The 71,736-nt window shown below is 46.4% G+C and overlaps 1 protein-coding gene across 1 annotated transcript; it reads left to right on the plus strand.

Annotated features, from left to right (window-relative positions):
* Positions 1 to 1,163: 1,163 nt before the first annotated feature.
* On the plus strand, positions 1,164 to 40,455 carry C2H1orf94 (chromosome 2 C1orf94 homolog). The gene is made up of 7 exons (XM_058660829.1): positions 1,164 to 2,021; positions 20,380 to 21,065; positions 24,751 to 25,011; positions 26,195 to 26,367; positions 30,534 to 30,611; positions 34,797 to 34,993; positions 40,024 to 40,455. The coding sequence occupies exons 1-7, from the start codon at positions 1,711 to 1,713 to the stop codon at positions 40,097 to 40,099; spliced, it is 1,782 nt and encodes a 593-aa protein (XP_058516812.1). The 5' UTR covers positions 1,164 to 1,710; the 3' UTR covers positions 40,100 to 40,455.
* Positions 40,456 to 71,736: the final 31,281 nt, after the last annotated feature.

The following is a 71,736-nucleotide window of genomic DNA, read 5'->3' on the forward strand; positions in this document are numbered from 1 at the left end:
TATTGGGCACCTACTGTATGCCAGGCACTTTACATATCGTTAATTCAAACAACACACATTTACTGAGCACCTCCTGTGTGCCAAAATGTTTTGCAGAGAGGGAATCTCTCATTCCTTCACGGCTTCTCAAATGTCACTTCCTCCAGGAGGCCTGCCTGGACCCCCTCCTCCTGTTGCCACCCTCCTCTGCCCATGGACTCGTTCTTTTATTCTCCACTGAGCCTTCATTCTTTCTGTAATCATTGCTTCTTCATTTGCTCTGCTGGCTTATCGTCCAGCTGAGCCACAGGCACAGGGACAGGCTGCTGCTTCCTCTTTTCACCTCCTTTCCTTCTTCCTGCATTTTTCTCTTCCATTCCAGGGGACACTGCTGTCACTGCCACCCACTACCCTGCTCTTGCAGCCAGAGGCACACTGTCAGCCCGTATTTAATAAAGTCGCTACCGCGAGGGCAGGGTCCCAGGAATCAGCCTGTCTGGGCTGGTCCCCTGCACTGCCACATCCTACCCGGAGCCCAGCACTGGAGGGAACTGTATGCCTTGGTGGCCAAGGGTGCAAGGCCAGACCTGGAGCGCGGGACTTTGGGCCCAGCTGCCCGCTTCTCGGCAAATCGTTCGTAACGCCAAGGCTCATGTGCAGAACGAGAATAAAAGGCGATTTCATGAGCATGAAGAGGAGTGAGCCCAGCGCCTGGCTCAGGGTCCTTGTCGTTGGGACGAGAGCCAGGCCGAGACTCAGCAGGCCTGCCAGGGATGCGGTCCCCGCGGAGCCCAGCGGCCGCGCGTTCCACACAGACTCCGGAGCGAGGACAGAGCCCGTGTCCTGCAGTCCTCGTTCACCCCCACCCGCACCCTCACCCGCATCGCAGCGGTCCTTTGGTGCCGAACCCGCATCGCAGCGCCCCGCGCCCTGCGCCCCGCGCATGGAGCCGTTGCGTTTGAACCTCCGGAAAGAACTCTGGCGCTGGACTACAAGGGTGTGCCAGACACCGACTGGCAAATTGGCCCCGCCCTGCCCAGACCGCGCCCCCTTTCGCAGCTGGACTCTCCCGGCGCGTCAGGTGTCTTGCTGAGACGCTGGGACGGCTGCGGATATCTGATAAGAGATTTCAGGGTCGGGGAGGCAGGGCCGCTGCTGGCGAGGGGGCCCTGAGGCGGGCAGAGGCGTTGCCTTGCCTTGAGCAGAGGAGGCGGGGGTCTCTGGGACGCCCCACCCTGGGCCGGCTTCTTGCCTGTGGCGCCTAGCTCGGTGCCAGGCCCTCGTCCTGCCATATATGCAACTAGGAGGGCGAGGATGGGCTGAGCTGGATCTAAGTGCCGCAAAGTGTCACCAGGGGTGACTGCCAGGGACTGCGGGGAGAGCCAACTCCCCCTTTCAGCTGCTCCCAGATGTCATTCTGCCCGCCCAGGTGCCTGGTTCCTGAACTCCAGAGGATTCCACAGTTACTAAGCTACTGGTTTTTGTTGACTTTTAAATATTTTCTTCTAAGAGAGAGGAGGAGGAGGGCAAAAGTCAGACAAGAACAAATAAGAAGGAATCGAAATAAGCTGGCCCTTCCCGAAAGAGAGCAGCTAGGTACCCTTAAACCACAAGCAAACAGAAGGCCTCTAGACCCAACCGCCTTGGGGGAGCCACAGTCTGACTGTGCTGAGCAGCCTCAGCCAGGCCCCACCCTCCGCTCCCTCCCTGGTGAATGAGGGGCGGTGGTATATGGCCCTCTGTCTCTGCGTCCTGGGTGGACCAAGGGGCTTCTGGAGAGAAAGGACAAAGATGGCCAGTGGGAATGGGTTGCCTTCCTCCTTGGCCCTGGTGGCCAAGCGCCCCTCAGCCCTGGGCCCATTCCCCCGATACATCTGGATCCACCAGGACACACCCCAAGACAGCCTGGATAAGGCTTGCCATGATATCTGGAAGAGAGTTCAGGGCCTTTCTGAGACGTTGCAGGCCAGAACCTCGGCAGAGCAGCTCTCTGCCACTCCAGCTGAGACTCCGGAAGACTACAGGCTCAGCCTCCAGGACGAGTGAGTAGCCCCTCTCTAGCTGGGCAGTATAGGGAAAGGCAAGGTCCAACGCTGGGGGGCTGTTCCGGCCCAGGTTCTGTCTGGTTAAAGCCTAAGTCCTGGGAACATTGCCTTCACCCAGCTCCCTTTACAGTAAATGGAACAAAGAGCTGACCGAGGTCCTGAAGTCACCTGGCTGAAGGACCAGGCCCAGAGCTGCGTGCCAGGTTGCCTCTTTTTTTGTTTTTTAAGATTTATTTATTTTATTACAAAGTCAGATATACAGAGAGGAGGAGCGACAGAGAGGAAGATCTTCCGTCCGATGATTCACTCCCAAAGAGAGCAGCAACGGGCCGATGCGCCAATCCAAAGACGGGAACCAGGAACCTCTTCCAGGTCTCCCACACGGGTGCAGGGTCCCAATGCATTGGGCCGTCCTTGACTGCTTTCCCAGGCCACAAGCAGGGAGCTGGATGGGAAGTGGAGTTGCCGGAATTAGAACCGGTGCCCATATGGGATCCCGGGGCGTTCAAGGCGAGGACTTTAGCCGCTAGGCCATGCCGCCGGGCCCGCCAGGTTGCCTCTTTAATAGTCCTCCAAAATTGCTCTTCCCGAAGGTACAGCCACCCCACATATGGCTCTGGGGTCCTTGGAAGCCCTCCACCCCAGCCAAGGCCAAGGGTGAGAGTGCTCATGTCTTCCTCCCAGATACAATACCAAGACGCTTCCCTTTCCCATGCAAAGGCTAGGCATTTGCACAGACAACTCCGGTGGTTTAAACCACATCTGGAATTTCCTAATACAGGGAGCAGCTGTCCCATTCAGCCGCCACAGAAGCTGCTATAAGAGCGCACATCAAAATATTTACTGGGAAGGCATTGACATATTCAGAGGACATAATAGAAAATTAAAGTGCGGGAAGATGGCTGTAAATAGCCAGCTTCCTGGATGGGGAATCCTGTGCCTGGGAGACACAGAGCTAAGTGTTTCTCTACCAGGACAAAGCCAGGCAAGCATTGTCGAGCATGGATCTTCGAAGGAGCAGACAGGAAGAAGGGACCTCATTAGGGAAAGGAGGTAAATCAGCTGTGGCTTTTTCATGTCACTGTCAAGCACTTCTTCAATGCTTTGCATCTTCAAAGTGTGCTGCAAACATTAATTAATCTTCCCCAAGTTCCTATAAGGCAGGTATTAGTGTCCCCATTTTACAGATGGATTAAGTGTTAATAATTAAGTGCTAATTAAATACTAAGTGATAATTAAGTGTTGCCTGCTCCAACACATGCTCCAGCTCAGTTCAGAACTATTCTGAAGAGGGAGCACTCAGGGATTTATCAGCTGCCTCTGGTTTGAGGCAAGAGCTAAAACGAAAAGCCAAGTGTCATGGATACCTGAGTCTTCCTCCCTGCTGGCCCCTTGCAGGCATCTCTGCTTGCTGCAGATGAAAGTGGAAGGCATTTTGGCTGTTCCTACCTCTTATTGCCTGTGCTCAGCACAAAGGGGCTCAGACGGGAATAGCTTGGGTACAGCCAAAATCTTGCCATCAGGCCCTTCAGTGGCCTAAAGCCTTACTCTTCCACCCATTGCTGTCTGCTCTGGGACACGGCCCTGGCAGGGTGCCTTGGGGCCATGGTCAACCCTCATGGCTGAGGTGCTGACTGTCCACTTTGTGGACCCAGGGTCAGTGTCAATTTCCGGTAGATGGCACCCTCTCTGCCAGGTCACACTGAGTTAATGGACAGACTCTACTTCCAGTCTGCACTTGGCTGAAAATTGAAATGGTGCACCTTTGGCCAGTTGCTTAACTCTGTTTGGCCTTGATTTCCTCATCTGCAAATTGAGAATGATTTGCCCTGCCTTGTCCACCTCAGAGCTGATAATGAGGATGGAATGTGACGGGAAGCAGAGAAGTGAAAGATGCATCATGCAAATGAGGCTACCCTCAACATGTAATCCGTAGGGTTCCGGGTTTGTCTTGCTAGTGGCTTTGGTTTGGGCTTTGCGCGCTGTGCTCTGCACGACCTAGGGTGCTTTGGCGGCCACCCTGGAGTCAAGTGGGTTGGTTGCTAGGGCCCCACCCTCACTTCATCCAGAGTGGTAGAGCTTTTATCAATTTTACTTACTGGAGTTCTAAGGCTGTTTTTGAAAAAAGAGTTCTGCTGTTGAGGAAAAGAGCTAGGAAACCACTGACTTAGATGAATAAAAGATACCATAATTGTGTGGATATCAACCAAGTGGAACACAATGAGCTATTCTTGAAATAAAGGCAGCTGTGGCTGGTGGAGTCAGATAACTCCAGTTTCAGATTGCACTTCAGCCCTGTGCCAGCAGCAGGATTTGTTGCTGTTTGATTTATCTGAGCTTTGGTTTCCTCATCTGCCAAGTGAACATGAGTTCTGTGCATTTCATAGGGTTATTGTGAGGGGGCTTCAATGAGATCTTCAAAAAGGCCAGCTAAGCATTAGCATTTGCAGAACTTCCTTGTAATGACCATAATTCTTCAAGGCCTGCGATTATTTCATGAGGTAGGTATGATTTAAAATTCTTTACCATTGTAACATTTTCACTGAACACCAATAATGATCAAATGAAATGAATTAGAGGTTTGGAGGGTTTAATTTCTTTCCCAAAATCCTATACTGAGGAAGTGGCACAGTTTCAGAAGTGAAACCCGGCACCACCTGAACCCTCGTGAAAACACAGTGGGCTGTGTTCCTTCCGAATCTGAGGCATCCTTGGGTAATGAACACAGATGATTGATCACACATAGGTTTCAGATCTAGGGAGTGTTTGTGGTGTTTCTGGGATACCCTTGATGCCCTGCGTAGTCTTTCTCTGCTGAATTTGTCAGCCTGATTTTAAGTACTAAAATTCCAAGTCATACTTTTTTTTTCTTGACTCCATCTGCACACATTGCAGAAACTCAGACTTCTCAAGTCTGAAAGGACCTTGGAAGCCATTTGTATGGCAGAAGCCCTTCCTCAGCATCCTTGCTGAGTGCCCACCCTCTTGTGTACTTGCTTAGATGGGGAGCTCACTGCTTGCTAAGCAGCTCATTTCTCTCTGATGAACTCTCTCAAAACACCATTGGCTTCTGGTATCTGGAATCAATCTATCAAATCAACAGCCACCCGTTCATCTCCATTCTTCCCTTAGAGCCCCCAGCCAAGTCCGCCCTCTCTTTCTCTCAACAGTCTAGGTAGCAAAACAAGCCACAGCACTCCTCTTGGCATTTCTTTTGTCTCCAAGCAAGATAGCTCTAAGTTTCTCCTTTATGTCTGCTTGGTTTAGTTTCCTGTTCACAGTGCTGACTGCAAGAACCAAGTACTGTAATCCATGCAGAATCCAGTTTATGTAGACAGGATCCTTCCTGCCTATGTCTTATATCTTATTAATAGAGACCAGTATCATGTTCATCTTTCTCTACAAACCAATTTTGCTCTTTTAACACACATTGAATTCATTCATTCACTCATTAAATGATTATACATCTATTGTGTGTCCCTGAAACTGTAGGGAGATGGGTATGTGAACCAGTTAAACGTCCTATCTTCTGGGCCCAGTGCGGTAGCCTAGTGCCTGGAGTCCTCATCTTGCATCCTCTGAGATCCCATATGGGTGCTAGTTCATGTCCTAGTGGCCCTGATTTCCCATCCAGCTCTGTACTTGTGGCCTGGGAAGGCAGTCAAGGAAGGCCCAACACCTTGGGACCCTGTACCCACTGAGAGGGGCTCCTGGCTCTTGGCTTCGGATTGGCTCGGCACTGGCTGTTGTGGCCACTTGAGGAGTAAACCATCGAATAGATCTTCCTCTCTGTCTATCCTCCTCTCTGTCTATCTGAATTTCTTAAAAAAAATTCTTTTTTTAAAAAGTCCTATCTTCCTAGACCTCACTTTCTAATAGCAGAGAGAAAGGGAAGCAGGTAGTTTGCCCTCCACTGCCATGAGCACTGCACCTAGAACTTCCACATCCTTGGCTTTAGCCAACCATGGGTTGAAATTATCTTGGGAAAAATGTGTCTGGACAGTCCATGTATAGACACTTTCACACGTAATTATTCTCTGGGTGATACAATATAACCCCTTTTTACATAGTGTTTATATTATTTAAGGTATTATGAAGTAATCAAGAGATGAGTTAAAGTATATGGTACAAGAAAGGCAGGTATCTGGCGTACTGGTTAAGATGCCCATGTCCCACATCCAGGTGCATGATAATGATGCCACTTTCAGCCCCTGATTCCAGATTCTTAGTAATGCAGAGAACTGGGAGGCAGCACTGATATGTCCAGTAACCAAGCTCCTGTCTCCCAGCTGGGAGCCTTGAATGGTATTCCTAGTTGATGACTGCTACCCAGACCAGATCCAAACCATCATGGGCCAGTGGATGGGAACTCTCTCTTAAATAACTACAATAAAACTTAAAGGACAATAGAGGATGGGAATAGGTTATGTGAAAATCCTATGCCATTTTGTAGAAGGGTCTTGAATATCTATGGTTCCGGATTCCCCATGAACACTAGGGATAACTATAAATTTAAAAAGCTCTGATCATTATAGATGTAAAAAAAGCACTGACATTCTAGCATTCCGGTATTAAGAGAACAATAACAAATATACAAAAGTGAACAAAATAATTTAAGGTATTAATGAATGCAAAGATGGAAATGAGGAAGATCAGGAGCCTTTAGATGGGTATCAGGGAAAGGCAGTCGTGAAGTGAAGTGAAATGAATCCTGGATGTCAAGAAGAAGCCACTCAGGTGGAGAGTGGACAATCTGTCCAGGAGAATGCATTGCTAATGTCCTGAGGCAGGAGTTAACTGAGCTGGTTTGCAAGAGCCACAGCACATGGTCCCAAGCGATGTCACAGGCAGGCAGGCAGGCAGGCAAGGTTGAAGGCAGGAGACCTGGGACACCAAGGTAGGAGGGTGGAGTTTAGATTCCAACAACACTTTTGTAGGACTGAGCATAACATGACCAAATTCATTATTTGCTGAAGGTGTAGGCATCGTGTGTGGAGTTGGTTAGTAGGTGTGCGCAGGCAGGTGATGGGGGGAGATGCTGTCAGTGTGCCAGGGGAGCTTGGTGACGGGGGTGGCTGTGGGGGCTGGACCATTGCCATGTAGGCAAAGGAAGCAGGGGATTCTGTGTGTGCTTTGAAAGGTCCAATGGATCTGCTGATGATTTAGGGCACACAAGGACATGAAAACTGAGTGGAGGTTTCTGGCTTGAGCCTGTTGTTGGACAGTGGTACCATTTTCTAAGTGGGGGGAAGAAATGGGGAGAAATGAGCTTTTGGGGAGAAATCAGTAGTTCTTTCTAGAGTCAATTAGACTCAAGCATCTTGTTCAGTTATCCTTTAATTAGTCGTAAATTTGGGCTTAGAGAATTGTGGCATGCCACTTACTGACTCATATTCAAGGATTACTTACTCATTTGTTTCTCCCTTTGCTAAAACTTGAAAACCTCAGAATGGAGGCCTTGGATGTACTGCCAGCCCCATTATCCTGACTATGTAAAGGCATTTGCTCACTCCTGCATCTACGGACTCACTCAACACGTGCTTACTGTCTTCTTAGCATAGGGCTCTGTGCTGGATCCCAGGGTCACAGAGACACAGGTCAGAAACTCTGCCCTCAGAAAGCTCCAGTGTACTGGGTGAGACAAGCACAGATGCATCAGACAACAAGGACTTTCAACAAATATTTATTGTGCAGCCACTGCATGCCAAGCAACAGCTGTCATTGGTGGTAAGGATGGGGTGGTCTTCCACCTTCATGGACCCTCAGTGTCTCAATAGATGCAGGCCATGGCACACTGTGCTAGGTTCTGATGAAGTGTTTGGGGGTGCATTGCTGCCAGTGTGAGCAGGGTGTTGGCATTCAGCCAAGGTTGGGAGCTCAAAGAATGGAGATCTATGCCCAAGTGCCGGTGTCAGAGCAAGGGAGTCTGCTGTGCAGCCACAACGTCTCTGCAAACATCCCCTGACTTCAGTGCACTCCCACAATGGTTAGTCAAGTGATCCAGTGCATGAACCAGTGACTGCTGAGGTTCAAGAACACCCTGCCCCTATCCTCCTCTGCGTTGGACTCACGTCCTGTCTGTCCACTTTCTAATGGCCTCCTGCTCATCTTGGTTCTGCCACTTTGACAGCGTCTTGTATCACTGCATTTGCTTCCTTACCTTCAGGAACATCTGTCCTCCACCCTTTGCCAGCTTCATGAAGCACATTAACAGTTCTGCTCAGACGTCTTCTATGGCACCGCATTGTTCTCTGGTCCTTTGGTCTGGGCTCCAAGGGGCTCTGTAGTGGTCCTTCCTTTATCTCACTCAGTAAAGCAGGATGAATTGTCAGCAGATGCCATTGCTCTGGTTTCTCCACTACCAGCAATGTCAAGGCATCCTTAAAGACATAGAACAAGTGTGCCACCCTCCGAATTTGTCATATTCATTCCATTTAAGAATATTTTTCTTTCTCTTTCTTCCTTGTTCTTCTTCTCTTCAGGAGGGTATGTACTTATTTGAAAGGCTGGGGGCAGGGTGGGGAGAGGGGCAGATCTCCCATCTACTTGTTTACTCTCCCAAAGACCCGCAGTAGGGTTGGTCCAGGCCAAAGCTGAGTGATGGCAATTCAGTCTCTGACCTGGGTGGTTGGGGCCCCACTCCATGAGCCATCACCTGTTGCCTGTTTGCATTAGAAGGAAGCTTAAACCCAGTTCAACAGTGGCTTGGCAGTTAGACCAAACACCAGCCTCCTATTCCTCTTTTTAGTTTCAATAAACAATCTCATCTCACCTCCATCCTGTGAATTCTCAGACAACATAAAACGAGGAGACAAGTAGACTTGGATCCACCACATTCCCTGACTGTAACTAAGCCTCGCCCCATTGTCTATGTCCTGCTTTCCTCATTTGAAAAATGAGAGAAGTCATTCAAGCCGCCTTACAGAAATATAGTGGAGACTAGTAAAGCAATGTACATTCACTTATACCGCACCTGTAATGCATTAAGGCATCTGTGTGCATCACTGTCAGCAGGAGCCGCAGTGTTGTCATCAAGGACACACGTGACATGAAAACATAGACTGAGGGAAGCTGCTGTACTCAGACCCATATTTTGGTGTGTTCTTTGTTTTGTTTTGAGATTCTTGTCAGCTAGGGCAAAAAGGGAAAGGGCAAGGCTGGTTTTCTGAACTCACATGATACAAAAAACAAGAGGTCATCAACATAGACCACACTCCCCTGGCTCTGGGCCATGCCTGTTGCGGAAGTGTGATGGCATGGGAGCGTCCACTTAAACCAGCCCTCGTGGTGCTGAGGGGATCTCGATTGGATCTGACAGTGTGGTTCTGGCATGGGATTTCTGAAGCTGTGACAGTCATATGGTATATCCTGTCTGCTCCTCCTCCTTCATCTGCCAGGGGCTGTGTAAGGGCAAAGGCAGGGTCTTGCTTATCTTTGTCTCCCCAGTGCCCAGTCAAGTTCCTGGCCCTCGGTGACTGTCATGTGCATGACTGAATGAATAAGTGAATGATGGATGAGCCATACTAACGCCATTCTAAGGACAGTGAGGCCCAAAAGTGGCTGGGATCCAAGCAAGAGGTCATAGTCCTTCGAAAAAGTGGGGAAAGACATGGGAAAAAGTGGCAGAATAGCCACTCGTTGACACATTGCAGTCTCCTTTTTCCTTCTGCCTTGAGCTGCAGAGAAACCAGAGTGCATTTTCTTGAGAACCTTGTGTGTGCCAGGCCCTGTATTTGAATTTTATGCTTCATTTCATCGTCTTAACAACTCCTCCCATTAGATGGCCAATCTTGTTCCCATTATATAGATGAGGATGGTGAGGGTCAGAGAGACGAGGTCACTTGATCAGATTCATCAGGCTCGGAGACAGCAGGGCAGGGATAGGAGTGCTGGGGTGGTGGTGGTGGTTACCACCTGAGCTCTCCCTGGACACAAGAGCGCTTGGTGCAGTCCTTCAGCGATGTCTGCTTAGCACCGGGAGCCACGCGTGCTGTGAGGGGAGATGTATCCTGATTAACGTGCCGCTTCCCGTGTCCCCCTTTGTAATTTAATTTTATGGTTTTGGGAACTGTGTCGCAGGTTGTGGGAGCCCGCAGAGATGGGCCACCAGTGGTTTGGTTTAATCCCCTTTTTAATATCTTTGTTGCAACGTTCTTTCCAATTCAGCTCCCAAGTCACATTAAAAAAATACCTCTTCCTTAGGGTAAGCCTTCCCTTATTAAACAGATTCAAATGAAAAGTTTTAAAGATAATTTGAACAATAAGAATCACTCGGTAGCTTCCAGGCGAAGCTGCTTTATTGCTGTATTTATTCCCCAGTATTTCCTGTCTCATTCCGCAGCTCACTGAATCCCTCATCTACCCCCAGCCCTTCCAGTCCTTGACCCAACTGACGCCTGCTCCCTGGAGGGACCATCAGCGGATGTGGTGGAGAAGAGGGTGTCTCCCTTCCACATGCCAGGGTGCCCCTGCCCGGATTGGCAGGCAAGGCTTTATTGCAGAACTTCTCGAGGGATTTCCACACCTGGCTGAGTGTCTCCAAGGACAGTATTGCTTTAAGACCACACAGAGATGGGAAACCGGAAAAGGGATAGAGACAGAATCCTGCTCAAAATGCGGATGCCTGGGCCCCACCCCATGCTAGATGAGCTGAATTGCTGTTTCTTCCAGGGACCCCAGGAATCTGAAATGTTCTCTGACACTTTGAGCGGCAAAGAGGACTAAACCTTAAGCTTCAAGGGCAAGTGTGGGGCAAAGCTTTGACGGAGAGATGTTTCAATGCCAGGCATGGGGGAGGGAGGCCACGGACCCTCACTAGTTCTAAGTCTATATTAGGAATCCACCCTGTGTGAAGACCTTTGCTGGGAAAGGAGGGGAACATGAGGTCCAGGTATGGCATTTAGGGAGCTAAGAGTATAGTGCTGGCTGCTTTCATCATCTGCTGACCTCGTCTTGCGCTTGAAGGGACCCAGATCTCACCAGTCTGTCTGACTCTGGACCTCTAGGGAGCAGAGCTCTGGGCTGTGAATGGGCCAGTGGAACTCTAAAGCCCAGGCCGGGCGGGGCTCTTCTGCCCAGCGTTGCCGGTGGGTCAGAGCTGCTAACATTTGCATAGCGCTTGGAACAATTTACCCAGTGCTTTCACAGTCATTGCCTCCCTTAATCCTCACCGGCACGCGGGAGTCCAGGAGGACTGAGGGTGGGGCAGCCCGAGTTTTCCTGTAGCCCTCAGATCACTGACCCTACCTCCCCCCCCACACCATCTCTACCAGGAAGGTCCCTGGGGATGGAGCTTAGATGTATCCAGAAACCTTTGGGACCCAGCTGCACAGGCAAATGAGTCCACAGCCTATCTCAACTGCCCTGTCCTATTTCCAAATCAAGACAGTTGGACTCTGCGTCCCCTCCTGTTTTTTTTTTTTCTTGCTGCATTTCCAGGGAGGAAAGGTATGGTAGTAGTGTATATATATATATGCATATGGGTTTGTGAATGTGTATGGTTGCATACACCTGTGTGCATGTGGGTTGTGTATGTCTGAGCATGTGAGTGTACATTGGTGTACATTGTATGTGTGGATGGCTGGGGTATGGGTGTCTATGCTGTGTGTGTGCATGACTGTAGCATATGGGCACACATACAGGATTACAGTGTTGTGGAATATTTCAAAATATTTGTGGAAAGGTGGGATTTCAAACTATGAGTTTATTTTGGTGCTAAAAGTTTTTGAAATCTATGCATTTCCCACAAGTTATGGGAAAAATGCATTTGCCCCAAAATGAGCTCACACCTTTGATCGCCTTTTTCCAAAAACATATGGAAGTCTCCAGGTGTGTGTGTGTTGAGGGAGAGAGCCCCTGGGGAGTTTAGTGAATCCCAGGTCTGTGAAGAGACAGGCTGTGCTCCACAAGGGGGGTCACAGCCACCCTTCCGTCCGCGTTGGGCAGGGCTATGCTGGGTCCTACTACATGCAAACCCGGGAAGCTGGGCTCCTGATCCTCCTGCAGGAGGAAGATCCAGAATTGTGCAGAAAACAGTTGGACTTTATTGGAGATGATAGCTGCTGACTGGACTTCAGAGTCTGTCCTAGTGAAGAGGGCCTCTCTGTCTGTGGCCTCGGGTGCCCCCTGCCCTGCCAGCTGCCAGGACTGCTGCCTGTCCCCTTAGAGTTTCACCTTCTGCTGCTTCTTGCTGCTGGAGGGCCAGAGAGGGAAAGGACTGAGCTTTGGCTCCAGCTCTCCTGTCTGCAAAGGTCCTACTCTTTCTCCCATTTCCACTTTGGTTAAGAATAGAGTTTGGGGACCATATGGGTCTGGGAGCTGATCTTCCAACGCTTTCTTTTATGGGTGTTCTTGAACAAAACTTTTTAACATTCTTGAGCCCGTTTCTCCTTTTTTTTTTTTAATCCTTAACATATATCTATTTATTTGGAATGCAAAGTTATAGAGAGGGGGAACAGGAAGAGAGAAAGATGAAACTTGTATCTACGCCACAAATGGCTATAACAGCTGGGGCTGGGCCCGGCCAAAGCAGGAAATCTGGACCTCCATTTAGGTCTTTGATATGAAAGGCAGGGGTTCAGGCACTCGGGTCATCTTCTGCTGCCTTCCCAGGCACATTAGCAGGGAGCTGGAACAGAAGTGGAGCAATGGGGGCTTGAATCGGCACCCGTAGGGGATACTGCTGTCTCAGGCAGCTGCTGCTTAACCTGCTCCACAACACCACTCCATCAGTATCTTCTGCTTATCTCATGGTTGCTGGGGGGACAGGTGGCAAGTATAATATCGCTCACCTGCTGGACTAATTTTAGACTGTGATTCAGGCTTTAGCCCTCTACTGTCCTTCCCTAAACTGTTCAACAGAGGCAACACTCCTCACCCGTGGGAGTCGGTGTTGCTGAAATCTCTGCTATGGCTTCCCTGTGCCTTTATAATAACATCTGCCAACTCAAAGGTCTGGAAGATTCTATTTTGATCCTTACATTTTTTTCTGTTTTGTTTTAAGAAAAATCTGGAACGTTTCACAAATTTGCCATGCCGATCTCTGTATTGTTGCAGTTTGGGTATACATGTGAGCATGTTCCTCACATCTTTACCCACTTGAACGTTTTTCCCACCTCACCCCAACCATCCCTAACCCTAGTTGTGCTCTGTTCTTTTCCATCTTAGGATCCTGTACATGCTGTTCCCTATGGTTTGAAAGTCCTTCCTCGCATTAGCTACCTGGCTCAATGACTGCGCTCCTCTAAGCCTTTCCTGCTCTCCTGCGCTAGAAGTGTCTCACTCCAGGTCCAGTGTTCTCACAGCTTGCCTTTCATTCTTGAGTTTCAGGACAATGTAGCCTAGTGGCTCAGAGAGTGGCATTATGATTTTATTTCCATGGGAAATGAGCTCATTTCTCTATCTCTTGGCTTCCTCATTTTTTAAAAATTGGAATAATTGCATAATCTGTGTCTACTATCTTGAAGTACAGCAAACCTCGGAGTTCAGTGGCTTACAGTATCTGTCTTGTTAATGCCGGCTTCTACAGTCCAGCAGTTTGGGCTAAGTTGAGCTGGATGGTTCTTTCGGTGTGATTAGAACCTGTGGAACTTGGTTCCTGTTCACCCTGACACCTACCACTGTTATCTGGGCCTAGCCAACTGTGAGTGGAGACACCTTGATGTTTTTCTCCATGTGATGTGTCACCTCCAACAGGTCCTCCTGGCTTCGTTCACCTGGAGGTTGCCTGGTCCCAATGGATTGAGTTCCCATTCCTAAGCACTTCCGAATCTAGAGTTCGTCTACCCCACCATGTCACTGAGGCTACTGAGGGAATTAAAATGAAAAGTGTTTACCCTAGTACCTGGACTGCCAGTTAGCCAAGCAATAGGTGTCAGCTTTAGTATTTTGTGAATGAAGACATGGGGTTTAGATAGCTTAGCTGTTTGCTGTAGATTTGTCTGCTTCCTGCCTCCCTCCCTCAACTACTCTGCTGGGTGTCTCTACCCACAGCAGCCACATCATACCTGAAGTCCTGAGGTCACTCTGCAGAGGAATGCCAGTTCAAACCCGGGTATCTCTGTGTGCCTGGCAGACTGGGCCTGGACACCATGTTGGCTGTCAGTCTGAAACGCCATGGCTGGGAGGAAATATTTGTTTTGGTGTCCTTCTCTAGCACCAACAATTTTCTGCTTGTATTTTTCTGTTGTTTGGCTCAGATGAATAGCAGTTTTCATCTTTGCTCTGGGTTATGGTGTACACAGAAACGCTGTCGTGAGCTAACAGCATGCTTGCTTAGTCATTATTCTGGAAAGGGGTGCCAGCCACTCAGTAGCCTTTATTTTTATACGACTCCAATCTCTGCAAATGTGGAAATAATGCGCAGTGGCTGAGTGTAGAGCCACCATCACACGCCTAGCATGTCTGAGGTTAGCGCAGAGCAACACCGTAGAGCCGACTCCTGGAGCCACTTCTCACTGCTTTCCTTGTAGCCTTCTGGAAGCTGGATTAGCCTCCCCGAATGATTCACAATGACAGAGTCTGGACTGGACTTTTATGGGTTTTTTTTCCAAACCCAAAGGAGAAAGCAAATAACATGGGAGAGGTGCCAGGACTGGCAAAACTTTGTAGGGGGGGAAAATTAAGGTAGATTCCAGGAAATGCAGATGAGTACAGTTTAACCTTGAACTCAGCAGAGTTGTGGAGTGCATGAAATATATTGTCTGGGAGCCCCATAGTGATTACGCAGAGTCAGGGCAGGTTCTGAGGGGGAGCTGCCCCTTAGGGTCGTGCAGTTCTTAGGACCCAACCGAGCCAAGCCAGGTGGTTGCTGTTGTCATCTGATGGTTCACGGGGATACTAGCACAGTGGTGCCATGTGAAATTGAAGGCAGGACAGTTGAACCAAAGCCAGATATGCTGCCTTCTGTGAGAGGAGCTGGGTGGCACTCGGCCTGCGGGGAGGAACACATGTGTGCACACCTGAATGTTAAGAGGTCTGAGAGATGGGTGACAAAGGACAGTGAGTATGCCCATTCCTTTACTCCTTCCTTTATTGAACAAAGGCTGATGGAGTTGGGGTTCTGGGCTCAGAGGCCTCTGTGGTGAACAGAGAGGCCCTGGCCTCGTGCTGGGGCAGTAAGATTCATAATGTGTGGTAGTGACATGTACTGTGAAGCAAGTAAGTAGCAGAGGGGCCTTGTGAGGGGAAAAGGACTTTTTTAAGGGAAAGAAATATCATTGTGTGAATACGACACTTGAATTGGCTCTCAATGATGGAGACACAGTCAAGGGTGACGGGAAGGGGCAGGGAAGCATTCCACAGGAATTGCAAAGGCCCTGGAGTTTCAAGGACGAGAAACAAGGCCACGGTGGCTGCAAGAAGAGGGAAATAGGGTCGATCAGTGTGGTGCTAGCGACATAGCAAAGGAGCTGGGATTGAAGTCTGTGTGTAACGGGAACCCACGCGAGGGTGTTAAGCAGGAAACTGTTTGATCTGAGTTCTGAGAATGTGCTACCTGCATGGCATGCAGCATGCAGAACCAATGAATACAACCAAACCCTGCTTTCTGTGGGGTGGAGGAGGCTGGGTGGGAGTGACGGCGGATCTGAGATTGCGTCGAGGGGGCTGAGAGAGGCTGTTGTGGAGAAGTGGAGATGTGGGTGATAGACACCGGATTGATTTGTTCCCCCCAAGTGTTGATCCTGGATTATCGTCAGGCTGGGGGGGGAGGGTCTCTGGCAGTGTCCCCAAGACTCTGCTCTGGACTCTCTTCCATTCAACATTGCTATCCGTAAATTGGCGGAAGACACAGAAGACATGCTCATCAGACATGCAGCTGACACGGAGCTGTCAGGGACAGTTAATGCCACAGATGACAGGCTCAGGATTCATGGCCATGATCCCGCACAGGCAGGAGTGGGGGTGGGGGAGGAGTAAGATCCCTGATTGCATTCAGATCAGGAAGCAGAGTCCCATCCTGGAGTAGGGGGCCTCACTGGTTCCGCCAAGTCCCGGCTTTGATGGAGAGGAGACCATGAAGGCTGCTGGCCCACCATGTCCCCACCACTGTCCTCCTCCCATTTTCAGTGACAAGGCTAAGGCCTTGCAGGGTTCCCATTTCCCTGTGTAAAGTGAGGGCAGTGCTGTGTTGATAAATGATGTGGAGTGAACCAACTCTGATGGTACGTGTGGGCTTCCACTCAGCTCACCATAAACTCATGACAAAGCACGCTTCAGCACAGCTTTCAGGGACACACGGAGAACTCACAGCCAGGGCAACAGGGCAGTGTTCTTGGCCTGGTGCCATCCCTTCTGTGAATATCTCTTCTTAGGACCCCTGCTGCATGTCCAGAGGAGAATGACCAGGAGGACTAGGGCAACTTTGTCCCCTGAGAGTCACTGTGGCTTTGGAGAAGAGAAGAGTGGTTGCACCTGGGAGGGACTGAGTGTTGTGTCTCTGTCCCCCTGTCTTCCAGGGCTGCAGAGTGGGAATGACAAGGGTGGCTCCTTACTGCTCTAGATGCTGACAACGATTCCTAAGACGGGCGTGGTAGTACAACTTGAATCCACCTGCTGGCCATCATAGAACAGTCTCTGTCATAACTGAGATCTCTGCCTCTGCCCATCATGTTGCAATTGCAATGCCATGCCACTGTCTTGAGGGCTTGCGTCCTGAGATCTGACCACCAACCACCACATTATTATCGCAACGTCACTGAGATCTGGCCGCTGCCCACCCTACTGCGACTGTGACCCCATGCGTGTGTCCCGGCAGGGTTGCTAGGCACCACTCTGTGGTCAGCATTGTGCACAGCTCATCTCAGAGCAGCTCGGTCTGACCTCGAGGGGTCAGTGTTACCCCCACTCGTCAGATGAGAATTGCAAGGCCTGGCAGGCAGCCAGTGTGGAGCAGCACAGGAGCTCATGCTCAGAGTGTGTGTGGGGGGAGGGGACTTGCACCCCCTCTCTGCCAGTCAGTCTCCTGGGGTGCTGGAGTGGGATAAGAGGATTGAGAGGGGGTGTTCTCTGGGGTGTTTTTTTTGGGGGGCGCGTGTAGGGACCTCAGGGAGCTGTGGCCCTTTTGGAAGCTGTTTTGAGTGGTCCTTGGGACTGGTGCTTCGCAAGATTCTGTGGCTAGCTCTCTTCCTCCCTCTCTCTCCCCACCCCATATTTTTTATTCAAATGACAACCCAGAAGTGAAACACAGACAAGAGTGGACAGTGTGTGTTGCCCCATGTGGTCACCTCCCAGCTTTGGCAATGACCAATACACCCAAGGTCTTGTCCTCTCTCTGATACGCTCTCCCCAATCTCTCCCTCCGTCCCTCCTTCCCTTCCCCCACTCACCACCCCAGGGCTCACTTAAAGGGAGTCTGTTGCAGAATGTTATTTGTAAATACTTCAGTATATATCTCTCGGAGATAAGGACTCTTTTTTTGGTTGTTGTTTAAGTATAACGACAATTCCATTAACATAATTTTAAGCATTATCATAATTGTAGTGAATCTTTCTGATTCGGAAGAGCTGGTGCACAGCTCGCTCTGCAAAGTGTTTTGAGGGCAGGGAGGGGAGGCAAAACCTTCTCCTGACAGCGTCGAATTCTGAGGACTTGCTCTTGGGTGGTGGGCAATGGCGGTGGAGGAGGAGGCAGATGTGGATGTTGGCACCGTAGATGGGCAGCCTCTTTCTTCTGATTGTTCCCAGGGAGGCAGCAGTGTGAGGGGCCTATTTATAGTCCTGAGTCTAGACACAGGAGGGAGGTGAAAGGACAGGGCTAGGTGGGAGAGCGGGGGGTGGGCAGACTGGAGGGAGGGAGGACACACGGCGCAGGAATTGATCTGGTCTTGTGCTCAGGGCTGAGGGCCCACCCTGGCAGGCATTCACAGCCAGTCTTTTGTTGTTGTTTTGGTTGTAGAGATTTATTTATTTTTATTGGAAAGTCTCATATACAGAGAGGAAGAGAGACAGAGAGGAAGATCTTCTGTTCGATGATTCACTCCCCAAGCGGCCACAATGGCCAAAGCTGAGCCGATCCAAAGCCAGGAGCCAGGGGCCCCCTCTGAGTCTCCCATGCGGATGCAGGATCTCAAAGCTTTGAGCAGCTCTTGACTGCCTTCCAAGGCCACTGGTAGGGAGCTGGATGGGAATCGGGGCTGCCAGGATTAGAACTGGTGAACATATGGAATCCTGGTGTGTGCAAGGTGTGGACTTTAGCCACTAGGCTACTGTACTAGGCCCCACAGTCAGTTTTAATCCAGTGCAGCCCAGCAACCTCACCTCACTGTGTTCTCCCAACCATTCCGGGACTCAGGGGATGGTAGATGTTGAATCCTTCCAGATGGAGGGTCTTGGAGACCAAGGGCTGACAGGAAGCAGCGATGAAGTGACACTAAGCCCAGGTCCCCTTGGCTGTGGTCAACTTGCTCCTGTCCTGCTGAGGTTGCGTGCACGGCTGGTCTGCAGGTGGCACATTGCTGTGTGGCTGTTACAATACCAGCGCATCTTCATGTGTGTGGCACACAGCTCTCCCCTAAGCTCCCTAAGTTCCTCAGCCACCCAGCTCCTGTTCCAGTGACCTCTGGGTTTCAGCAGGACCCCACTGCTAACAGGCTCACATGTTCCCCTTCTGTGTTCCCCTTCTGACGGGCTGGGGAGCACGAGGCTCCCTGTCTGGGGATCTGTGTGTGGTCACCTGGGAGGGGTACACATGCTCTTTTCTCTGTGTGTGTATGTGTGTATCAGACACATCTGTGAAGATGTCTGTGTGCACACGCAGGTATGCACATACCCAAAGAACACTTTCTGGAAAGCATGGTCGCTGCTGGTCACTGCATGTCAGTGTGTGGCCTTACTGTGCCCCTGAGAGAGTGGTCCGCTTGACTGGGCACTGCATCTCTCAGACTAAAACGCCCAAGTTGCAGGAGCTGAGCCCTGCTCAGGGGGATCTGATTTCCCCTTTGCCCCTCTACATTAGCTTCTCCCTTGGTACAAGGAGCTGGGTAGCTTCCAGAATGCTTCAGGTCGTGGCCACCTCATCTGGCAGAGGGTGCTAGGCTGGATGGTCCTGGTTCCCTTGGGAGCACTGGGAGGAAGGTAACTTCTTGCTAAAGATGTTGGTGGGTAGGCAGAAACACCAACCAGACGGCAGGATTGCCACCCTTACCCTCAGCTGGAGTAATCCAAGAGTGTAGCAGCTGTAAAACTAGTGGGTGCGGCAGGCTGTTGCCAGGCAGCAAGGGTCCAGCTGGGGGTCTGAGGTGCATAAGAGACCAGTGTCTGGGCCCAGGGGAACCCCTTTGGTGTGGTACACGGATCAGCTAACTGTGGGTATTGCCACCGAGTGAGGCCAAATCCAAAGGCTGTGACATGGTCAGATGCCGTGCCAATCAGCTGGTCATGGATGTACATGGGGCCCCATTGTAGGGTCCAGGGGCCAGCCTGGCTGACAGGGTGTGGAAGTAATTGCTGGTACTGGTGTTGCCCTTGAACGCTATGGAAGACACCCTGTGAGAGTGTCTGAGCCTCTCTGATGTTGCTATTAAACAGACACGGAAGCTGGAGCCTCAGGATGCTGAGCAGCTTTCCCAGAGTACATGGAGTGGAAGTGATGGAGTCAGGGTGTGAACTTAGCCCATCAGTTGCGCCGTTCTGCAAGGAGCAGATGCAAGAAGGGCAGTGCTCCTGAGGCCTTGCCAGGACACGGTCTCAGCACATGGGACTCCACTCTTAGAGCTGTTGGCTCCCTCCTGGTCCCTTTGCTGCTGGGCAAATACCCCCAATGAACTACATCTCTAGTCTTTTGTTGATTCAGGTCCTGGGCAACAAAGTGGGGAGGAAGGTGCTGAACTTAAGGCTCTGTGAGGCTGTGACCAGCTTCCATTCACTCAGTAAGAATGCAGGGAAACGACTCAGGCACTCCTGCTCCTTGAACCATGCTCTTGATGCTACACCTGCCAAGTGCTTCAGAATCCTTTGGAGGAGCGGTCCACTGCGTGACTGTGTTCTCTGCCTTTTAAAGATGTATTTGTTTATTTCAAAGAAAAGGTGACTTAGAGAGAGTAATCTTTCATTTACTGATTCACTCTCCAAATGATTGCAAAAGTCAGGACTGGACCAGGTTGAAGCCATGAACTCAAGTGAGGTCCCCAACATGGGTGCAGGGATCCAAGCACTTAGGCCATCACCCAGTGCTTTTCCAGGTGCATTTGCAGGAAGCTAGATTAGAAGCACATCAGCCTGGATTTGACCTGTGCTCCCATATGGGATGCTGGATTTGCAAGCATTAACCTTTCTCTTTTGAGAAACCCATGGCTTGCCACAGAGCCAAGGTGTGCTAGTTGGCACTGACCTCCTCTGTCTCTCTGATCTCTTTGCAGAGCTCTGGAGCTCATCAGTGACAAAGATGAGATCTCCCTGTTGGTGGAGCAGGAGTTCCTAAGCCTCACCAAAGAGCACTTTATCCCGGTCCAGGAGGGCTCGGGAGAACTGGATATATCTGGCTGCTGCCCTGAGGAGCCCAAGGAACCAGCTACCTGCGCCTCAGCACCTCCTCTGGTGGCAGGCAGCTGTGAGCACCCAGAAGCCACTGTCAGTGCCACCGACGAGCTGGTGCATCAGAAGGCAGCTGTGCCTGTCATTGGGGCCCTGCAGGACTGTGATTCCACCATGTCCACAGTCACTGACACCCAACCTGCCACCAAGCTCAAGAGTGCCACAGAGGCAGAGAATGGGGGCCACAGCCTGGGGGCCTCCAACTCGAAGATCAGCAAACTCCTGGCTCAATTTCCACCGAAATCCAAAGAGACGTCCAAGACCCCTGACAACAAGACGGTCCTGGAGGAGACCAAGGTCATCAAGGACTTCTTGCAGAACAGCATATTCAGCGGCTCTGAGCCCAATGAGACCCCGGGGCTGGGCTCCTTTTTGCTGTTGCCACCTACGCCTCCTCTCAAGACCTCTGACAAACTCCCTGAGCTCCCTGCTCATAAGAAGCAGCTTCCGGTGTTTGCCAAGATCTGCTCCAAGCCTGAGACTGACCCTGAAGAGCACCCGTTGCTGCAGGGTAAGTGGGGCAGGGCACAGTGGCCAAGAGTGGACCTGCATGGGGAAAAGGGAGGCTTCCTAGGCAGCCGGTCAGGGCCGCAGTATGCAGTGGAAGCCTCCTTGTACAAAGCAGGCAAAGCAGCCTACAGTGTGCACAGCTTCTAGGGGCAAGCCTGCCCTGCTGTTGCTGCCCAAGGGCAGGATACAGCTTGTGCATGCAGATCCAGAGGCCCTACTAGTCCCAACATGCATTGAGAAAGGGGATAGATACCAGGAGTACCTACCCACGTTTTTATTTCTACTTTAAAAATAATATTTACTTTGTTTTGATTCAAAAAAGAGAAAAAAGAACTTCCATTTGCTGGCTCACTCCCAATAGATAAGGTGAGCCAGGCTGAAGCCAAGAGCCTGGAATTCAGTCTGGCTGTCTGACATGGCTGGCAGGAACCCAAGCCCCAGAGCTGTCACCTGCTCCTTCCTAGGACGTACGTTAGCAGGGGGCTGGAATAGAAACAGGTGAACCAGGATGCAAACCCAAGCATTCTACTGTGGGATACAGAATTTCATGTGATGTCTTAGCCACCTGCCTCTGGTTGAATCTGGTTGAGCCATATGTTGACGCCTCCAGCAATCCAGAGTGTGTGAAGGAAGGCCTTGGTAAAGGGGTTTACCTGGCAGTTGCAGCAATTAGGCTTCCAAGGGAGGTATGTACTCTGCCCACAAAGCCTGATCTCCTTGGGGCAAGGAGTGAGTACATACATTTTCTAGGGATGGTTGAGACTCTTGGCCCTGGATTTGTTATCCAGGGCTCCAGCAGCTCACAAAGTGCACCCCCATTAGCTCATAGAAGATTTCCTTTCCTGGGAAAACCAACTGCCTTCCAAATTACCCTCACCTTCTCCCCCACAGTGCAGCATTTTGTTTTGTTTTTGTTTTTCCTGATCTACAGGCTCTTGGTAGTGTCATTTGTCCATACTTAGTAGTCATTAGGAGAGCAGATCAGACTCAGGTCACTCAGAGGAAAAATGAGACCCTAGTCTGTGAGGAGTATAAATGGACAGCTGCCAGGGCCATGGATCAAGAGGGCCTGAATCCATCTGTCTGAGAAGCAGGAGCAAGGTCCTCCACGAGTGTGTTGTGAGGCACTGTAGATTGGCTGAGGAATCTAAGCCGTGGCAAGTGAGCTGGAATCTTGGTGCTGGACAGGCTGGAGCAGCCTAATGATGATGGGATAGGGGTGTGAGAGGGCTGAGCCCCAATGAGGAAACCTCCCTAGTGAATGGGGCTGCTGGGTTCTAACCACCTGTTCCATCTCTTGTGCATGTCCGTGTGTGTCTTATGTGTGCAAATATGTTGGCCAAAAAGTGCTAAAGTGAGCTTTGAAAATGCAAGTGTGGTACATCTGATGTGTCTCTATGCATATGTGTTGTGTGTGTGATTGCAAATGTGTGAGTGAGACAAAGGAACGTTAGGCAGGGACGTGTGGGCCTGGATCTTGGAGGAAGGAACTGGGTAGGTGTTTAAGGCGGCTCTAAGTATGTGTTTAAGGCTGCAGGTGTGGCAGTCCCTGGGGAGAGGGCTATTATTAGTGAGTACTGGTATTTCCACATAGTGGCTGTGGCCTAAACTCAGCAACCGGAGGAACTCTTGGAGGAGACTCTAGGGATGTGTTTTTGCTAAAAATGTTGCTGTCTCCTAAATTGGCTTAGACTAACACAGCTCTTTCCTGTGCTTGGATGGTACAAGGAGAGCAGGCCCGGATCCATTCTAGAAATTGAGGCTGCATTGCTGGGGCTCCAAGAGCTGAGCAGGTGAAGTCCACTGTCAACAGGAAACCCTAAAGCCCAAGTGCCCAGATAGGGCCACTCAGGGACAGCCCAGAGGCTTACAGTGTGACTCACATGGAGAACAGTCATAGGAGAGATTGGCCAGGTCTCTTAGCCAAGCACCGAGGACACCTTGTAAGATTCCAGGTCAGGGAAGGATCAAAGGGGGCTAGGTGGATGGACGAAGCTCCCTTCCATGCTTCCACAGGGCAATGCCTCGAAAAGGGAAAAAGAAATTGTTCATACAGCTTTCTTCCTGCTAACAGATTTCTTCCCTGTGTTTAATCACAAGGAAGAGTTCCATTGCTAAGGAAGAACTGCAGGGACATTTCAAGAAGATCACAGAAAAGTGGAATTCAAAGATAAGCTTACTTTGGGGGCAGAAATGTTAAAGCCCATGTGTTGGCCATTCCTAATACATGTTTTCCAGGACATTCGGGGCCTCCATGTGAGTGAGGGCCATGGCAGAGGGATCTGTGGTGGTGTAGACACAGTCATTCTGAGATGACTGCTCAGCCCATGTGCAGAGACCCAAAGTTGGCACTAATCGTGCTCTGACTCCACACCCCAGCCATCTCCATTGACTGCCCCAAGTCCCATGTCTATAGCCTCTGGCCCATTTCTGTTCCTATCTTGCTTTCATCCAAGATGTGCCTGGTCTTGCTGAAATCCTCCTTCCTTTTGGGGGACAAAGCTCCTCTCAGACACAAAGTGGATTCAGCCAATCCTTTTCTCCCATTATGTCCTCTGTCATCTTTGGGGCCCACCTGCCTTGTCCCAAAGCTATTTCTGAGCATGCCTCTCTTGCCTTGCTTGTGATGAGCTACCGCTGGGCAGACTGGCTCTGACTCATCACCGTGTCCCCAGTGCTCAGGGCAGGGTCTGGAGCTGCCAAACAAGCTGAATCACCTGTAAGCCACAGACAGAAACAGAGGTGTGATATTGAGCCAAACTGTAGGGTCCAAGTTGTGGAAATGTGTATCTCTACTAAGCACCCAGTTTCACACTCCTTCAAAGCAAGACTGCTCACATCATGTTTGTGCCTCCAGTTCCGGCACCATAGATGGTTGGAAGGAAGAGAGGAGGGAGTGAGAGGGGGAGAAAAAAGAAAAGAAAGGAAGGAAAGGAAGAATGGAAAGAAAAAGGGTGAAAAAAGGATAGTTGAAGAACTGACCAATATAAAAAAGGATGAATTCATGTACATAAAGGGAAAAGGAAACTAACAGTGGATGCATAGGTAGGTGGATGGGTGGATGGGTGGATGGGCGCATGGATGGGTGAAAGGATGGGCAAATAGATGGGGAAGGTGAATGGATGAGCGGGTATTGGTGATTGAGTTGGTGGGTAGGTGGATGGTGGGTAGGTGAGTGGATGGATGGATAACTGAATGGGTGGATTTTTGAGTGATATATGTGTGGATGGATGGATGAATGGATGCATGAGTGGGTAGAGGAATAGATGGAAGGTTGCAAGAATGGATGGTTGAATGGATATGTAAGTGTGTGGATGGGTAGATGGGTGGGTGGAAGGATGGATGGATAGGTGAGTGAGTGGTATAAGAGTTGGATGGTTGGATGGGTGGGTGGAGCATGGATGTGTGAATATATGGATTATAGGCAGATGGATGGAGGTAAAGGAAGAGGAAAGCATAGGTGAATAAACAGATGGATTCATGAAGGCAGGAGGGCTAGACTGAGCAATGGTCTGGGTAAGTTTCAAGGACAGGCTGAGCTGTATATATGTGGCTGAGAGGCACTTGAATGGTCTGGGTCTCAGGTATGTGGTATGGAGGAGCCATCATGCTTTCCAGAAAATGGTGCTCCCTACACCCAATATGTGCTCCTCTCCAGGCATTTATTTATTTCTCTCCTGCTATAGAACAGAACTCTGGCAACAAAGATTCAACCAAGTGTCGAGACAACTTCTTTGTTAGCCTGTGGCCCCAGAATCGGAAGGATACCTGTGGTGAGGAGGGTTGCAATGACCCAGTGGGTACCCCATCCATGACTGTGCCATCCAAGAAGCCTGTATGGCCCGCTGAGAAGAATCTGCTCTCTGAGTTCCTTGGAGCTACCAAAAACCCAAGTGGGCAGCTGAAGTTTCGCAACAAAGTGGATGTGGAGGGACTGGACCCAAAACGTAAGCAAATCCAGGGAGGGGCTGCAGAAGAATGATGGGATTTCAAACACACTCCTATGCCCCAGAGGTGGCTGGGTCACCAAGAAGCTGCCCAAACCATGGGCAAGTCACTTCTTTTCTCAGCCAAATGATGGAGCTGACTTTCTCCCTATCATTCTTGTTGGAAAAACAATTACCAGCAAAGGGGCACACCCTTTTTCTGCCAAGGACTGTTTAGATATTATAGCATCATTCATGAGCCACATATGACTATCAGCTTAGAAAGCCTACTGAAGATTTACTGAATGCAGAACGCTGGCTATGGTTATCTTGGTAGAGCCAGCCAGACCTTCTATGTCCTATGGGCTAGATGTTCCCTACTCCAGTAGCTAGAGTTTTAGTAGCCGTCGATTTTGAATATAGCCTTGACCCAGCATAGATTGTATCCTCTCACACATCCCAAGACAGAAAAATCCCATGCTTTAGATCATTTAGATGTAATTAGATATTTGCATACTTGAACTATTTAGATTATTTGTATCTCTCCTTTCTCTCCCCAACCCTAGTCCAACTGTTTCAGTCAAATTTCCTTCCCCAAAAGATGCCAAGAAAAGGGAAATCAAAGACCCCTTTCTGATCCTATCAACCTGCAGGATAACTTGTAGAGGAGAATAGGGAACTTATATCCTGGAACAGCTCAACCTGATCACATTTATCCACATGATTTTAAGTCACTGTGCCCTAAATTACTTAACCTTTTAAAAAATTTAACGATTATTTCTATATGGATAATATTCTGTGCAAGACACACACTCAAAGTTTGTGTCTTGAGGCAGCAGGACTGCTTTCTAATTTGATAAGAACGAATTCCAATAGGATAGCAGTTGTTGATTTAAAAAAAGCTGAATTTTATTAGGGCACTTGAAAGGATGTGGTTTTGTAAGTAAAACATAGCTCTAGAAATCAGGTCCATTTTTATTCCCTGTTAAACTGTCTCCTCTGTGAAAGGCAGAAACTCCAGTCCATGTTGGGATTTCTGTTTCTTTCAAACACACAAAGTGTGAACCAGGGTTGCATTCTTAAAGAAGCTCATCAGGACTTTGAAAAGCCTTGTTAGAGTTTCAGGGGCCTGGCCTGGGGCAGTCATACTACTGCAGGCCCTTGCCTTCATGCTGACATGCTCTGCCTCTGCTGTGATCTGCAGTTAATCCATCTGTCACAGCTGCTGACAAGAACATCAAGTACACAGGGAACGTTTTCAACCCTCGTTTTGCCACAGCTTTGACCTCAGCAAATCTGAACCAGCCACTCTGGCTCAACCTGAACTATCCGCCTGCACCTGTGTACCCCAATCACTCAGCTTTCCCACAGTATCAGGTGAGTGGGTCCTGGGACTCCAGGTGGTCATCCACGTTGGCTCTGGCCCTGTTGGGAGTATGGTTTGCTGGGACTCTGCTGCATAAAAAACTTTTGGACTGTTTTTAAAGGCCATCCTCCAATCTTGAATCTCCATGGGGTCTACACAGGACACCACCAACTTGTCAACTCGTTAGTGATCATGGCTGCTAAGGTACACACACAGCACAACACATGAGTTCACTTTTTCCACTTCCTGGAATCTGGTTTGCTTTGTACCATTTATTTCAAAGCTGCTTTGCTAGTTGTTGCTGGTTAAGTGCTGGGAACCCTAGAATAAGATGGTGTCATAGTTCTCTTCCCTATCGGTTTCCTGTGACTTTCTTTAAAGTTGGGTGTTAATTATTCTGTGGGCTATTTGGGACAGTCTGTGTCTTTTGCCCCAGGATACTCAGCAATGCATCTCTACCTCACTCTTGAAAGCCCTGGTTTGGATTACAAATTATATGACTACCATATTTAAACTACAAGTAAGCTGTCTTAGTTTGTACCAGCTAAGGTGGCTAGGCACAAACTCTTGTTCTTGGACTCATAGCTAGAAGAGGATTTATGGCCAGACACACTTGTAGCTGGGTTGGAAATTCTACTCACAGAACTTATTTATGCAGGGCAAATGTAGTTTCTTTATCTTGTCCATTTAACTTAATATCCCTTAAGAGCTGTCGCCCACTTGGTAGAAGGATGGGAAAAATCAAATAAACGTCCACTCCGGTTTAAACCTTTGTCCAATCCAATAACTAAAGCAGTCCCTTTAGATAGCGCTCCGTGTTTTTCAGGAAAGCTGCTCAGTGTCTTCAGATTTCTCCATCTCTGACTTGCTCCCACCTCTTCCATCTGGTTCTTTGCCAGAACACATATAGTTGTATGGTGGAGGCCAGGATCTTGCATTTGTAGATTCATGGTCTACCCCCTTGGCAAGCTGTGACCCTAATCTGGTGCAGCAAAACCTATAGAAGGAAATCTACCTGCCACTGATAATCCTCCTCTGAGTCCTGTCACAGCCCCTATGTCATTTCCTCCTCTGTAGCAGAGCAGATAAGCCTTGTGGTTTCAGTGTCCTAGATGCCAAAGGACTCTCAATGAGCTGGTCCCCCGGACACAGCTCTGACATCTTCACAGAATTTAGCCAAGTCGTTCTCACTTCTTTCCAAGCCATTCTGCTTGTGTGCTGAAGGGATCAGGCACCCATAGTCTGTCCTGGAAAAAGCCTTCCACCCAGCACCAAAGGGAGAGGTTGCAGAGGAAGGTTCTAAATGGAAATTCAGCATTAATTCCATGCCCACCCTATAGTCTCCTTACACAGGTCTTGGGACTAAATAATGCCATGGTCATTGAGTGACTGACTCCTTCATTTTTGCCTGTTCTTCTACCCGTGCACCTTGAGGCCTGCTGGTCCACTGTTGATTCAACCATATTCTCCTTATTCCTCTTTATTTTTTCATTCATTTGAATGATTTTGAAAACCTATGTTCCACACTCTCCACCACTGGGCTGGGAGAGAAGATTCAAAGATGATCAAGAGGCTCAGAGTCTAACACAAGTTCAGGACTAAACCACAGAGCAGTCCTGCACCTCTGTCTGCAAGAGAAACAATTACATACTTTATTTATTGTAAACCAGTTGGCTCTAAAATGAGCTTCCAGAGTGCACCATGTAAAAAGCTAATTTACAATGGTTTGCTTTGCTAGGTTGGGGTAGTTTCTCTTTGTTAATTTCCTTGGACTTGACTATTTGAGTGAAAGAGATTTCCTCCTCATTCAGAGATGCTTGTATTCCCAGGGCAGGGCCAATTCCCTGAAGTTCCCCAGCCTCTGTGTATAGGCGGTAGATGGCTGTGGTTTGGTAGGACCTGCTGGGACTGAACAGGCTCAGCTGGGGTTGGCCATAGAAGGATTGACTCTTCCAGGTCGGAACTAAAGACGGCCTCATTTACTTCTTCCCAGCTAGTCCTGAAACAGCTGCCTAGGCCCGAGTTAATGTCGAAAAGGTAGGTTTTGAAATGCAGTAACTTTGAGCTTCAAGATTCTGCTGCCTCTAAGCTGTGTGACCTTGGGCAAGCTAGTTGACCACTTTGAGTCCAGGTTTCCTTGCCTGTAAAATGGTTTCACTGCCATCATCACAGCTCCAGCAGCAGCATCCACTGATTTCTGCTGCAAGGAATCATCAAGTCCATGAATGGGAAAAGACACTGCAAAATCTTGCACGCAATGGGGATTTTTTTTTTCTTATCTGGCCCTGGTTGTCTTCAGGAAATGGGGTCAGGGATTGGTAGGCCTTGAGAGGACAGAGAAGGGAGATAGGGAATGGCTTTTCCTGGTCTTTCCTCTGCTTGGCACTAGGAGTAGAGATGAGAGCCCAAATCCAATTTGCTCAGAGGTCTGCTGTGGAGGGACTTGGAGGGATGGGAGACAGAGGCCTCGACCCCGAGGAGCTGTAGAGGTACCTAGGCTGCTTGACGAGAGGGAACTCTGCTCCCAAGTGAGCAGGGAGAAAGCAGATGGGGAAAGACCACGACCTCCAGCCGAGAAGGCTGAGCATTTATTTAGCTTCCCTTGTGATTTTACAAAATTTCAGTTCTACAACAATCACAATTTTTGTGCTGATGAATATGTGGCCTTCTCCTGAAACTCTGCTGCGGGGTGCAGCTGAGTAGGACCACACTATCCTGCACAGGCCAGGCTGGGATGGGGAGGCCGGCCATCCTTCAGTCCAGGAAAGTTGGCTGTTTTAATGAGGTTGAACAGGGGTGAATTAGAGGAGAGACACTTAGTGGAATGCTCAGGGGTGTTGGAGAACTGGGCATGGGCAAGGATACTTGCTTCTTGGACTTCTCTGTCCAGGAACAGGACAAGGCTGAGGTTTCAGGAACCATCCTGTGGTCATAATGGTGAGACTGACAAAGTGTCAGGCTGGGAACTGGTGTCAGGTAGGAGATGCCCCTGTGTAGGATCCTAAGCACTCCGTGTACCGGGGAGAGAGCCAGGAGGGACACGCAGAGGGCTTGCACTCACTCTAGGGAACCTGCCAAGTGGGGCACCAGGATTTCTGGGAGACTTTCCCATACATCAGAGGAATCAAGGCCTTTTGTGAGGAGCTCATGGCAGGTCAAGAGTGGTAGTGTTGGTCACCAACACCTTGATCATCAACACAAGCTTAGCCCACGAGGAAAGCTGTGTCTGCGTGGGATGCTGTCCTGGGGTGAGAGGAGCTTTGGGCGTTGACCTTTACCTTGGGAGTACCTCTGGATTGGCAGTTAAGGGCATAGTCAGAGACTGAAAAAGGGTTATGTGCACGTGTCAAAGGGGGTAGTCTCGTGTCTATGTGTATACATGGATACCCCACAGTGGCCCCATGGAGAGCTGTGAACAAAATTTCCATTCTCCATCTGGCTGAGTTGCTAGAGAGCCTTTGCTAAGCAGTAGGTGTGAGAGATGAGGAGCAGACCTGACTGCTGCAGACTCCATACACATGCTGGGCATCAGCCAATGCTTTAGATAATTAACTCACTTATCCTCCCAGCAGCCTTCATGGGCAGCTTCTAGAAACAGGCATATGTGTGTACGCACGGACGCTCAGCAACAGCAATTCAAAGCTAATGCATCTGATTCCCGGTTGTACATTTGTAAACAGCCCATGGACACAAATACAAGCACATGTGCAGATGCACTTAAGAAAACATGGATGCAAACCAACACACACACACACACACACACACACACACACGTGTACATGGACACCACGAGTCCTTGGGCATGAATGGGAATTGAGGAAAGGCATTTTGACGAGGGATGTGGGCATTGACAAAGTTAGTGCGGCCACCCTCACAAGCTTTGCAGGCCCTATTCTGAAGTGACTGTTCCAAGGTCACCAGGATGGGAAGGGGTAGATCTGGGATTCCAGGGGGCAGTCAAGTGCTTGAAATTTGCATCTTAAGTGCTCACTAAAAAGGCTGTAAAGTCTGTTAATATCAGGTTTCCCATAAGGCATACATTTTATTTGCCCTATCTTGCTCCCAAATGAGACATTTGAACATCCAGGTGTAGGAGCCAGTGGCTGAGCAGAGTGGCTGTTGCTGGTTGGCTGGACACCCTTGTCCAGCAGCAATGAGCCTCCTCCTCTCTCCCTAGGGCCTGTACCCACCGCGGGCTACAAGGATGCCGTACCAACAGGCAGTGCACCCTCAGCTGGGTTGTTACCCCCGGCAGGTGAGTAGACCACTTCCCATCCCTGCCTCAGTTCCATGAAGACCTCCAGGACTGGAGTCTGAGACCAGTGGTTCCCCTGGCCTTTCTGAGCTGGTCACCAAGATACTTTGTGAACACTGTTGTCTGCACACATATGTCCCAATATACATGTAAAAACAAACCAATGTCCCTGAGAGGCAATAACAGTTGGCACTTAATGGAGTCCTTCTTATGTGCCAGGACCTTGTCTGAAGGATCCACATGCACTAACTACTAACTACTCTACCCATGAGGCAAGTGACAAATAAGGATGCTGAGTTCTGGGGAATACACTAACAATGGTAGTTATTTATTTGTAATTTCAATTTAACTGTTTCTTTTAAAGATTTATTCATTTTAATTGGAGAGGCAGATTTACAGACACACACACACAGAGGAGAAAGAAGAGAGAAAGAGAGAGAGAGAGAGAGAGAGAGAGAGAGAGAGAGAGAGAGAGAGAGAGAGACTTGGTCTTTAGTCTGCTTGTTCACTGCCCAAGTGGCCGCAATGGCCAGAGTTGAGTTGAGAGAGAGAGAGAGAGAGAGACTTGGTCTTTAGTCTGCTTGTTCACTGCCCAAGTGGCCGCAATGGCCAGAGTTGAGTTGATCTGAAACCAGGAACCTAGAGCTTCTTTTGGGTCTCCCACAAGGGTGCAGGGTCACAAGGCTTTGGGCTGTCCTCTTCTTCTTTCCCAGGCCATAAGCAGGGAGCTGGATAGGAAGCAGGGCCACTGGAATTAGAACCGGTGCCCGTATGGGCTCCTGGTGCTGCAGGTGGAGAATTAGACGGATAAGCTGAGTGTCCCATGTTTTTCTTTTTAATATTTGTTTATCTTTTTAGAAAGGCAGAGTTACAGAGAGGGGAGATACACCCCCACACACACAGATATTGTCATCCTCTGATTCACTGACCAAATGGCTTCATCAGCTGGGGCTGAGCCAGGACAAAGCCAAGAACCAGGGGCTTCTTCCTGCATATCCTGCACACAGCGACCAAGAACTTGGGGGGCCATCCATGATGGTTTTCCCAGGCACAGTAAGAGGGAGCTGAAATCAGAACTGAAAGAGCTGGGACATGAACTGGTGACGCTAGTGTCACAGGTGATGACTTAATTTACTACATCATAATGCTGGCCCCAAACTTCAGTATTTTTATTTGCTGAGTGGGAAGGTTGGGGATGACTCTTGGCTGGACAGTAAGAGGAGGGCAGAGTTGCCATCTAGCTTTGGACAGCCTGGCACTCCTAATCCATGCTTTACTGGCCTGGGACACAGATATGCAAAAGTGTAGCGTGCAGGATCAAAACAAAGTAGATGAAATAGGCATACAAACACACATGGAACTGGATAGAAATATGGATGGGGTTAGCCACCAAGCAGCCTGAGCACACAGGTGTGCCAACCTGTGAACAGACCCAGAAACTGGGCAAGGAAGTGGAGTGCCGGAGCATGGATGGGATGTGAGAAAGGGGCTGGACACAGGGGCACAGAGGCATCAAACACTGAGCTGCTTCACTCCCAAGATGGCTGTGCAGCCTCCTGACAGGTGAACACCCCCCACTCTCTGACCCATGAGCTCCACTGCCTCTCCTCTCTCCCAGGGAGCCCCACCATTCCTCTGTCAGCTTCACTTCAATCCAGAATACGTAGGAATGTTTCAGAGGCTGGGGAAGGGTCCATAGGTGTAGGTTACTTGAGTTCACCGGGCCAGGAGTACTGTGGAGCTCTCTGCCTCCTGAGATGAAGCGAGGCTGTGGGAACCTCAGCCACTTCTCCTTCATGTAGCAGGCAGTGATAGGGTTCTAGATCCAGAGTCATGTTGTGTGTGTGTGTGTGTGTGTGTGTGTGAGAGAGAGAGAGAGAGAGAGAGAGAGAGGTGCAATGAAAATGGTAAAGAAAAAGTAAAACTTTAGGCAACCGCTGCTGCTTTCCTCAATCCCTTTCCAAGGACATCTGCTAGGAATGAGGAAAGCTTTCTGTTGAGGGCCGTTTTGAGCGTTAAAACATTATTTTTAGGTCGTACACCATGATCATCTTAAAAATGAACCTGTTGTAGACTTGTTTTTGAATTTAAAGTCCTGCCTATGTTGCCCAAACAGAGCAAGAACCAGACCACAGGATTTTACAGGCGTTATATATGGCCGGTGGGCCAGACATTCTCCACCTTCTTTTTATATAGAAGCTTTATATACATACATACATACATACACACACATATATATACATACACATTTGTATGTATATAGATATACATACGTGGCATTCCAAGTACATTGTTGGACTGTTTTTGTCAGGAAAGAGGAAATTTGGAGAAGTTTGAGCAATACACAAAGCTCTGTTTTGTGTGTTAATTCTATGGAATCAGGGATATGCTTGCATTTCTTACTTGGGAGACAGAGTGAGAGATATACAGAAAACTTGCATCTACAAATTCATACTCTCCAAATGTCTGCAGTGGCTAGGGCTGGGCCTGGCTGATGCCAGGAACTAGAAACTCAATCCAGGTCTCCCATGTGGATGGCAAGGCCCCCACTACTTGAGCCTTCACCTGCTGCCTTCCAGGATTTGGGTTAACAGGAAGCTGCAGTCCAGAGCCCTAACCAAGACTCAAAACCATGCACTTGGATATGGGACAGATGTCTTTACTGGCATCTCATCCACTAGCTCAAACACTTGCCCCTAAAGGTAGGCTTTTGAACAGAGCCCAAGAACCATGGCTTCCTCCCACTGTGAAGATCAGGGGAGTCTGTGCTTGCTGCCTGCATGGCATTAGGGTTTCCAGGTGGTGCCCTCCTGGTCTTTCCCATGGGCTTGATGAGTTTGTCTTCTGGTGGCCTTGGTTATCTTGTCCAGCCTCACTGGGTCTTACATCCCCATTGGGGGATTTTTGCACAAACCTTGAAAGTGGGACTCAGATGTCCAGAAGGCACAGCAGAGAGAAGCCTCAACAGAGGGTATAGATTCTCAGTAACTCTTGGTGGGGGGGCGGGGGTCCTTCCTGCAGCACACACCCTGGAAGTACAGGGAAATCACTCAACTTTCCTGGGTCTCAGTTTTCCTCCTTTGGGAGGTGGGAATGATGGGATCGTACAGAGTTCCAAAAGGAGGATGCAGGGCAAGGGTTTGGCATACCGACTAAGGCACTAGCAGGTGCTGCTTCTTGGGGTTGCAAGGTAGCAGAGGGCTGGCCGAGTGTCAAATCCCTGAGTTTGTGACCCCCCAGATTCTGCTTACAACGCAGAGAGGCAGAAACATCCGCGCTTCTCTGTGGACCTGCCCTGCCCTGCACACACGGGGAGAGCTATCGTCAGAAATGGCTCACTTATGTTCAGAGACGTCAGTGGTGGAATACGGTGCTCATGACGTCAGGAGCTCCCTGTCATTTTAAGTGTTCCAGCAGATGTTAAGTGGTCACATCTCTTGTTCCCTCTTCCCCATTTTGCATTCATTCAAGATGTGCTTATTGAGCAGCTGTGATGTCTTAGTACCGGAGACTTGTCAGGCAACAAGACATGAGGTCCTGGCCTTGTCGGAAGCAAGGAAGGAGTCCCAGTGATGGGTGATGGGGCTGTGTCCTGAGTTCAGCGCCTCCCCCTACCGTGTGCATCCCAGTGCACACTTTAGTGCCCTTTCTCAGAGACTCCTGCTGTCTGTCATGTTGATCACCTGCCACGTGTGGCTGTGTGTATTTGTGTATTTGTGGCTGTATTCCAGGGTGTGTGCCTGTTCCAGGATGGCTGTCATGGAGAGCAGTGTGGAGACCACTGTCCCCAGGGCAGGACACCTCTTCCCACCTCCCACTTCCCACCTCCCTGGGCCAGATGTCTGGGCTGTGGGACCCAAGCTGATCTGGAGCCTACTCTAAGGGGAAAGTGAATGGCTATGGCAAAGCAGGTTGGGAGGCAGGGACAAAAACAGAAAGATTTACTCGTTCTTTGTTAGATGTCTATCTCTCTATTGTCACATGTTGTAGGTAGCTTGTCCATTATACAGATGAAGAAACCAAGTCTCAGATAAACTCAGTAAATTACCAGACTACTCCAGAGGCTGAGCTCTGTGCTTTCCATGTACCCAACAGTGAATGGAGACTCAGGGGCCAAGGGAGTGGTGGCTGTGTTTCATGTTAGGGCTGGGAGAGGCGATCTCACCCGTTCCTCCCCTCTGGCAGGTAACGCCGTACAACCCACAGCAGATGGGACAGCAGATTTTCCGCTCTTCCTGCCCTCCACTGCTGAGCTACGTCCCCTTTGTCCAGCCCAACTACCCGTATCCCCAGAGGACACCTCCAAAGCTGTCCAGCAATCCACGAGACCCTTCCCCCATGGCAGGAGATGGGCCACAGATCCTCCTCCCCCAGGTGTATGGGTGAGTATGCAGCCCACATTTAGCCCCCTCATGCAGCCTGGGAACTGCTGGAGAGGGGAGTGAAGGGGCAGGTCTGGCGGACTTCATAGAGTGTATTTGTCTTATGACTACGGGGAATGGATGGTCTTATAACAACAGCCAGTGGCTGTATAGGTCTTAGAGAGACCAGGAGGAGAAGTGGTTAGGGCCTGGGGGCCTGGGGATCCCTTTAGTAGGTCTGATTAGCGGGCTGCGGTCTTCCAGTCTGGGGGCAGAACAGCAATAACAGTCAAGAGCAAGTGGATGCCCCACTTGGTGGGCTACAGCAGGTGGTGGAGCCTGACGCAATGCTGTCACCCATTGCTTAGTGACCAGTGGGACCTGGACAGGTAATCTTATCGCTCTCTCTTCCCCACACTGCCTCCCAAGCTCCTTGCTAGGCTAATCCCCCGCACATCCCAATGACTTCACGGCAGGCCCTGCTGAAGGGCCTTCGACTGCTTATCAGGGCTGCTCACACTTTTTCATCAAGGGACCCCTGTGAGCAGAGGAGAGGAGACATTTCCTGGGATGGTCTGAGGGCTTAGCAGCTAGCAGCTAACACAAGCACAACACATCAGCTGAAAATTTCACCCAGAGCTTGCATACGGTTGAGTAACAAAATTGAGTTTCTCTTCATATAACCATAAATAGCCTTCCCTTCCCTCCCATCAAGACTTCCACTATCATGGATGTTTTAAGAGGCAGGCAATGCTAAGCTGCCCCTGTGGATCTGAGAGTTTAAGGCACACACTGGGGAAGGTGGACCACAGGTTGAGAAATTTAGGGACTGGGAGGAGGGCCCAAACCCTGCAAGTTGACACAGATTCATGCCCCCCACTTCTTGATCACAACCAGTTCCATTGGTACAACCATACATCTCCACACACTCCTCACTTCCCCCAGAGTTTTCTGAATAACTTGGATGACCTTATTGGAAGGGATCAAGACTGGAAAGACTCCATGGTCAGATCTATTTAGCAAAAACTGTGAAACAAAAATAAACAGATTTCTTGACTATTGAACCCCTAGATCATTTAATCTAGAGTGCTTGGGAAATGTTCCAGAAGGCAACTGTTAGTATTAACTAAATATGAAACCCTCCAAATCCATTCTCCTTCCTTCCTTCCTTCCTTCCTCCCTTCCTTCCTCCCTTCCTTCCTTCCTTCCCTCACTCCTTGTCCATCTTCATGCCTTCCCTCTCCTTCTGTCTCTCTCTCCTCTTGAATTTCCTTTCCCCTCTTTCTCCCTCCCTACCTCATGGCACATTCTAACAACAGACCCTGGGGGAAGATGTGCTAAATCTTACAGTTGGTTTGCATTTAGTCTGTGGGGACCTGTAGATGTCTGGGACATACTTCATTTCTCCAGTGAGCCAAGAGCAGATGTGGGCACAGCAGTGTGAGTGCCTGGCTTGGTGAGACCTATCGGGGAAGCCCCAAAGCCATGGCCAGGAAGCTGTGGGGAGGTCCTGATAACCAGTGGTAAGCAGCCATTGGAGGGGACACTGACTTTTGGGTTTGACCCTTAGCTGTTGTGGGCATTTGGGAATGAATTAGCCAATGGGAGCTCTGCCTGTTTGTCTCAGATAATTTTTAAAACCTGATGGAGCATTTTCCATGTGCCTGGTGCTTGAGCTAGACAGTGGGGATCCTGGTGTGAACAAGACTAACTGTTTCTTTTTCCCAAGGAGCTTACATTTCATGACAGAGAGATAGACAGGAAGGAGTTAAGCAGGCCAATGCACAACGTGAGGGCTGGGGAATCAAGAAGAGAATCAAAGGAAGTCACTTGAATCAGAATCTCAAGGAGTGAGAGAATGGATCCTACTCATGGGTGGGGGCCTGAGCATTCTGGGTAGAAAGAACCAGAAGGGCTGGGCTCTGAGATGGGAGCAAGTGGCTAAGACATTAAGTGAGGGTGAGAGTGGGTGAAGTTGGCATCAGAGAGCCAGCCAAGGCCAGGTAGATGAGATGGGCCTGGTAGGCATGGTGAGTTTTCCTTGAAGACGCTGACAGACGCCATTAAGGCTTTGTAGCAGGTCACAATGGATTATAAATTGCTGTAGTGAACAGATCCTGTTGGCCAGTGTATGAAGCATGAACAGTGGGGTCAAGCTCTGATGCAGGAGATTCAATCAGAGGTCTTCAGAACTGGATGAGCAAGAGATGGTGGTGCTGTAGGCAAAGAGGGAGGGGTGCCCATGGAGGAAGTGAGCATGTGGAAAGATCTGGGGTGTTTGTTTTCTTGGTAAAATTGATGGAGCTTGATAATGATTGTATGTGAAAAAAAAAAAGAATAAAAAGGTGATTAAAAAATTCCAATTCCTAGGTTTTTGACTTCTGCAACTGGATGAGAGGCAAGGCCAAGGTGTCATGAGCATGGCTCTGTGTGTTGAGAATCAGGTGCTAGACATGTGACATTTAGAATGCTTGTTAGACAGACCCATGGAGCAATTGATAGGCAGGTGGAGATAGGAGTCAGGAGCTCAGAGGAAACGGAGGACTGGAAATCAGGCTGGGAGTCATTAGCATTTAGATGATATTGGAAGATGTGGGATGGGATGGGAGCTCCAGGACTGAGCTCTGAAGCACCCAGCAGGTGGAGAGGATGGGAAGGCAGGGGCCCCAAAGGGAGTCGCTGGGGAGGAGGGAGAAACAATGGGGGAGAGCAGAGTGCAGGAGGCCACGGGAACAAAGTGTCTCCTACAATCGGGGGAAGGGATGACAGTGATGAAAAAGGAAATGTGGGTGCTATAGAGAGGACAAGGGGAGCACCAGACATGGGGGCATGGTGGGAGCTTCCATGTGGTGCTGGGTGGAGGACGATGGAGGTGAAGCCACCCAGCCAGGGCAGGGAGCACAGACTTGAGCAGAAAGTTTTGTTTGAAAGACAAGGAAGTGAGCACACCAGGTGGATTCAAGAGACAAAGCTGTGTAACATGGAGGGGAAGGAGGCAATGGCTTCAGCTGCGGGAGAGCTCTTCCTTTCCCTCTGCCAGGACTGTGTGCCTGCAGATGCCAGAAAGGGAGAGCCACAATGTGCCTGGGAGATCAAAGGGGCACAAGTATAACGACACTGGAGACAGTGCAGAGAGACCAAACCAGGCCAGCTGGGACGTGTGTTCACCTCATTCAAGCAGCTTGAGCTTTTCCTCTGCAATGAAGCATTCTTTGATAACCATTGTCTCCAAAGATTGCCCCTCTTCCTGGCCCTTTAGCACACATCCCATCCAGACCATGCCCATGGCAATTGCTCTGATCATTCTCACCCGAAAGGTGCTGGATGTGTGGGTCAGATACACACACAGTGTGCCATGAATTATTGGCTATTGATAATCGCTAAACACTTAAATATACGTTGTAGCCTTGATTTCGCTCATCAGAATGGGTGCAGGTTGACCTCATAATGACATCATACTTTCCAGTCATTTCTATTCCAAGATGATTTTTTAAAAGATTTATTTATTTTTATTACAAAGTCAGATATACAGAGATGAGGAGAGACAGAGAGGAAGATCTTCCGTCTGATGATTCACTCCCAAAGAGAGCAGCAACGGCTGGTGCTGCGCCGATCCGAAGCCAGGAACCTGGAACCCCCTCTGGGTCTCCCACGTGGGTGCAGGGTCCCAAGACCTTGGGCCGTCCTCGACTGCTTTCCCAGGCCACAAGCAGGGAGCTGGATGGGAAGTGGAGCTGCCAGGATTAGAACCGGCGCCTATATGGGATCCCGGGGCGTTCAAGGTGAGGACTTTAGCTGCTAGGCCATGCTGCCGGGCCCCCAAGATGATTTTTGAAAGAGAAATAAATGGGGTTTCTGCTGATGGTCATTGTTTATCAGATGCCTAACTGTGGGTCCTGGACCTGGTGAGCAGCCCTGATGATGTCCTTGCTCTTATGGAATTTGTTTTCATGAACAGGGAAAGACGGGAAACTCAGCCCCACTGTCCTGGGAGTCTCACAGTGAGAGGGGGTACCCTGGGCAGTTGAGGTACCACAGGTTAAGGCAATGGCTGAATGTCATGGCAGCTTTCCTCCCCAACCCAGTTCTTGCTGTCTCCTTCAACCCCTGGGAGGGTGGACCTCTGGCAATATGATTGACCAGCCGAAAAGCAATGGAGAAGTTCTGGATTACGTGGGATCCAGCCATTTGTTCTGCTGTGATTTGTACAAAGACCTGCTCTTAGTCTTTTCATGGAGCCCAGCCTTCGGGTAAAGAAACTGTAACAGGGCCCAAAGGATGAATAAATCATTCCATCTGGAGAGATCCAGGGAGTTCTCACAGAGGAGGTAGGTGGTTTTTCAGCTCTGAAATAAGAATAGGAGTTTGCCAGGGAGAAAAAGTTGAGGTGTGTCAGTTCTGTCTTCATGGGCAAAGTTCACAGCATACTAGCCTTTTCTTCCCCGAGAGTCCTAGCAAAGCCGCGGACGCTACTAATACCTGAAGGCTTACTCATGGATCTGGTGTTGAAAAGAAGGGCCTTAGGCAGTGTGGTGCTCACAGAAAGGGCATGACCCCTTGTATTGCCAAATTCTGAAATGGCATTCTTAGACCTGTCCCTAAATTCTCTGATGTTGTGAATTTTGATGAGAAACACGCTTGATCCTCCCAGGCAGATAGAGTGGTCCTAGGCATACAGGAAAGGTAGGGTCGCAGGTGTACAGTGAGGAAAGGTGACAGATCCACAGGTCCAGAGAGGCTCCCTGCTCCATTGTCCTGGGCGTGTACCTAATCCACTGGGGCTCCCCATGGCTTCCTGATCTGAGTTAGTGACAGAAGAAGTTCTTTATAACCCTCTAATTGTATCATTTTAATATTTTAATTTCCCAGAGCTGAAACTTTTTGATTATGTTAAAGCTTGCAGGTTCCAAGTCTTCACAGTCCTTGACAGCTGCGAAATTTTATATATATATATATATATGTATGTATATATTTATTTATTTGTTTATTATTTTTCCTAATCTCCCTGATGACTTCAGGAATTTCATCCCGGCAATCCTCCTCTCTTTCAGGTTCGGCTCAACGTCTGGCGGGCCCCTGATGAATAGCCCCTATTTTTCTTCCAGTGGGAATGGCATCAATTTTTAGTTTCTCTTATTTCTCTCTCCTCCTCCCTTAGCCCTTGGACTGGGGCTAAGGACTCTGGAATCCTGGATTCTGCAACAGCTTGGTATGAAGTTTGAAAGGCCAAGGTTCTGACCAGGTCACAGCAGAAAGCAGCAAGACCGGATCCATCAACACACCAACACATGCACACAGCCTCTCTGACACCCAGCATGAACCACAAGTGTGCACCCCTTTTCATATTCACTTGTTCAACCACATATGCTCTTGTATTTAGCTAACCTGAGTGATTTTTGTTTTTGTTTTTGTTGGTAAACGTAGAGGTAAGACATTTAATTTTAGGGCGTTTGTATCTTATGATAAAAACATGAGCTGTTTGACATGATGTGTGCTTCTTTATTGTTGTTGTGTTCTGTGTGATCTTTACAGTTCAGTTTCCCCATGGGAGTTAAGATTTTCTCAGGATGTCAAAAAGAGACCAAGAACCAGACTCATTGGAGTGTTGCTTTCTGAGGGCAGGACCCTAGGGCTCAGAAACACAAGGGCCTATCTCTAATACTCACTGCTCAGCATCCCAGTTTATGCATCTCAGGAGTGGACATCATATAAGCACTGTCCCTCCCTCACCCTACCCCCTGCCAATGGCTCAGTTGGCTAGTTCTCCACCGCCAAGCGCAGCATCCCATATGGGCACTGGTTCTTATCCCAGCTGCCCCACCTCTCACCCAGCTCCCTACTTGTGACCTGGGAGAGCAGTAGGCAATGGCCCAAAGCCTTGAGACCCTATACCCATATAGGAGATCCAGAAGAAGCTCCTAGACCCTGGCTTTGGATGAACTCAGCTCTAGCTGTTATAGTCATTTGGGGAGTGAACCAGTAAATGGAAGATCTTTCTGCTTCTCCTTCTCTTTATAAATCTGCCTTTCCAAAGAAAAAAAAATTTTCCTCTTGGGCAGAGGATGGGAAAATGTGGTCTAGAAACAAGTTCAACATTGATCTTGAACCTCGGCGATCTAACTCCTGTCAGTGCACGCCATTGCCAATGGAGAAGACACTGCCAAATTTACACCAGTAAATTTGGTTGAATTTAAGTTGTTCAGCTTTTATCTAAGACTTTAACAAGGAAGTGTCATGCACAAGTGAGCCAGCAGAGGAGCACCGCACTCTGATGAGGTTTTAAAGTCTTATGCTTATTGCCAGCAGTGGAGAGTGGGCTCACGCCTCCAAGACCGCTCAACCTGGAATGGTAGAAGTGCAGGGTTTATCTTTATAAACCTCAAACCAGGAGCAATGTAGGGGAACTGAGTTAATATACTGAACTAATGGAGAATTATTTTAGGAAAGAAAAATTACTAATCACTAACTTTGCAAGTTCCAGGTGAGAGTCATTTTTCTCCTAGTCTTGCTTGAACAGGGGTTTGTACCTTCTGGCCATATAGGATGTGAATTTCTTGGCTGGGTTACAGCCTCACGGGTGGGGCAGGTATCTCACCTAAGATGGAGTCCAGCTCCTCATGGAGTCCTTCATGTCATGCCTGTCATTTCAGACGGCCACTGAGTGCATTGTGACAATAATTCTAGAGGGCACAAATTCAGGAAGAAGAGACAACCTGAATTCTTGACAGCACACATCCGTTAATTCTTCTCTTCCACATCCATGACAGACACCACCAATCAACAATGGCATTCTATTCCCCTGCACTGCGCAAAGCTACAAAATCATTCTCTCCATGGTGCCCCGGGGAAGCAATCACAGATGGGGGTTGGCCTGTGAAGTTAAACCTATGAAGTATACTTTGACAAACTCTAACAAGATGCAGTTAAGCAGGGGTTAATGAAAGGGCACACGTCTGGCTAGGAACTATACACATACAGGCTGGACCAATGTGAGTAGTTCTAATCTGTTCTATCACCACACTGTTAGGTACTTGGAACAAGAATGGTACAAGGCTGAGGCCAATGAAAGCCAGAGCTGGGGAGCACTAGGAGCTCCGATTCCTCCAGCACTGAGAGGCTGGGGGTCTGGAATCACCGACACATTGGGAAGGGCTGAAGCCTACCACCCGCAAGAACGTGTCATGCCAGGACACCTTTGGCCTCACTAATCTTTCTTTCTAGGTCCTTGGAAACCATTTACTCCCAAGTTTCTTGAAGATTTCATGTCTTCTAGCCTTCTCCAGCCTTGATCTGGGACTCAGCATGCATTCTTCAGCTCCTCTTTGTAATACTGAGCCCTTATTTTAATGTTTTTTCTTCTTGGCGTTGTCACTTAGAAGTCTTTACAAATGCAGAAACCATTTCCTGCTTCTTCAAAATGTACATCTAACTGTAGATCCAGGCTGGATTATCATTTCATACCCTCCCTTAACCTTAGCATTTTGGAGGTAGAAGAGAGTAAAAGAAAGCCCAGGTTTTCTCTTGGCCAAATCTGGTTCCTTGGTTACTTTCTAAAATGATGCTTGAAAAAGAACCGAACTTCTTTGAACCTCAGCCTATGAATGGCAGTGTTAAGAGCTGTGAGGGTTACAAGGTCATGTGGGCTTGATGTCTGTTTAATGTTGATGTATGGTCTTCTACATAGTACATTCGCTATGAGACTAGGAGTCCTCTAGGCCATCATACACACTACGGTAGAAGTGGGATAGAGGAAAGGTGAACACCTTCCCATGGTATAGAAGATCATGCTGAAGTGCCTGCCACAAGAGATGCAAACAAGAAGGAAGCTGTTGGCCCCAAAGAGCTTTGGAAGCTTTTTTTTTTTTAAAAAAAGATGTGTTTATTTTTATTGAAAAGGCAGATATACAAAGAGAAAGAGAAATAGAGAGAAAGCTCTTCCATTTGCTGGTTCACTCCTCAAGTGGCTGCAATAGCTGGAGAAGGGCTGATGCGTAGCCAGGAGGTAGGAGCTTCTTCTGGATCTCCCATGTGGGTACAGGGTCTCAAGATTTTGTGCCATCCTCTGCTGCTTTCCAAGGCCACAAATGGGGAGCTAAATGAGAAGTAGATCAGCCAGGACATGAACCAGTGACCATATAGGTTCCAAGTGCATGCAATGCGTCAGGCCATGGTCTGGATTAAAAACTGGAGGTGCCAGGTCTTGAGCATGGAATATGGATCTAGTGAGGGAGAAAAGCATAGGGGTGATGTAAGAATTAGGTATTCTCTTGATCCCACAAAACCAAGGACCACACACAGCTCTATGGGAGGCCTTACCCTGCTTTCTCAGGCCCCAAGCAGGGAGCTGGGTGGGATGGAGGGCAGCCTGGTTTTAGAACTGGTGCCCATATGGGAACCTGGCACATTCAAGGGGAGGATTTTAGCTGCTAGGCCACTGCACTGGGCCCAGGCTTTGGGACTTTTAAGAGGTGAAGACCTTTAGCTCTTGGATGTTGCACCATCACAAGTGAATAATGCTGTCTTGCATGGGTGGTTTGAATGTCTGACACAGGATTAGTTCCTGAGAAAGTGGACAGTTGTACAGAGCAGGCTGACCACTTCTCAGATCTTCTTCATCCTTGCTTATATTTGGGCTCCTTCTGCATGCAGTCAGCCCCCTTCCTGCTTCTTTATCAAGATGGGATACAATCAGATGGGGACATCAGACTGTTAGAACATTCTGTCCATCAGAATCATAAACCACATACATATCTACATTACCCATCTTTGGGGATTTTTCCAATAGCAACACAGTCAGTTTCCCAGGCCTGGATGTTGAATGTCACCCATATTATTTAATGTTTATTATAACCCTACAAGATCTAGATGTATTTATTACCCTTGCAGAAACCAAGGCTCAGAGGGATGAAGTCTTTTATTGAAGGTCACCTGCAGAGTCACTCAAACTCATGTGCTCATGCTCTTTAACTTCTGTCTCTAGTGACACAGCCCAGAGCAAATGAACTTTGTTGAAATTTTATCATATGGTTAATGGCTATTAGGTTCTCAGATGCCTAAAATATATACATCATTTTCTAATATTAAGCTATTGTCAAGGGAATTGGGAAGCAGAGGCTGAGGGCTGGGAAAGGACAGCAGCGAATTCTTCCATAGGGAGGAGGTCAGCAGGGACAAGGAAGTCAACACTCAGCTGTCACACGCCTCCTCCAAGACTGCAAATCCTCCTGCAAGGGCCTGCTTTGAGAGGGCACCTTCAGGCCTGTCTCACTTGTTCATTGGTAGGATGGAGGTTGCCAGCTAGGGCCAAATAAGTATTTCTCTTTCTCTCTTCAGTGAAATGACTCTCAGATTGACGCATGACCATGCAGAATGTGTCACTTAGTTCTAGCCTGTGGGCACAAGTGTGATAAGTGACTAGAAGTTTGGTGGAGTAATAAGAAGGAAGAAGCAAGGTTTCTTTGAACTTTTGGGAGTGTGGAAGTGCCAAACAAGGCTGGGAGTGGCTACCCATGGGCTTTCTATACTGAGGGCAAGGCAAACGTCTTTAAAAAATCGTCATTTTGGATTTCTTCAGTACATAGCTAAGCTCAAATGAAATTAACATATCCAAAAAACACTAACATTTCTTTCAAGAGAGCCTTCGTTCTACTACTAGATGTTCTTAAGATCAGGTAATATGATCCATCCACCCACCCACCCATCCATCCAACCACTTGTCTAATTTATCCATTCATCTTTATATTTATTCATTCAATTACTTGGTAGACATTAATTGAATGCCTCCCTTATACAAGATATTGGGCTAGGCACTGAGTTACACAGGTGAGTCATCAGACTCTCTGCCCTTACAGAGCTAATTAACAAGAAAGAAGAGATTTCTCAATAAGAAATAATTTTCTTGCCATGACCATACTGCCCAGATGTTTACAAAGCAGAAGAAAATTGGCTTAATGGGGTCAGCCTCATACATGAAACATATTTACTGTTTGCTTCACTTCCCAAGGTGGGGGGAGATAGGTCTTAGACAGTGTTAGAAGTGGCTTATGTGTATTTTCCAGCAATGCATCTTTCTATCAAATGAATGGGGCTAAGGCTCTGCTACTGTAAGTATGCAGGACACAAAAGTGACTTCAGTTATTTAAAAAGAAAAAGATTCACTAGATTCACTATAAATCTACCTCTTAAAAATGTTTATTTTTCATATGAAAGATGGAATTACAGAAAGAGAAAGAGAGAGAGAGAGAGAGAGAGAGAGAGAGAGAGAGAGAGAGAGAAATGTTTCACCACTGGTTTACTGTAATGGCTCAAGCTGGGCTGGGCTGAAGCAAACAGCCAGGAGCTAGGAGCTTCTCCCGGACTTTCCACATGGGTTCAGGCACCCAAGATGAAGTTGATCAAAATTGAAACCAAATATCAATGGACAATCTCTTCTTCCTCTATAGCGTTGGGTCTCCCTTGAGTGCCCAATGGGTACAGCAGAGGAGGGACAAAGTTGGTGGCAATTCAGATTCCTAAGGAGTGGATTTGAAGACGAGTAACAGATAAACCCTGTGTTCGGGGTTGAACAATTGTATCCTTTCATGTGAATGTATTGAACTCTTACCCTTTAGCATGATGCTTTTTACAGATGGATTCTTTGGCAAATATATAGTATTGGGTGAAGTCAAGAAGATGGGGCTCTTGCCAATGCGGTAGTGTCCAGAGATGAAGAATCATGGGTGCGTTGCTTTCTCTATGGAAGAGAAAGAGTGGATGGTGTCCACATTAGGCTGAACGGAGGCCTCAGAATGGAGGCATCTGTTGGCCTGTGGTTCTTGGTCTTCCCAGCCTTTGGGACCATGAACAGTGAGTGCCCATCATTTAAACCACCTTGTCTCTGGTGTTCTGCTGTGGCAGCTCAAACAGACTAAGTCCTCCAGTAGTGACCTTGATACAGAAACTTCTTGGCTGTTGAAATGCCACGAGGTTGTCAAACATGGAAGTGACCATTAAAAGCTGCTGCCTTCTGACACTCACCTCAATTGGCTCACCGGAACCCTAAGCCGTAGAGAACAGTATGTGTATGCTCCCGACTAGTGAAGTTCCTTGGGCAACTCTGCTGCCTAAGGTTCCTATCAATCTTCACTTTTCACCCATCATTTGCTGTCCTTCAGGAATGACCCTGAGGAAGCAGGGGGGTGAGTCGGGGGTAGTCAGAAGCTATCCATTAATGCACAAGTTGTCTTCTTGCTGCATCATAAAGTCTTGAGGCTCAGTTTCAGCAGTTTATTAAATTACTAGAACACCAAGAAAAATAGTCTTAATAACACATCTCTGCCTATCTATTATGTTTTATAACCTAGAGTGGAGAAATTAAAAGGTTCCCTACCATTTACAATAGCATTTTTAAAATTAAAATGAACATGTTGAAGGGAATTTTAAAAAAAAATCCTAAAAAAGAAGTCATTGATCCAGGATATGATTAATCTGAGCCAAAATGTTATGGCTAAATCTTTGTGTGATCTAAACAAAGGTAGAGAAACAGTTTTTCTTGAAAGATTTAAAGGATCAATTAGAGAATGTGGTTTGCTAGGGGACTTTCCTCTCATGTGATTTAGTGCTACAAACAGTATTTTCAAAAACTATGCCATCAGAGACGCTCAGAGATTGCCTGGGGAACCAGTTGGTCACCCCGATGGGGATTTGTTGGGAGCCTGTCCCTGGGGAGGGGTCTACAGTTCAGAATCTACTTCTGAACTTCACAAAATCAAGAACTTCACTGGCATCTTAGAATTTAACAGATTCATGGGTTAATTTATACATCCTTCTATCATTTATTTCTGATAATGAGCTTATTAATAGGGACTGTGATATGAACATAGGTAAAATGGTAAACAAATGACCATGTGTGCTCTTAGAGTTTATATTACAGGTAATGGAGAGATGAGAGGCATAAGTAAGTACCAGATGAAATATTCCTACCTTTGTAGAGACATGCAGGTACAAAGGGTTCTAACATTAGTGATCTGTCTCTGTGAAACAAACACTGTAACATGTAGTGGCTTAAGATGGCAACATTTGTGGTCTAGCAGTCTCTGTGGGCCAGGAGCTGGGCCTCTGTTTCAGGATCTTGCTATCAGGAGGCTTGGTTGGAGTGGATTTCCTTCTAAAGAAAGTATGCCTGGATTTGTTGGCAGGATTACATTCCTCACATGTCACTGGATAGAAGGTTCTTGGTTTATTGCTGTATGGGTCTTTCCATAGAGCATCTTTTAACATAGCATGCGGCAAGCAAGAAGGCGAGAGATAATACAGGTGAGAATTTGCTTGGCACATTTGTTTTGGAACTAGCCTATTCATGGAATAGCAACCCACACTTCTGCCATATTCCATTTTGCTACTGTAACAATCTAGGAAAAATGATAAGAAAAGAGAGAGGGAGGAGGAGGGGGAGGTAGAAACCCTGTACTACTAAATTTGTAACATGAAATCAACTCATTTTATATAAATTAAAAATAAGAACAACAAAAATTAAAAATGACACCAACAAACCAAAACCAAGAGCAAAAAAGTGAATTACAAGATCTAGCCCACATTCAAGGATGGATTGTGAGTGGCTAAAGGCATAAATCCCCAAAGGTGAGGGTGATTAGGTGCCATGTCAGGAGCTGCTACAGTGGCCTTGTCATGAGTGAGGACACGTGGAGGGAGTTTGTGCAGAAACAGAGCCAGCAGAGCTGAGGAGCTGAAGGCTCTAGAATAATTTTGCCTGAATTCAAGCCCTAGTTCTACTACCTGACATTTTTTCCTGGCTCTTTAAAGTGGAGCTGTTTATTCAGCACAAACCTTTTGAATGCCTACTGTGTGCCAAGCCCTGTGAAGGATCTGAGGAATCATCGGGAACCCCACACAGTCCCTGTTGTCACAGAGCTTGAGGTCAATCAAAGGAACGAGCACTGCTATGGTTATTAATGATATCGAGGTAGAAGCCACAAAGAGGTGAGGAAGTAACAGCTACATTCCTGGGGCAGGAGAACTTTCCAGACAGAAAGAAATGGAAAGGCAGAGAACACAATAGTGTCTACTGTTTATGGAGGTTGTGAACATGAAACCAAATGCATGCAATAAGCAGTGATGATAAAAAGCCAGGGAGAAAAGCAAAGCAGAATAAGGGATGGAGAATGGGACTGGGAGCTATGCTTAAATTTCCCTCATTGCTTTTGGTAAATTTCATTTTTTAAAAATTTCAAATATACAGGAAAGTTACAAGGTACCACACTCTCCCCCACCCCCATGAGGCTACACTGAGGTGTTATTTTCTGAACCATACAACCATAAGTTGCTAACAGAATATCCCCTTATCCCTAAACACTTTGGGGTGTACTTTCTAAAATCGTGACAGTTTCTGTGTGTAATTACAATATAGTTATGAAAATTAGGAAACTAACATTAATAGTATTATCCAATTTATAGACATGGTTAAAACTCTGATGTATGTAAAAAAGTTGTTTTTTTCTTGGTCTGGGAGTCAGGATCGTATATTTTATTTAATCATCATGTCTCTTTAGTCTCCTATAATCAGCTCTTCTTTGCCTTCCATAACCTTGACTTTTTTAAATTGAAGCTAGTTATTGTTCGTGTGATCCCCCAGTCTGGGTTTATAGAATGAAAGGAAAACCAGCAAAGGTGATGTGTCTTTCTCAGAACACTGTGTCAGGAGGCACAAAAGGTAACTCTATCATTAAGGTGAGGTTTTCCAACATTCTCCATCATAAAGCACCATTTTCCCATTATAGTTAATAACTGTTTGGGAGTGAGGAGATACTTTGAACTGGCATGATTATCCTATTCCATATCCAGTTTTACCCATGAGTCTCATCATCGCTTGATGATCCTTGAATCAGTTACTAATGCAATGGTTGTCTAATAGTGATTTTCTGATTCTATCACAATGTCTTTTGCATTTATTGGTTGATGTCTTACTATGAGCCATGTTTACATAAGCCCATCAAGGAAGTCTTCTCAGAGGAAATGACATTTGAATGGAGAGTAGAAAGGAGTGAGATAATTAACACGGAGATTATCTGGGGAAAGAGGGATGGGAAGGAACAACTCTGAATGTAGAGACTAGAATTAATGTTCACTTCTTCGGGTGCTTGTGAAAGAGTAGGTATGAAGAAAGTAGTGTACAGCTTTTGTACATCTTCCTGTTAAAAAGACAGGCATTAAATAGTGGTTTCTAAGCTGAGATCTGAAAGGTAAGTGAACTAGGGTAGAAAAGTTGAAGGGGTGTTCAAGCGTGGCAAGCAGAATTCTAAGATGATCACATCCTTGTGCGATTCCCTGCTCCTTAAGGTGGGAGGATTGTGACTAGAACTGGCTCCCGCGTTGTGCTCAAGTTGCTGTCTTAGTCTAATTTCTGTTGCTCATAGCACAATGCCATGAGTCTGCACGAGTCACAAAAAGAGGCTTATCTTGGCTTACAGTTCAGGTCCAAAATCATGGGAGCACATCCGGTGATGGTCTTCTTGCTGGCAGAGTCTTGAAGTGGCATTGGGCATCCGATGGTGAGAGACACGAGGGGTACACTAGCTAAATTGACTCTGATAGCATGTTCAATCTCCAGATGACCATGAGCCAACTCACCTGCTAATTGCACAGATAGAATCATTCACAAAGGAAGACCCCTGATTAGCTCTTAATAGTCCCAGCTCCTCCTAGTTCCTGATTGGAACGGCATTTCAACCATTTCAACGTGAGTTTGGGAGGAGAGAAACCCCCGCAGTCACTCATAACTTCTTCCCCTCATCAGACAAGACCTTCAAAAGGGAAATGCTTCCAGGGAGGAGAATTGAAGCCTGAGGAACATTTGAGGTGTGAAAAGTTCTGTTGCTAGCTTTGGACATGAAGTTGCTTGAGTGATGGAAACAGAAAGGTGGCCTCTTGGAATTGAACACACTCCCCAGTGGACAGCCACTGAGGAGCTGAATTCTGCCAGCCTTAATGAGCTTGGAAGAGCATCCAGACCCCAGAAGAGAAATCACCGGCAATTGGATTTCAGACTTTGAGATTCTCAGCCAAGACCCCTGACTTTGGACCTGTGAGATAACAATGGGCATTGTCTGCAGCTGCTGTGTTTGTTGGAGTTGTTGGGCATCAGTAGAATGAACACACGACAGGGGACAACCTTAAGAAAGTCTTATGGAGTGAATGTAGGCTTGAGCTCATCCAGCCCCTCTGTGCAGAGGCTGGCAGTGTTCAGCCAGGGCAGGGTTGGCAGACGGATTCTGTTGAATGCGCTTCCTAAGGATCTTGGTGTCAGGCCTTACTCCCTGACAGGCTGAAAAGTCCCAGACACAAATAAGATCCAATATCTGATCTTGTAGAGCTTACATCCGGTGGTTGGGGGTGGGGGAAAGTGGGGGGTAACAATGACATTTCATGAAAGTAACAGGACTCTTTGCCTTGTTCACTTAGATCTTCCCAGTGCCCCTGGGCAGTTTCTCCACATAGCAGGTGTCAGTACTGGTTGAGTTGAGTGGAACTAAAATGATGTTTCATCCGGGCCAGTGACTTTTCAGCTATTCCCAGAGGCGAAGTCTTCAGATGTTTCTGGTTGCTGTAACTGGGCAGGTGTTACTGATATCTGACTGGGTGGAGGCGAGGATGCTATGTAGCTCCTGCAATGCACAGCACAGTGCCTCATAGATAGCAAAAAATCTTCTGGTCCCAAACAGCTCCAAAGTTGAGAAACCATGATCTTGACAATGGCGAAACCCCCATGAAACTGTTCTCCCCAGCACAGAAAAGCTTTTCGGTGTGTTGCTCCTAGTGTCAGGCTGTCTGGTGTCTTGGCAGGGCTAGGTCAACAGCAAACTTCATCTTTGCCAGGCCGTCTTCAGGTTTTGTGGTTTCATTTCCTTTCATTGGCATTTTTTTCCTCTGTACATCCGCAATGCCATCTATTTGAACCCAGTAACCTCTTACACTGAGTTTCTTGTTTTGTTATGAAAGTTACCAAGTGATGTGCTTTCGTCATTGCTTAAAAAACAGCTCTCAAAGCACATATATGTGATGTGCATTTATTAAATTGGTGTTGAGGAGAGGTAGCATGCAATTTGCAAATCATACAATATATAATACTGCTGGTCGTCAATTCCAAGCCATCAGCCAGCTGGCTTTCATAGAATGTTTTTGTTGTTGTTTTTTTTTTTTTCTGATTTCTTGTCCATAGCGCCAACATGTGAAGCATTGAGGGGTGAGTATAACTCTGCCAGGAACACAGGCTGATATATTTTTTTAACATTAATAAGTGAGATGATAGTGAAGGCATGAAGGCATCCAGAATACCATTTGTTAATCAATGATGTGAGTAACTGCTTTCTTTCACCAGGTAATGCTTTTTAAATACAAGAAGAATATTTCCTCCATGTTTCTAATATCTATAGGTAGATCCACATGAATTGCTCCATCACTTTTTTTGAATTCTAGAAATCAACAGAATAATAAAGCAATCCCTGGTTTATGACATTTTCTGATTTCCATTAGAGAAATAATCCCAACTTGGTTTACTTGAAGCTAGAAATGTGATGTTGAACACTGAGATGGGAAGACACGTCATAACGTAGTATTTCTCCCATGTGGGTGGAAGAAATAAAAACCATCTCAACAGCAGAGATCTTGATGAACTGCAAAATCATTAGGAAGTGATGAGTCCTTGCCATTATCTTCATTTTGGGAGAATTTATTTAATTCTAGATTTAGAGAATTTAACTTTGAATAATGTCTCTTCTCAGGAGGATTTACCAAGTAATTCTTTTAAGCCAGAAGAAGCGGGCACCAGAACACTATGGGCTTCCCCAGGAGCAGCCTTGTGCTGGAGGTCAAACTGACTCCGCACTGACTTTTTTGAAAACAGTTATTCCCCCCTTGGAACTCCTGGGAAGACTGTGTGCTAATCACACACATATATAGTGTGTGTATGTGCTCACCCAGTGAGAACTTATCCTGTTTATTTGCCTTGTCTCCTAATCTGATTGGCCTTCTTAGTATAATGAGAAGAAGACAACTGATTTTAAAAGGCGTGCTGGAGACCACTGACTTTTCCTTACTCAGACCCCTTGGGGTTCTCTTTGCAGCTTCAGGAATGGCTAACTGGTGAACAGTATGGGAGAGGACCTACAGATCCTTGAATCCTTACTTGATAACCACTGATTGTCATATACTCGCAGGTGGGTTATACAGGGAGGCAACATGCTCAAGTCAATCCTCAAGTGTTCATTTACAGCTCGCCCCCACCAGTACTTCCCCATTGGATAGCATTTTCAAACTTCTTCACCAACCCCTCTTGCCTCCATCCAATCCTAATCTGAGTGGGAGCTAGCTTGGCTCCACTTTGGGCCAGCCTCCTGTAAAAATAAATTTTTTTTCCTGGTATAATGAGCATGAGGCACATGGCAAGAGGAGTGGTGGCCACATGGTCTCAGCATTGCACTGCCCGCTCCTTTTCTCATTTGGAGTCCAGCCATGCCCTCTGCCCACCTCACTACTGTGGTCCTGAGCAGGTGGACACAGCAACCTTTGAGTTATTCTGCCCTTTTCTTCCAATGTCTTAATGAACTCTTCATGTTTTTTTTCTTGCGTTCTCCAGATGAACAGATTTTATTTCCACCAATGAAGTCTAAAGCACAAATCAACCTTAAGCACATGTAAGTCATGTAATTAAATCTTACCCAGTAACAAAGCTGTTACCATGTACAGGTACTTCTTCACCTACAAATTCTCTTCTAATATAACACATTTCCCTTTTATCCTAATTTTAAACATTAAGGACAGTGTTTGCTTTGTGGAAAGTATTTATGTATGCTTTTTAGAAAACATGAATGAGTGCAGCTCTAGGCAAATGGTTGTGGATATCAGTGAATGAAAGAGAAGTTCCCTTCACCCGAAGAACTTCTGATTGGGGAAAATAGCATTAAGTGAATGCATACACAAACACACAAGGATGAAAAGCACAATAAAGACATACAATAGTGGGCCCTATGATGAAGGGATTTATCTTGTAATTGACAGCCATTATTGAGGTACTATTGAAGACTGAGAAGGAACAATCCAGAAAAGAGAGAGAAGGATGCACACACATACACACACACAAGATCTTTCATTCATTGGTTTGTTTCCCAATGGCTGCAACGGCCAGAGCTGATCTGATCTGGAGCCTCTTTTAGGTTTCCAATGTGACTGTAGAGGCCCAAGGACTTAACTCATCTTCTGCTACTCTCCTAGGCCATAATCATGGAACTGGCTCAGAAGTGGAGCATCTGAGGCACAAACTGGTGCCCATATAGGACGGTGGTGCCACAGTTGGGAGATTAGCATGCTATCCACAGCCTTCAGGAAACAGAGTGTTTCAACTCACTTCCCAAAAGCTCACTCTGAGTGATAGGTGAAAATAGATTGGGAAATCGCGGTAGAGGGGAAGCAGGATGACAGCTAGAAGGCAGGTGTATAACCCAGAAGGGAGACAATGTGGTGTGACAGTGATTATGGTGGAGAGCAACAGAGATGGGCAGATCAGAAGCAGCATTGAAGAGGTGGGCACAACTACATATTGGTGGGGTAAATTGTGGCTGTGAAGGAGATGTGTGGAAGGGCAGTGTCAGGGATGGAAGGCAGGCTGCTGGGTGGGTGGAAGGAGTCGCTTACTGAAGGGACTGTGTAGGCACAAGTTTAGAAGGACAGCCCGTTATGTGGAGGAGGGACAGCATTACAGCAAGGTAGGAAGAATAATAAGGTGACTTGAGCTACCTCCCTTTTACTGGAAAGGTGAATGAATCAAAGAGGGCATGATCTGTTGATAAAACAGAGTGGCAGCTCCAGCCTATCCTTGCTAACAGCCAAGTGGTCCGCGGTGTCACTGCCTCTGGCCATTCATTCAACAATTCTGAGCAGGTCCAGCATTCCAAGGCAGTGTGCTCTTTAAAGTGCTGGGCAGGTAGCACCAGGGGAATGCTGTATGATTGCGAATGGCATGGAAAATGACTCCTGGATGCTGCGTGGGTATGGCATCACATCACATTGAATCACACGGTGAGAAAGTAATTTCCTTTTCAATTCTTTCTTAGGCCTTCTGATTACATCAGGGAGAAAGGCTCAGTTTGGTGTTAGTATGTCTTTACACCTCTCTAACACTTGATAATCTCTCTTTTTAACAAAGAGAGAACAAGGCCATAGGCTCCGGGTGTTTTTAGCAGGCCGCAGTCTCTAGCAGGAATGTAATAACATGGTTTTGTTTTCCCTGTAAAAAATTTAAGATTATCTCCTATTTATGGCAAGTGATATTGACTTTTCATTTGCAGCAGTGATGGAAATAAATGTATTTAAAGACAAAGTTCTAAGTACAAAAAAGGAGCTGTGAAAAATGCTAATTAAATAATAGCACGCTTGGTACAAAAGCAGGCTAGTACCACGGAAGAGGAAAGGCAGAGGATCAAACTCAGAAAGACCTAGCACAACACTGGAGAGGTCATTTGTGACTCTCGCATGTCCTGTGCCTTCTTGGGACAATATTTCCTGATCTGTTTTGATCAATCACCTCTCTCACTTACTTAGCCCCAAATAAACTTGATGTCTCTGAAACAGCTGAGTGGTAGCCTATGGCCATTTTAAGGTGTATAGAACCCGGTCATGTATAAACCAAAGTTGAAGTGTCAGCGAAGGAGTCACAGTATGTGGTAAAGAACTTGCCTTTTTTTTTTAACATGTTGGTTGCTCAATACTATGTCAATTAATTTCATGACGTTGTAAATTGTTGCTGATGTTATGTCGGGGCTTTTAATTGATAGGGATGGTGCTCTGCTGGCTCTACCTTCAGACCAGAGATGGTCTCCCCGACAAGCCGTTGAATTTGTCTGGGCAATGAGATGCTGGACTCTATGCTTGGTATATGCTTGCAATGAAAGAACCTCAACTGATTTTGAACTGTGGCAATGCAGCAAGGTGGAGGAATCCACCATGGAGGGGAGGGTTTGGGAAGGGGTGGGGGGACTGTGTCACATAATCAATGTAATTAATAAAAAACAAAAAACAAGCAAAGAAAAACCTTGATGTCTCTCTTGGACCCTAGGAGGCGGCAATGAGAGTTTGACTAAGCCAATTGGTATACCCCATCACCTTGGCTAGTGGTTGGCTTATAGACAGGCACCTGTTCCAGACTAGGCCGATCAGGTTTAGATATGTGATCTGTACCCAGTTTATTCTTAGAGTCCGCAAGGGAAATCACTGAACTGTGATTTTTAAACTGAAATCTGGATAGTGGATATCAGGGTTAAGTTAGAAGGAGGAAGAATGATACCATGAGGCTACAGGGCCTTAGAGGCTGTGGTGAGAGGCCCACTTGGAATTTCATTCCAAGAGCAGAGGGAGACACTCGCTGGTTTTCATGTGGTACCCACTCGTATTTTTGAAGACCACAATGAGATAGAAACCCCCTGGCCTGGAGTCCAGAGCCTGGTAGTAAAGTGAATATTAAATTAGAGAATACAGAATGCTTGCAAGGTGCAGAACTGGGACTCCTGAAATGGTTGTCCTCCCTCCCTTTCCTTTCTGTTTGTTTCAGAGGCTGCTTCGATCAGAAGTTGCTTCTCAGAGCCTCTGGGGAAAGTAGACTTAAGTAGGACGGAGCCTTGCCCCAGGGCCTGGCAGCTGAGGGCAGAGGCAGAAAGCACAGGTTAGAGCTGCCAGAACTTTTCAACTTTAGTATCCCTGAATTCCTGCCACTCCACGCAAAATCAAGACTCTAGAGTGAAGAGTTAATGAGGCAAATGGAAAATTTGAAAAAGGAAAGCTGGTGCCTGGTAAAGGGAGGTCTGACTTAACACAGGTTGCTGGTGTCAGAAGAGGCTCTGTTTCTGGGTCACGGCCAGCAGGCAGACAGCATGTTTAGCCTGCAAGAAACAAGGCACCTCGGCTTGCAGTCCTGTTTGCAAGTGGGAATGAATGCGCAGCTACAGGAGGAAGATGAGAGTGTAATTTGGAGACAGAAGTAGTCAAAGGAATTCAACTGAGAAATAACATCCTGGCACAAACTTAAGACATAAAAATAAAATCAATCTCACAAGGCCCAGAAAGCCTGACTCTTCCTGTGAAGTGTCCCCATAGAATCCCAACAAGCTTCATGCCCCACCCCACACAGGAACCCCCGCAGTCCCCAGCCAGACTCTGAGCTCCACCCACCTCCGCATCTTTGCCCCTGGCCCCTGTGTGGACTCTCCCAATCTCCCCATCTCTCACCTGCCTCCTTCCACAAGGCGCTGTTGCTGCCTTTCCTGTTGACTGCCCCCATCCCAGGGCGCCTGGGTGCAGAGGCCCACCCTGACACACCTCACTTAGCACAGCACCTGATGGGTGCCGTTCACTCTTGCTACCTTGAGCTTGCATGGCTTCAGCATCTCCTTTTATGCCTGGGCTATCTCCTGAGTCAGGGCCAGACAGCCCTGGAGTTAAGTACACTCAGTCTGCAGGTCTGGCCAGCTTGACTGGGGTAAGGTACAGAGGCTGAGACAGCAGACTTTGGTGACAGGGGGCTGGAATCTAATGCCTGATTTTTATCACTTGCCATGGTGACCCTTGGATTGTTTCTGTAACCTCTATGGGTCTTGGTTTTTACATCTGTACCAAGAGTATAGTAATACAACCTACCCCAAGGGGCTAGGAGTTTTACTAAATGGCTTTGTACATGTTAAGAACTGAGAGAACAGTTTTTGATGCTTAGTAAGCACATCATAAATATTCCTTAGTATTATTATTATTATTATTACTATCATCAGAATCCTTCCCCTGCTGTTTACCAGCTGTGAAGCTGTGTGATTGGGCAGCAGTTTGCCCACTCCCAAGACCAACAGGAGCAGTCAAGGAGAAGCCTGAGCCCTCCAGGCTCAGGACACTGTCTGTCTGTGTGGCAGTAGCTCAGAGCACTCACCTAAGGAACTAGCGTCATTCTGTCTGCTCTGCTCCTTAAGATCCACACGCTGCTTTGCCCTGCATTCCTTTTGCCTCTGTTTGCCTCCAACACTTGGTCAAACTTCTGGGACATTTAAGAAGGAGGTTTCTATGGCTCTTGGTTAGAAAGGCATAGGCCATTTCCAGCACGGGGCTGATGATGGGGCCCACTTCCCAGGGGATCTGTGAGGGTGACCAGCATAGGGCCGGTAGCCTTGATGGACGACAATTGTCACAGGAAGTGAAGTGGAGTCATCCTAACTCCTTTGCTTTATTGCCTCCTATATCCGGTTGGTTATTAAGCTCCATCGATTCTACCTTTTCTACGCCTCTCTCTCCCCATCTTTGCTGTCATCTGTCTGATTCAGATTCCCTTTCCTCTTTTCTCCATCAACACAGGCGTCCCTAGACAAGTGGTTCTTCCTCTGTGATCCATTTTCCCTCCCTGGCAGCCAATGTGACCTTTCTAAAACAGAAACATGATTATGTGCCGACCCTGTCTATGATGGTCTCATTTTTCCTCATTGCTTTGGAGAATGCCCAGACTTCAGTTAGAAGGATGATCACCCCTGACCTTTCATATTGAAAGTGTTCCTAGACATCTCCCCAGCATCTCAGCCCAAGATGGCAGCAGGACAAATGCTTTTTATCAGTTTGGAAAACATGTGATGTCCCCAAAAGTATTTTAATTTTTAGTTGTTTATTTGAGAGGTGGAAGAAAAACAAAGGGAGAGAGACACACAGAGAGAGAGACAGAGAGAGAGAGAGAGAGAGAGAGAGAACTCCCATGTGCTGGTCCACTCCCCTAAGGTCTGCAGTAACCAGAGCTGATCCATGCTAAAGTCAAGAATTCAATCCAAGTCTCCCAGGGAATTGGCAGAGACACTTATTTGTGCCATCCCCTCTGCAATATTGGCAAGCTAGAGCCAGGAGCTGAAACCAGGTACTGAACTCAGGCACTCTGATTTGGGACATGGGCTTCTTGATAAGCATCCCAGTGACCATCCAGTATAACTTGTAAAGGCATCTATGCTTTAAAAGATATTGCAATATTTATATATTCAGTATTTATTCATTCAAGGAGAGCTGTTTCACGCACAGAAGAATTTGAGGACTCCTTTCAGATAACTTCATGGCCCTGAGAAAATGTCTGGGGACTCCTGGGCTGGGAATAAGTGGTCTGGGACTGATGCTCTGAGCTGTTTCCTCCAGCTCTCCTCTTTCCACACAGATTTAATACCATCTTTCCACATACATTTAAATATCACAGTGAGCATGTCTTTGTTTCACTAGAGAAAATCAGAACCTTCCACACCTTCTCTGCCCTTACCTGCCTCCTGGTAAATTTCTATCATGTTTTTTGAGCCACATCTCAAATGTCACCTCCTCTGATAAGCCCCCAGAAGTTTGCTTGGTTCTCCTTTGTTCAAAATCCACTTAGCATAAAGTTCAATGTATTGCTACTGCATGTCCATCTATATTTTTCTCTCCTTCAAATATCCCTATGCCAAGTTGCTGTGATCATTTTGTCCCTCTCCACTAAGACAGCTCTTACAGTTTGCAAAGGACTAGCAAATGGACGAGGAAGAATCTCTAAAGAGATTTGAACTCATCCTTACAGATGTGATAATGCGAGAGGGCCATCACGTTGTTCAAGACACAGAACACACATTTTAATATTGTCATGTGAAGGGAATCAATGGTGGATACTGCATGCTAACCAGGAGGGCTAATGGCATGGAGACAATGTTTTCCAGGGATACTTCCAAGTCTTTCCTTGGTGTCAGAGTGGATTTCCATCTATCCTAATTTAAAGAAGGGGGGCCCAAAATACTGTCTTTTTAAAAATTTATTTATTTATTGCAAAGTCAAATATATATATATATATATATATATATATATATATATATATATATAGAGAGAGAGAGAGAGAGAGAGAGAGAGAGAGAGAGAGAGGAAGATCTGTCCGATGATTCACTCCCTAAGTGACCACAACGGCTGGTGATGTGCTGATCCGAAGCTGTGCCAGTCCAAAGCCAGGAGTCAGAAACTCTTCTGGGTCTCCCACGTGGGTGCAGGGTCCCAGTGCTTTGGGCCATCTTCGACTGCTTTCCCAGACCACAAGCATGGAGCTGGATGGGAATCAGAGCTGCCAGGATTAGAATCGGTGCCCATAAGGGATCCTAGTGCGTGTTCAAGGCAAGGACTTTAGCTGCTAGGCTACCATACTGGGCCCAAAATGCTGTTCTTCATGTCACAGGCTAATTGCCTTTGAGGGGTAACAGCATTATGATGGTTAAGAGGTGAGCCTACTGGGAGGTCCTTGGGCCACAGGGTGGGTGTGGTCAGAAGGGAGCTCTCCCGAGAGAGAGAGCAGTGCCCTCCGTGTCTGCCTCCTGGTTTTCCACATGGTTGTTCCCCCTGTGTGCTCTCTCTTGCTGTGTACTGCTCTGGGCTGCTTCAGCAAGAGAAGCATCACCACATGCCAAACCAGTGCACAGTCCCTGGTCGTGGACTGTGAATCTCCAAAGCGTCAGTTGAAGCCAACCTCCTTCCTTCCTGAGCACCTTGCTCTAGGTGTTTCATCGTAGTAAGCAAGCACTGACTACAACACATCCCCACATCTCGGGGTGTTACAATCATGTTCTGTTGTTACTAAGAAGAAGAAAAAAAACTCCTTTGTGAACCTGTGTCAAATCTAATCTGCTGTCTGATGTCCTGGCGTGGCGAGAAGAGGCACAGGAGGTCAAATACGCTCACAGATGGTGGAGATGGTGGAGATAGGAGGGTGACGGCTGTCTCTCCAGCCTGCCGCTGCACTGCCTGCATCCTCAAATGTTTAATTTCAACCTGGAGGTAGAGTGATAACGTCTGTTTTTCTCTCTTCAGGCTCAGAATCTATGTACTCAAGGGTGTCAGGGGTCAAGAAGATTGGGTTCAAGCTCCTGTCCCATCATGGAAGGGCTGTGACATTTTAGATGCTTACTTGTAACTATCTTATTCATACACAGGAATGATCGGCGTCAGTGCTGCCGACTCCTTCAGGATGCCCCACTGCAGGTGCGTGTTCCTTCGTCATCCCCTCAGAGATGAGCACTGTGCTCTGTGTGGCATTCGTCAGCCTTGTGTTTTTCTTTGTAGTTTTTTCCACACCCATTAATACACAAATGACGCACATGCGCTTTATATGTGAACAGCAGTCTCTCCAATCTGTGTGTATTCTTCTGTGACTTGTTTCAATCAATGTTCATTTATATAGTGCTTAATAGTAATTCATTCACTTTAGCAATGGTATGAGTATTAAATTTGCCTGATATTGGATATTTTTGTTGCTTCTAATTAACAGTTAATATGAATAAAGCTGTTATAATATTTAAGTCTGGGTCTTCGTACAGGCTGTCAGATTCAGAGGCAATTAAGAGTGAGAGAGATAGACCTTTAGTTCAGGCAAAAGGTTTTATTAGGGAGAGAGACTGACAGAGCGCTCTCTGGTGGGGGATGATCTGGGACCACTCCCACGTGGAAGGCGACCACATGAGGGGAATGGTCCCCCAGGGTATGCAGCACGGGGCTTTTACACAGCTTAGGTGTGGGGGATGGAAGAAGGCAGCAGCTCCTACCTTTGTGCATGCGGGCGACTTTACTGCAGGGCACTCATCATGGAGAATACTGACCTTTGGCAGAGACAAGGCCAGGGTGATTTAGCATTCCAATCATTCCTGCATGGGAGTGTTGGCTTGACTTTGCCATGGTAGCGATGTCGCTTCTGCTCTGCCCAACCCAACACAGACAAATATGTTTATGTCTTTTAGGTAAGTACCTAGAAGTAGTTGCTGAGTTTTACGGTAAGAGAGGTTTGTATCATAAGAAATTTTCAAACTATTTTATTTCAAAAATATTAATGAATTAACTAATCAAAGAGGTAGGGAAAGAACTGTGTCTGAGAGTTTACTCTGCAAATGCCCACACTGGTCAGGACTAGGCCAGACCGAAGCTAAGAGCTGGCAAATTAACCCAGGCCTACCAAATTGGGTGGTAGGAATTCAGCTATATAAGGCATTTCTGATGCTCGCCAAGGGCCTTTTTAGCAGAAGCTGTAATTAAGAGCCAAAGCCAGTCACTGAGTCCAAGTACCTTGATACAGGACACAGTACCCCAACTGGCATCTCAACCAATAGACCAAATGCCTGCCATTCCTCAGAATTATTTCTCAGAGTAATGATGTCATTTCATATTCCCGTTCATCTGTGAGAATTCCAATTCAGCATTTGGTACTATCCGTCTTGTTCATTTTAGCTATTCTTATGGACAGGCAGGGGTGTCTCCTTGTGAATTTTGTTCTTGTGGTAAATCACAATGTCAGTATCCTTTCATCTACCGTTTTTGAGAAACTATCCATTTTTACTCATTTTAGTGAGGTGTTTTTTTTTTTTCTTCTTACTTTTGAGTTATAGGAATTCTTTCTCCATTCTGGAGACAAATCTTTGTCAGATATAGCATGTGAATATGTTCTTCTAGTCCAAGACTTTTAATTTTTAAAATAATGCCTTTTGAAAAATTGTAGTGTTAATATGGATGAAGTTTTCTTTCATACTCTGTACCTTTTGTGTCCTAAAACTACCTTTGCTCTTCTTTAGGCGTTAAAATTTTTCTAGTGTTGGTTTTCATGCTTGTTTGTATGATTCTTTTCAAGATAATATTTGTGGGTGGGGTCAGAGAAGGTCAAGGGTTTATTTGTGTGTGTCTGTATCCAGTTGATCAGCATCAGTTTGTTAAAAGGTTCACATTTCCCAAAAAAGGGAATCAAGATGGCGGAATAGGTAAAGACACATTTAAACGGATGGAAAAACATTTAATCAGGATGAAGCAGAGAGGACATATTTCAGGAAATAGGAAAGGACAGAACAACAGCAGAGGGGTACCTGGAAACTGACAGACACGTGAAAGTCCCTTCCCACCTGGTTGCTGGTGGAGTTCCGGCTGCTGGTGGAGTTCAGATCGCTGTTAGCTGAATGCCGCTGGAGTAACTATCAGTCACTGCAACACCACACCGTTGTGTCCGCTGCTTTCCTGTGTCTGTCAGTTTCCAGGTACCCCTCTGACTTTCACTGGGAGCTTGGGAGGTGAGCCCAGACAAAGAACCGTCAGTCCTGCTGGTCCATTTGATTTGACCAGGAGCAGAGACAGAGCAGCAGATCCCAGATGGGCAGTGCAAATACAGGGTGGATTTCGCAGCCCAGTCAGCCCCCTAGAGCTGAATTGGGAGCCATTTTGCGTAAGGAGGCAAAGGCAAGGGAAAGGACTGAGCATGCACTGAGCTGGGAGTGAACTCATTTCTGACTCAGTGAACTGCAGCAACGTGGCATTCTACAGGTTCCACCCAAGACAGGTCTAGGTAGCCCTAAGACCTGATGGGCAGCAGATCAAGAGCTCTATTAGTGGTACGTCAGGCACTCAGTGAGCTCTTGAGAACTCACTGAGGTCCGTGGATAGCACTGGTCCCAATTGAAAATAATACCGACTGGGGCATCGTACGGGTCAAAATAGGTCTGTGTGGCACCCAGACCTAACGTCCAACAGGTTCCAACAAGATCAGTGCCACCAACAACCTAGCTACATAGGACGGCTGGTGTCTCTCTAATCCTGGGACCTGCTCCAACCGGAAGTGGGAGAGAGTTTGCAGAGACAACAGTGCAGCCTCAGCACGGTATCACAGGAGGTGGAGAGTGGTGAGCCAGGAACCGGGGCTGCGGAGACCACGTTGGAAATCTAACATAAGAACCCAGACCTGGAACTCACTGGAGGTTGTGGCACAATTGGTTGCAAGCAAAGACTTGTGTACCAACCGCACTAAGTAAAATCGCATTGTAGACCTGTGGGTGACACAGCTTAGAAACCTGCCCCAATGAGAACACTCTGCTAACCTGAAGTGTAATGACCAAGAACAAAAGAAGAGACAAAGGCACAATGAATATTACCTAAAACTCCCCTGCAAAGGAGCAAAACCCTATGCCAATCTCAGAGTTAACTGAGGAAGACATTGAGAAAATGAGGCACTCGGAATTCATAAAACTCATTTTAAAGCTTCTGATCAACAATGAGAAGCATACATGAGTTCAAAGAATTTAAGGAAGCAATAAAGCAAATCAAGGCTGATATATCAGAAATTAAGAACACAGTAGAGCAAATTAAAAGTACAATGGAGAGTCTCCAAAATAGAATGAAGCAAGCAGAAGAAAGAATCTCAGGATTGGAAGATATTTCCTGTCACCAGGGGAAGCAAACAAAAAGCTGGAAACAGAGCTGGATCAGACCAAAAAAAGTATTCAAGAATTGAAAAACACTATGAAGAGGCCAAATATAAGAGCTATGGGAGCCCCAGAAGATGCAGAAAGAGAAGCTGGGTTTACAGATGTATTTAATGAAAAAATAAAGGAAAGTTTCCCTAATCTAGAGAAAGAATTGGGAGGCAAGATCCAGGAGGGGCACAGAACTCCCAACAGGCTTGACCCAACGCAATCTTCACCACAACACATGATAATCAAGCTCTCTTCAATCGAACACAAGGAAAAGGTCCTTAAATGTGCATGTGAAAAAAATCAATTGACATATAAAGGAATGCCAATTAAACTCACAGGAGACCTCTCACAGGAAACTCTACAGACCACAAGAGAATGGAGTGACATATTCCAGATGCTAAAAGCAAAAAATTGTCGGCCTAGGATAACATATCTAGCAAAGCTTTCTTTTGTCTTTGAAAATGAAATAAAATACTTCCACAGTAAAGAAAAGTTAGAAGAAATTGCCTCTTTCAAACCTGCCCTACAAAGGCTACTTTAAGATGTTCTCTTGACAGAAAAGAGGAATAGCCCCTACCAAAACCAAAGGCAAATGTGAAGAACATCCCAGTAAAATGACAACAGAAGACTAAACCAATGAACAATCCATTCTTAAAATGACAGGACCAAAGTACCGTCCATGCATATTAATCCTGAATGTAAATGGCTTAAGCTCAATCAAACGTCATAGATTAGTAGACTGGATTAAAAAACAAAACCCATCTATTTATTGTCTAGAAGAGACACAGTTCACCCACAAAAATCAGCAGAAACTATATTGCATGGGTTTTGATGTTTTCTGTTAGTTTCATCTCTTCAAAACACTTTCTTCTGATTAAATCATTTAATGACTTGTAGATCATGCAGTAACATCATTTTCTTCAAGAGGGTTCTTGATTTTCATTTCTTCAGCTACACGTTAGTCATTTAGTAGCATGCTATTTAACTTCATAGTGTTGTTAATTTCTTTTTTCTCCCAGATATTGATTTTGTTTTGTGGTTTTTCATTTAAGGGGATATATAGTAGTTGTGTAATGGAGACTGTCATATCTAGTAGCATGTCATTTAACTTCATGGTATTGTAAATTTCTATTTTTCATTCTATTGTTGATTTTGTATTATGACTTTTCATTTGAGGGGTTGTACATTAGCTGTGAAATGGAGGACACAATGTAGTATGCATTTCTACTTCCAGACAAAGATGGACTTACAATGAAACTGTTTACTCTATCTTGACAATAGGACGCTGGACTCTGCCATTGTCCATGCCCGCAATGATGGACATATGACTGTGTATGAAGAACTATATTTTAGTAATGATATAGAGGAACTAGGTTGGGGGGGAGGGAATTGGGGAGGGGATAAGGGAAATGCCAGGAGCCTATGGAATTGTATTATAGGATGATAATGATAAAAATAAAATGTAAAAAAAAAGGTCTACATTTCCCCATGAATTTGCCTTGGCACCTGTGGTAGGCAGATAATGGTTCCCATTTCCAAGTTGTCCATAGCTAACCTGACATGTGACTATGCTAGATGACATAGCAAGGCGGAGTTAATGTAAATGGAATTCAGGTTGCTAATATTCTGAACATATAATGGGAAGTTAGTCTTGGATTGTCTGGGTTTGACCAACATTATCACAAAGGTCCTTAAGAATAGGAGTTAGTTTGATGTAATAGGAAAAAGACTTGACATGTCATTTAAACTGCTTTGAGAAGCTCTCTCTCTCTCTCTTTCTCACATACACACAGCACTGCCATCAGCTGGTTCATCTCCCCAAAGCCTGTAGGGGCCAAAAGACTGAACCTGGGAGTCAGGCTCAATCTAGGTCTCCCACGAGGATGGCAGTAATTGAACTACATGAGCCCTCACTGCTGTCTTCAGATATCCACATTAACTGGAGGTTGAAATCAGGAACTGAAGCCAGGTTGGATCAGGCACTCCAGTGTGGGACAAAGGCATCCTAACTGGAGTCCTGTATATTAAGCCAAATGCATATGTAGATCTACAATTGCTGAACTTGAAGAAAGGAGGGCTGTAAGCCAAGCATTCCAAGTATTCTATAGTAGCTGGCAAAAGCAAAGAAACAGATTTTCACCTAGATTGTCTGGAAGGAACACAGCCTTGCTGATACCTTGACTTCTGTATCAGATGTCTAATGGAACCAAAAAAAAAAGCAAGTCTGTGGTTTTAAGCCACTAAATTCCACAACAGGAACAGAAAAGCAATACAGCATCTTTGTTGAAATATATACTGATTCTTATTCCATATGTTTCCACTAATCTATATACCTACTGCTAGACAATTTATGCTTTAAACTAAATCTTAAAGAAGAGAACATAAATACTTTAATTTTTTTAAATATATGATTTAAAAAACAGATTTGTTTATTTTTATTGGAAAAGCAGATTTACAGAGAGAAAAGGAGATCTCCCATCTGCTGGTTCACTGCCTAAGTGGCCTCAATAGCCAGAGCTGAGCCAATACAAAGCCAGGAGCCAGGAGCTGCTTTTGGGACATCCACACAGGTGCAGGGTTCCAAGGACTTGGGCTGTCCTCGACTGCTTTCCCAGGCCACAAGCAGGGAGCTGGAAAGGAAGTGGAGCAGCCAGGAACCAGCACTCATGTGGGATCCTGGCATGTGAAAGGCAAGGATTTAGCCACTGAGCCATTGAACCGGGGCCCTTTTTGTTGTTTCTAAAAATAGTTTCAGGGAGACCAGCATGGTGGTGTGATAGGCCAATCCTTCGCTTTGAGGTGCCAGCTTCCCATATGGGTGCCAAGTTCACATACAGGTTGCCCCCACTGTCAGTCCAGTTCTCTTCTTATGGCCTGGGAAAGCAGCTGGAGATGACTCAAGTCCTTAGGAAGCTGCAGCGACATTGGAGACATGAAAGTAGCACATAGCTACCAGTTTCGGATCAGCTCAGTTCTGCCTGTTGCAGCCATTTGGGCAGTGAGCCACTGGATGGTAGAGCTTTTCTATTTCTCTTTCAGTAAAATCTGCCTTTCAAATGAAAAATAAACAAATCTTTAAAAATACAGTCTCTGTTATTTCCAGTTCCTTGACATTTTCTTACAAGTTTTGGAAATCACCATTTTAATTTTCAGTTTCTATGTAAAAACGGTTAGAATTTTTGCTTGAGATTGCAATCAGTTTGTAGATTAGTTTGGGAAAATGTGGTAGGCATCATAAAAGTGTGTCTTGATCCATAAATAAGACATATTGTCCGTTTTTCATTTTTTATTTTCTATTTTGTAGTTTTTAGTGTACAGTTCTGTAACATAGTTTATTAAATTTATCTCTAAGTATTTCATGGTTTGTGGCGCTATTGCAAATAGTATGCTTTTTAAATCTAGTTAAATGCAGCAGTTTATAGCAGTATAATCTTATTTGCCTACTGACTTTGCTAAACCCCTTTGTTACTACCAGTGGCTTTTTTTTTTGTAGATTGCTTAGAATTTTCTATTTAGAAATGAAGTCAGTTTCTGGCTATTATATCAGTTCTATGTTGTTTGGCACTACCTGAAACCACCAGCACAATACTGAAAAGAAACGTGCAGCTACACTTGTGTCGTTCCCAGAATGGAGGGGGCAAAGCATTTAGTCTTTTGCCAGGGAGTAATATGCTTGCTTTTGATTTTTTGGATCGATGTCCATTATCAGGTAGAAAGAGTGTTGTCTTTTTATTCTTAGTTTGCTGAGAGATAATATCATGAATAAGTTTTGAAATTTTCAAATGCCCTTTTAGTATCTTTTGAAGTGATCGTAGGGTTTTCTCTTGTATTTGGTTACTATGCTATTACATTGATTGATTTGTGAATGTTCAACTAATTTTATCTTCCCAATTAGTTACGATTTATTATCTTTTTATATATTGTGGTAGGAGATTATATGTTTCCAGGAATTTGCCCCTTTTATCCAAGTTGTTGAAGTTATTGTACAAAGGTGCTCATAATAACCCTACGTAATAAGTGATGGTTCCTCTCCCTGATACTGATTCCATATTCTCTGTATTTGCTCTTGCTCACATGCCATAGATTTATCAATTAAGTTGTGTTTTTTAAAATTAAAATTTTAAAGTTCATTTTTGTCTTATTTTTATTCATTTTGTTAATTTCTTCTTACTTTGTTCTTCTACTTACTTTGGTCTTACATGGTCTTCTTTTCATATTTGTTTGCAACAGTAGGAAGCTGGAGTCTGGGGCAATATTGGTGTGGAACCTTGGCATTCTGATATGGGACCATCTTAACTGATAGACAAAAGACTATCCCTTTTTTACATCTTCTTTTTTTAAGATTTTGTTTTTTATTGGAAAGGCACATCTACAGAAAGGAGAGACAAAGAGAGCAAGAGAGATCTTCCATCTGCCGGTTTACTCCACACATGGCTGCAGTGGCTGAGCCAATACAAAGCCAGGAACCAGAAGCTTCTTCCCCATCTTCCATATGGGTGCCTGATCCCAAGGCTGTCCTCTATGGCTTTCCCAGGCCACAGGCAGGAACCTGGATGGGAAGAAGAGCAACCAGGACACAAACCAGTGTCCATAGGGGATCCTGGCCCCTGAAGGGGAACAGCAGTCAATCAAGCCACTACTTGGGGCCCATTTTTATGCCTTCTTAAGGTGGATGCTTAGATAACTGACTTGAGATTTTCCTCATTTTTAATAGACATGAAGTCTACATTTTTCTCAAAGCACTCCTTTAGCTTTATACTATAAGTTTTGAGATGCTCTGTTTCTGTGTCATTGAAAACTATTTTCTAGTTTGTCGTCTTTTTTTTTTAAGATTTATTTATTTTTATTACAAAGTCAGATATACAGAGAGGAGGAGAGACAGACAGGAAGATCTTCCATCCGATGATTCACTCCCCAAGTGACCACAACGGCCGGTGCTGTGCCGATCCGAAGCCGGGAACCTGGAACCTCTTCCACGTCTCTCACGCAGGTGCAGGGTCCCAAAGCCTTGGGCTGTTCTCGACTGCTTTCCCAGGCCACAAGCAGGGAGCTGGATGGGAAGTGGAGCTGCCAGGATTAGAATCGGCACCCATATGGGATCCCGGGGCTTTCAAGGCGAGGACTTTTAGCCGCTAGGCCACCATGCTGGGCCCTAGTTTGTCTTCTAGTTCCTCTTTAATATGTTAGAAATGTTGGCTTCAGGTTCCAAATATTGAGGCTTTTTCCAGGTATGATTCTGCTACTAATTTATAATTTAGTCCCCCTGAATTTAGGGAACATATCCTATATGGTTTTGTTTTTATTTACTTTGTGAAGATTTGTTTTCATGACTCAGTGTGTGGTTTATCTAAGACAGCACCAAACACTCAGTTAAAAGCATTTGAGTAGGAAACATTTGTCCTGGTTGAGTAAGACTTGGGAATTAAGACACTCGTCTTTCATGTCTGCGTGCCTAGGCCTGGTACCCAGCTCTGGCTCCGGACTCAACCTTCCGGCTAATGTAGATTGTGGGAGGCAGTAGTAACGGTTCAGTCATTGAGCCATTGTCAGCTGTGTGAGAAATCTGATTTGAGTTCCCAGTTTCCAGCTTTCCCTCCACCCTACCAATTGTGTGTAAACATTTTTTAACATTGCCATTATCTCTTTGATGAATGAGGTTCTATCCCTGTAAATATCTTTATTGTTCAGGTGTGCATGTTAAGCCCTCTTTGTTATCAATACGAACAATTTTATCAAGTTTCCTAAGACTCATGTTTTTATAGTGTATCTTATCCTCTCATTGTACTTTAACCTGTACAAGTCATATTAGGGTCCCAGACTGGTGCCCAGCTTCTTTGTTTCCAATCCAGCTTCCTACTGATGTGTCAGTGAGGGCAGACCATTATGGTCCAAGTATTTAGACATTTGATCCCCATGCGGGAGACCTGGATGCAGTTCCTGACTCCTGGCTTTAAGGAAGAGATTTTTTTGCTCTCTCTCTTTCACTTACTTGCTATCACATGCTTTGCTTTTTAAACAAACAAATAAGCAAATCTTCCCAAAAAATAAAGGCAGGAAGAATGATGTTGAGGGAAGTGGTGTAGATACAGAGACCCCCTAGCGTTGTCATTTCCAGAAATCCAGACAACACAGGCCCAAGGTGAAGGGCTCCTGCCCAGAAAAAAAGAAACAGGCCTTCATTTCTGAGGTCTTTTTGGTTTGGCCAAGTACCAAACCAAAGAGGACTATTCTGAAACCACCACACTTGATAGGATTTTTCCCTGCTAGGTTTGGGACTTACAACCTGTGTCTTGTTTTCTTTCCAACTTCTCGCATTTGGAATGAAATATTTTGCCTATACATTTCCTACCATTGCATTTTGGAATAGATTGGCTCATAAATGGAAAGGAATTATTCCCCAGCACAAACTATATCCCAAATCTCATCTGTATCTGATTTAGGTGGGGTTTGAGATTTAGAGCAGATGTTAGATGCCAGAATGGGTTAAGTGTTTTGGTGATGGTAGGATTCGGTTGAATGTATTCTGCATGTGAGAAAGGCATGAATTTTAGAGAGTAGGAGAATGGACTGTTAGGTGTTAAATTGTATCCTCCCCTTCCTTGAATTGTATGTTGAAATCCTAATTCCACTCTAATTCCTTGGCTTGTGAACTCACTTGGAATAGAAATGTTGAAGACATAATTAGCTAAGTTATACTGGGTGAGGGTGGTGCCCTAATACAATAGAGTCTTGTCCTTATAAGAAGGGGAAATTTAGACAAGAGCACACACACAGTGATAACACCCTGTGAAGACGAAGATAAATACTGGCTGATGCTTCTAGAAGTCAAGGAAAGCCACGGATCACCAGTATACCACCAGAAGCTAGAAGAAGAGTGAGCAATGGAATTTTGCTCCCAGCCTTGGGAGGGAGAGAAACCCGCCAAGCCCTTGTTCTCTGACTTTCGGCCTCCGGATCTCCTGTACGATGTGTCTGTGCTGCTGAAGTCACTCATTTGGAGTACCCTGTCAACCAGCCCTAGCACATCAGTGTCACCAGAGTGCGTTCATTCCTTCTCTGCCATCTTTCGTGCTATTTTTGTTATATATTTTATTTTATATATATCTTAAAAACCTCAATATATTTTGCTAATTTTGTTTTAAGCAGTCAATTATCTTTTAAAGAAATTAGCTTCAATTTTTGACAGTCTTGTGGGTGGAAAAGAACTCATTATCATGTTGATTAGCATTTTTTTCCGATTCCTTATGAAGCTGAGCATCTGTCATGTTGGTCATTTTTATTTCCACATCTGTTGAGTGACTGACTTTTCACACCTTCCGTTCATTTTTCCATTAGGCTTTTCTGGTTTTATTTGATTTTTTTGTAATTCTTATTGATGTATGGACTTCTGTATTTGCTAAATACAAATTCTTTGAAGCTTTGCAAACCAGCGGTAGTTTAATCTTTCTTTCCAAGTTCTCCTAATCCACCAAAAAGCCCTTCATTTTAGTGAAATTGTGTTCATCTGTTCTTTTCTGATTTGTACTCTAGAATCTTATTCAAGAAATCCTTTCCTACCTTGAGGTCTTACACATGACTTTTCTGTTGTTCTAATAATTCTACTGTTTCTTCTTTAGTATGAAATATTTAATCAGTATGTAATTATTTTTGCATATATGTTGAGATCACAATCCACCATATTTCTACAAGACTGCTTCTTCTCCAGAGGGTGTTAAAGAAGAGAATCACTTTTGCCATCCTCATCGGCAGTAAGAACACCTTACATTTCCTGTCCCCAAACATTTGTGGTCCCATTTTGGGGGTTCCCAGTTTGTTCCATTTCTCCACTCGCGTTGTATGCTTCTGTAACAAAAGAACACCATGAAAAGTGTCACAATTTTGTAATACTTGCTATTACATCAGGTATAAACCCCCAAAGTAATAGTCTTCTTTAGGGATGTTCTTTTCTTTTCCACATACATTTTATAGTCAACCTGTCAAATCCCACTAAAAATCCTGCTGGGATTGCCATCAGAATCCCACCACATTGATGTTGCTGCAATTTTGACTCCTAGCCATGAATTAGGGATGTGTGTTCCTCCATTTGCATATGACTTCTTTAATAAGTTTTAATGCAGTCGTGTGATTTCTCGCCTGACTTGTCTAACTTTTGTTAGGTCTGAGTTACATTCTTTTTGCATTCTATTCTGTGATGTGCAGAACAGAAATTACCCATACACATTGATGTTATATCCAAGAACTTTGGTAATTTATCCAGATTCAAATAATCTGTAGGTCTCTTTGAATATTTTTCATAGATACTCATAATAATGGGTAGTGCTCAATTTTCTGGCTCTTTTGGAATTATTGTGACTTTTAAACTTTTTGTTTTATGCTGCTCCCCTGGGTGGGATTAGAGTATAACAACAAATCAAGTAATGGCAACAACCATCCTTGACTTGGTTCTCATTTTCAAGAGAATTTTAAGTTCTTCACTGTGTTGTTTGC

This window comes from Ochotona princeps, chromosome 2, assembly GCF_030435755.1.
Source record: "Ochotona princeps isolate mOchPri1 chromosome 2, mOchPri1.hap1, whole genome shotgun sequence".
In the NCBI taxonomy this organism is placed as follows: domain Eukaryota; kingdom Metazoa; phylum Chordata; class Mammalia; order Lagomorpha; family Ochotonidae; genus Ochotona; species Ochotona princeps.

What these genes read in the sequence shown, in the direction of transcription:
- C2H1orf94 (XM_058660829.1), top strand. Translation starts at nt 1,711, where the DNA reads ATGGCCCTCTGTCTCTGCGTCCTGGGTGGACCAAGGGGCTTCTGGAGA. An exon ending in CAGCTTTCCCACAGTATCAG is followed by an intron (nt 26,368 to 30,533) that starts GTGAGTGGGTCC and finishes CTCTCTCCCTAG; the next exon opens with GGCCTGTACCCACCGCGGGC. An exon ending in TGGGTTGTTACCCCCGGCAG is followed by an intron (nt 30,612 to 34,796) that starts GTGAGTAGACCA and finishes CCCCTCTGGCAG; the next exon opens with GTAACGCCGTACAACCCACA.